Raw genomic sequence first — 72,089 nt, forward strand, 5'->3', positions numbered from 1 at the left:
TGACCTCGGCCTCTTACTTGGGCCATTCTTACAAAGAGGTTTCGCAGACATGCAGACTAGGCTCACATTTTTTTGAGTAATTTGTGTCAACTGTGAGCAAATGTTTTCGATTTGTTTTACTTGATTTATTCAACTGACTTTTGCGTCTTTTGTGAGTTGTGTTTACTGTTTTGTAAAACTGTGCTTAGCATTTGCATTGTGTGAAAGCAATGAGTAAAAAAAATAATACTGTTGAGCTCATTAGGTTATGGTGGAATCCAAGTCGACCCCAGTTTCATGAAAAGTGTCTTAACAATCGAGAAACTATAATGAAACCTCCCAGGAAACTTTCAGGAAACCATAGTAAAACGTTCTTAGAACCTCCCTGCAACCAAAAAATGTAAGTTCCCAGAACACTTCAATTCTCAGAACGTTAAATTTTTTTCAGTTTTACCGGTCAGAGAACTTATGGCTTTGTTCCCAGAACCAATGGGAAACCAAAAACGTATGTTCCCACAACCTTCAAGGAACTCAATGCGCTAGCTGGGAAGCTGATGGAATAATGACAGTTACCATGGCAATTCATCAAACATTGCAAAAGGGCCTACACAAAATGGCAAAAGGAATAATAATAAACAAAATGTTTAGCGGCACCCCTCCCTTACGGCGGTAAATCATTGGAAATTAATAATTTGATTCAATGCAATTCCCCCCTCCTGCAAATCCAAAATGTGTTTATCTGTTCAGCTTTTTGGTCTATGTGTATATATAGACTACCAATATTCTCAACTCCAGAGCATTTCATCTTAAAGATCCGATCCCTATTTTTTAATTTTCACCTAAAATGAATTACCCAAATCTAACTGCCTGTAGCTCAGGACCTGATGCAAGGATATGCATATTCTTGATACCATTTGAAAGGAAACACTTTGTAGTTTGTGGAAATGTTGAATTACTGTAGAAGAATATAACACATTAGATCTGGTAAAAGATAATACAATGAAAAAAACGTGTTTTTTTGTAGTTTTTTGTACCATCTTTGAAATGCAAGAGAAAGGCCATAATGTATTATGCCAGCCGAGGTGCAACTTAGATTTTGGCCACTAGTTAGCAGCAGTGTATTGCAAAGTTATAGACTGATCCGATGAACCATTGAATTTCTGTTCAAAATATTGTATCAAGACTGCCCAAGTGTGCCTAATTGGTTTATTAATACATTTTCAAATTCATAACTGTGCACTCTCCTCAAACAATAGCATGATATTCTTTCACTGTAATAGCTAGTGTAAATTGGACAGTGCAGTTAGATTAACAAGAATGTAAGCTTTCTGCAATATGAGATATGTCTATGTCCTGGGAAATGTTCTTGTTACGTACAACCTCATGCTAATCACATTAGCCTACGTTAGCTTAACCATCCCGCGGGGCACCCACCGATCCAGTAGAGGTTAAAAAAACTTCCATATTTCCCATGGATGCACTTGCTTTCTCCTTAAAGTCCAATTGTGATAGGCCTACCATGAACCCATGTTATCCATAGAATAAAAAACGGTATAGGCACACATATTGTACAATATAGACATTTGTTTTATTTATTTGCAAAGTCGAAAATCAGTGGCCATTGGCATACGACAGTTGAAGTGTTAAGGGCTCGATTCAATCCGTACCGCGATGGATCTGCTCTGTAGCCCGATTTACAATTAAAGGCAACATTACCGCGCTCGCAAGACTGCATCCACAGTAACCGCTGCAAATGTCGGCTCAATTGGAAATTACCTTACATGTCAAGCGTGCTACAAGACAGTTCTTCCACGCTACGGCTTGAATCAAGCCCTTAATCTAAGTGCGCTATATACAGTATCTTTGACATATGAATGACTGTTTGAGTAATGTTTGAAAATACATTTATTTATGGAGTGTATCACATTTTTCATAGATGGGGTAGTGCGTGTAACAGTAGCAGTGGTTTTATAATCTCCTCCTAAATCAAAGCACACCTCTATGTTCCCGCTACACTCTTTTTTCCCCTTGATCTTTTTAACCACTAGATTTATTATGAGTACACTAAATAACCAGGTTATACTTTATTTACACAAACATTACATACAGATATCAAGTGACAGTAACAGAAAAGTGATCATCAGATCTTTACATGTAACACAAACCCATTCTCTGACTGTCCACAGACCCAGCAGAGAAGAGGCATTCACAGATCAGGATAAACTGAAAGAGGAAGGATGACAGCTTAGGGTGCAGTTGCACACGTAGTCCCAAGGTGTCATGAATTTGTTTCTGTCAAACCCAGTGTACAGTTTGTGGTTTATCACATTACTTCACTATTGCCCTTGATCATGTCTGAGAAATACAGTACAGCCTCATCTGTAATTGTTTTCCTCTGACAGTGATAGTGATAGTTCGATTTAACAGATGCTGGATTGATCTTGATGCTCAGTAAAGCCGGCTAACATACAGCAGAGGGCATCTTCAACCATTTCCCATACCAACAATACGAAACCATTGACCGTTCGAGGATCACTTGACTTGAACCACTGACAGTGAATGGAACCATACATCACTCCCCATCATCAGTCAGGGACTTAACATGATTCAAATCCCCATCAGGAATCATTCAACAACAACTCATGAGTCTGTAAGACTAATAGACACCTTATCCTCAGGTATGTCCCCTCCACACTCCCCGTTCTGCCCCTCACAGGGGAACAAGAACACCCCCTGACCAGACTCCCTGTGAGACATCCCCCCATGGCTCCCTCCACTCCCCACACCCCCCCTCAGTGTTCCCAGCTTGCAGCTAGCAGGACTCCCAGGCAGCAAGGAGGGCGACCTGGAGGTGGCGGAGGCCCAGCAGGTGTAGAGGGCCTCCCCCTCTGGGCAAGCCAGCAGGTAGCTCGGGCTGGGGCTGGCTGAGGAGGACAGGGTGCGCTGGCTCCCGTTGAGGCAGGCAGGGTTCTTCTGTGAGTGGCCAGACTCAGCCGAGCTCTTTCGTGAGTGGCTGGCGGAATTGAAGTGGGAGGTACGGTAGTTGTAGGCATGCCAGCCTGGGCGTCTCCTATGGTGGCACTGGCATCTAAGGATGGGGAGGTGGGGGAAGGATTAAGTCCAAATTAAAACGCTTTATTGTAAATTTAGGGTAAAAGTGGAGATTTGATTTTGGCTTCTACATGGCTCAGGACAACAGCCACAATGTACAGAACTTTAGACACACAAAAGGCTACTACGAATAATACTTGGCCACTCTCGGAGTAAATTGTAATATGAAAGACCAATCTGAAGATGCAGAGGAATTAAGGAGTACAGTAATATGACAGGTAGTAAAGTAATAGACCAACCTGAGGATGCGTATGAAGGCCAGTTTGAACTCTCGGCTGTAGCAGGGGTAGATTATGGGGTTGAGACAGGAGTTAAAGTAGCCCAGCCAGAAGATCACCTTGAACAGTGTCTCAGGAGGGCGGAAGTCTGGATTGAAAGACCCTGGGGGGGACAGGAACAGATAAAGGTTATACATTTTTATATTCCTTTTAAAATAATATTTTCTAAATATATATATTTTTAACTGTAAAAGCAGGTGAGCTGGTTAATGTTTTTGGCCATTTTCTGGTGTTCTTCTCAAAATATATTTGAGATTCTTCATAGTAGCCAACCTTTGCCTTGATGACAGCTTTGCACAGTCTTGGCATTCTATCAACCATCTTCATGATGTAGTCACCTGAAATGCATTTCGTTTAAGCCAAACATTTGTGTTGTGAAAAGGTAGGGGTGGTATATATATAGCCCTATTTGGTAAAAGACCAAGTCCATATTATGGCAACAACAGCTCAAATAAACAAAGAGAAACGACAGTCTATCATTACTTTAAGACATGGAGGTCAGTCAATCCGGAACATTTCAAGAACTGTGACAGTTTCTTCAAGTGCAGTCGCAAAAACTATCAAGCGCTATGATGAAACTGGCTCTCATGAGGACCGCCACAGTTACCTCTGCTGCAGAGGATAAGTTCATTAGTTACCAGTCTCAGAAAATGCAGCCTAAATAAATGCTTCAAAGAGTTCAAGCAACAGACACATCTCAACATCAACTGTTCAGAGGAGACTGCGTGAATCAGGCCTTCATGGTCGAATTGCTGCAAAGAAACTACTAAATGACACCAATACGAAGAAAAGACTTGCTTGGGTCAAGAAACACGAGAGATGGACATTTGACTGGTGGAAATCTGTTCTATGGTCTGATAAGTCCAAATGTAAGATTTTTGGTTGCAACCGCCGTGTCCTTGTGAGACGCAGAACGGATGATATCAGGCCTTGTGTAGTTCACACCGTGAAGCACAGAGGAGGAGATGTGATGGTGTGGGGGTGCTTTGCTAGTGATACTGTCTGTGATTTATTTAGAATTCAAGGCCCACGTAACCAGCATGGCTACCACAGCATTCTGCAGCGATATGCCATCCCATCTGGTTTGCGCTTAGACACCATTATAATTTGTTTTTCAACAGGACAATGACCCAAAACACCTCCAGGCTATGTAAGGGCTATTTGACCAAGGAGAGTGAAGGAAGGCTGCATCAGATGACCTGCTCTCCACAATCACCTGACCTCAACCCAATTGAGATGGTTTGGGATGAGTTGGACCGCACAGTGAAGGAAAAGCAGCCAAGTGCTCAGCATATGTGGGAACTCTTTCAGGACTGTTGGAAAATAATTCCAGGTGAAGCTGGTTCAGAGAATGCCAAGTCTGTGCAAAGCTGTCAAGGTAAAGGGCTGTTACTTTGAAGAATATAAAATATATTTTGATTTGTTAACACTTTTGTTTACTACATGATTCTATATGTGTTATTTCATAGTTTTGATGTCTTCACTATTACTCTACAATGTAGAAAATAGTAAAAATAAAAACCATTAAATGAGTAGGTGTGTCCAAACGTTTGACTGTTACTGTACATGTATGCAGGGATGAAAAGTGACTGGTAGCAGGGATATAGAGATACTTATGTTAATAAACTAGTAGTAATATATACAGTGCCTTCAGAAGGTATTCATACCCCTTGACTTATTCCACATTTTGTTTTGTTACAGCCTGAATTCTAAATGGCTTAAATGGATTTTGGTGAAGCATCTTTGGCAGCGATTACAACTGTGAGTCTTTCTGGTAAGTCTCTAAGAGCTTTCAAACACCTGGATTGCGCAACATTTGTCTCTTATTCTTTGCAAAATTCTTCAAGCTCAGTCAAATTGGTTGTTGATCATTGCTAGACAATCATTTTCATGTCTTGCCATAGATTTACAAGTAGGACTAAGTCAAAACTGTAACGTGGCCACTCAGGAACATTCACTGTCTTCTTTGTAAGCAGCTCTAGTGTAGATTTGGACTTGTATTTTAGGTTATTGTCCTGCTGAAAAGTGAATTAATCTCCCAGTGTCTGGTGGAAAGCAGACTGTACCAGGTTTTCATCTAGGATTTTAACGATAACAAGCATACCCATAACATGATGCAGTCACCACTATGCTTGAAAATATGTAGAGTGGTTCTCAGCAATGTGTTGTATTGGATTTGACCAAAACATAACACTTTGTATTCAGAACAAAAAGATTAATTGCTTTGCCACATTTTTTGCAGTATTACGTGGCTTGGTGCAAATAGCATGCATGTTTTGGAATATTTGTATTCCTTCTTTTTACTCTTAGGTTAGTATTGTGGAGTAACTACAATGTTGATCCATCCTCAGTTGTCTCCTATAAGAGCTATTAAACTCTGTTTTAAAGTCATCATTGGCCTTATGGTGAAATCCCTGAGCGGTTTCTTTCCTCTCCAGCAATTGAGTTAGGAAGGACGCCTGCATCTTTGTAGTGACTGGGTGTATTGATACAACATCCAAAGTGTAATTAATAACTTCACCATGCTCAAGGGGATATTCAATGTCTACTTTTAATTTTACCCATCTAACGAAAGTACCCCTTCTTTGCGAGGCATTGGAAAACCTCCCTGATCTTTGTGGTTGAATCTGTGTTTTAAATTCACTGCTCAACTGAGGGAGCTTAAAGGTAATTGTATGTGTGGGCTACAGAAATGAGGTAGTCATTCAAAAATCATGTTAAACGCTATTATTGCACATCAGTGGTGGCTCCTCAGAGGAGGACCATAATCCTCAGTGAATTTCTGAAACATTTAAATAGTGAAACATTAGTTATCCTTTTTAGATCAAACTATACTAAGTATATTCACATGAGTTTGGTTCTGACAAACAGAGTAAATAACTCACGGACAACTAGTAAAAGCTCAAACCAAGTTTATTCACCCACTGGGTCAAACAGCTGCAAAAGACAAACACATATTTACACAAGCACATATATTTATACCCTCCTCCTAGGAGGAGTCATCTCCTTGCACATCTAGATAGCTAACACATTTCTGTTGCTAGTCAGGAACTTAATTGGTTCCTCTCACTGGCGTAGTCATGGCCCACCTCCTGTTACAACCTTCATGGGCATGTAAGTATGTGTGTAACAGGACTGTTCCTTCTCACTTCAACTGACCTGACCTCGGGCCAAATTCCTCCCTAATCTACGGCTGTCCTACTTTATCAGTGACTGAAACCAGGCTGTTGCCCTTTGCCTCCCTCCATAGGATCCATGAGATTTAACAATAACATGTTCAACAGAATGTAAACTTCCTGCCTCCCCCCATTGTCTCATTCAGAAACTTTCCATACACCTAGTTCTTATCCACCCTCCATTGACCCCAACATACATGTAAAGTAATCAATAAGTTCTAGTATGGTAACATGAACAAATTTCAAGCTAGAATCCAACACGTCACCAAATAATTGATTAAAACACACTGTTTTGCAATGAAGGTCTACAGTAGCCTCAACAGCACTCTGTAGCGTAGCACCATGGTGTAGCCAGAGGACAGTTCGTTTCCGTCCTCTTCTGGGTACATTGACTTCAATTCAGACTAACATAGTAATTATGACAACTTCCAGAGCATGTACTCCAACCTATCAGAGCTCTTGTGGCATGAACTGACATGTTGTACACCCAATAAAAGGATCAGAGAATGAATCTAGTACTCAAATAATAATCTACAGCTAGCTAGCACTGCAGTGCATAAATGTCATGAGTAGTCGACTCAAAGAGTGAGAAAGACAATCGTTGAACAGTTTTGAACAAATCAATTTCTTGAAAAGAAGAAGCATGCGCGAGAGAGAGCTAGCTATATGTATTTTTTCACTTTTACTTACTTAGCTAGCGAATGCAGCTAGGTAGTTTAGCCTGCTCAAACAGATAGGGATGCTATGTTAGCTAGCTGGCTATGGCTATAAATTCTGGTAGCTATTTTGACTATGATGTTATAATATGATGATAATGATGTAGGCTGTATGTAGCGGTTATGATATGAAGGTTTGGCTTGGAAAGTTTTTTTTGCCTAGTCACAGACAGCTGATGTGTTGTGCACTGAACTCCAGTAGCGAAGGGAAAAGGTGAGGGGAGGAGAGTGTTTAGATGTGAGAATAAATTACAGAATAGCACACTCTGAGTTGTCCTTATGTTAGGCCCTGATCTGGCTTTGCCACATGGCTATGGGCTACATGAGTTAATTTAGCAGACAAGATTTGCTTAGAATTCCGTGGCATTATTTTATATTAATTTATAGTATGAAGAATACAATTGAACATCAGTATAGTATATCAGTATATCTTCTCCAAACGATTTTAGGGAGTGTGCACATGTGGCTATTCTGTGTTGAGTGGTAAACAAAGAAACAGGTCCACCCATATGCTTAATTTACAGTTATTTATGCAACTTTAGCTGGGATACAAACATTGGGCTATATGTTTTGACTTTTATTACATTCTAAGGCTGCATTATGCAACTCTAATGATGATTTGAAAAAAGTTGCATGAAAGGCATGAGCTCGGCTTTGTTTTCTTTGCGCAGGCTGCACACACTTCATCAGTCTCTCATTCACAATTTGATAAGCATTTGATAATGCCTCAAATTTCTCGGCGGCATCCCCTTTGTGTGGCCGTAATGCACCCTAAAAAAAATCCATTCCTTTGGCGGGCGGTGGCCGTTGTGCCCTTGGGCTGAATATAATAATTATAATTCCCTTCTCCCGAAGCACGTCTCACTCACATGGCTCTCTCAGATAGCTCAATTCTTAGTAGCCAATGCCTGTCATGTAAATCGGGTCTTTCTCACAGGCTACAAGTGAAGACCGACACATCGGGGACGCAACTGCGCACGTCCTTATCCAATTCCGAGGTGCATATTGAAGATATTGGAAGAACTTTTCATCAGCCAACAAGATGAGTAGGCCTAACGAACAGCAAAAGCACTAGCCTATGTCATTCTACTATCCCCCATAGTGCAAAGGTTTACCTATTCAATAAATAAATATTCCAAATGTAGTCTGGGGCCATTGTGGGATGCGATAGATCCCAAATTAATACAACCACTAGCATCAAAAAAAATGTAAGCAATGAGGTTGATGTAACAGATCAGAACATTTAGCTTAACATGTTGATAAACTATTAGGCTATTTCTTCACATTAGAAGTTCAGCAATGCGCACACGACTATAAGCGTGAATGTTCCAAAATGGGAAAACCTCATTCTCAAAAGTGACCGCAAATGCAATTATGCATGTAATGCTTTTAATATAAATGTGCATTATTATGGTGAAAATGATCTTCCCCTAACTTAAAACTTGTGCGCTGCGTATGTATGCCAGTTAGGCGCTACACCCATTGTAAAGCAGATTAATATGCTTACTTTTAAGAAGCTATTTGGCAACTTTAGTTGTGATGCTAACCTTATCAAACATATAGGCCTATGGGCTAGGCTACATGAGGTGTGTGACTATGATTTGAAAAAGTCACAAAAAAAGGCATGCACTGTTTCTTGCCTTACTGCACACAAGATGGGCATCATTCCCAAGTGATAGGCTAATATTGTCATCCATCAGATTATTCTTGATTTCATCTCGTCTTTACATATATTATTTAGTATATGTGTGAAATGTGTTTTGATTTAGAATGGACCATTATCATGCACTTGTCTCAAACCAGTGGCAGGGAGAAAAAAAACACGTAATCTACTGTATGCACTTAAATAGCGAATGGAAGATGTTTTTCCCTTGGTTCATTTTCATGCCATCCAGGTTGGATATACTCCTGTTGTAAAGAGAAGCAATGTGCTTAATATTAGGAAAGTTGAGAAATAAATATAGTAGGCCTAGCCTATAGAAAGCTGATGTTATCCTCCTCTTTTTAATAGAGGTCATCAAAACAGTTCTCACGCAATTGCATTGCCTATAGATTGTTGCGCTTCATGAGCTCATGGGCTCTCATGAAGTATTCGATTCGATTTCAGAATACATTTGCAATGATGTCAGAGTGATTATAGGTACAATAGAGTGCTGAGTACCAGGCACTTACAGGTTTGGTAGGCTACTAATGACCATCAGCAGCATCAGAGCTTGGACGAGCCTAGTTACCAAGTGGAATTTGACTGCGGTCAGCTGTAACAATAAAATGTGGGAAAAGTCAAGTGGTGTGAATACTTTCTGAAGGCACTGTACATGTAAACAGGAGTAATAATGAGCGGCAGCAGGATAATGAGATAGCTACTAATGACAATCAATGAACAGCAGCATAGTGGTAGTAATACATCTAATCAATAATCATTTTAGTAGCAGGTGTGAGGGGGAGCAGTATTTGTTAGCCATTAAACAGTCTTATGGCCAGGGGAAAGAAGCTGTTTAGGAGTTTTGGTCTGAGCCTTGATGCACCAGTACCATCTGCTGGACAGGAGCATGGAGAACAGTCTGAAGTCTTTGGCAATGTTTCGGGCCTTTCTCTGATGCCGTCTGGCATGTACATGGGAGCTTACTCCCAGTGATCCGCTGGGCCATCTGCACCACCCTCTGTAGGGCCTTCCGGTCGAAGGCGGTGCAGTTGCCATACCATACATACAACCAGTCAGGATGCTGTCGATGGCGCAGCTGTAAAATTTCCTAAGGATCTGAGAGGCAATTCCAAATTGTTTCAGCCTCCTGAGACAGAAGAAGCACTACCATGCCTTTATGACTGTGCCGGTGTGAGAGGACAATGATAAGTCCTCAGTGACGTGGACACAGAGGAACATGAAGCTGTCTTAACTCTTAAACCATCCCTCAAATCCTTTCAAATAATGTCAATAAAGCAAGGTAGGCATATATAACATGTCAAATAAGCACTAGGCCTAAAGTATAGGCAACAAACGTGAGCTAGTAGAGTTGAGAGTTGGAAATTAGCTGGTCACTTTGCTCAAAACGTTATATTTGTGGGCCAGCTAAAACCATGATTTAGTCAAACAGTAGCATCCTGATCCAGTATGAAAGTGTTTGCCCTGCCCCTGTTTGTCCCTGTGTGCTCTGAGTAGCCTAGATGGAGAGAAGGGGAGGTAAAGAAAAATGCATACTTATTGCACAAATTCACTCACACAACAACAAAAACAGTAGCCTGTTTTGGTTTCGAGTTTCCCTTTGCACAGTTATTAGCCCCAAGTGAATTAGCCTATTGATATTTGTGCACAACGGGTCAGAGTTAGGCAGGTACAGAACAGGAGGCAGAATGGTCAGAACCGGGGAAACAGAACATGAGAAAGCAGGGAGAGGGGAAACACACTGGTAAGACCTGACAAGACAAACTGGCAACAGGCAAACAGAACACAGGTGTAAATACACTGGGGATAATGAGAAAGATAGATGACACCTGGAGAGAGGTGGAGACAAGCACAAAGACAGGTGAAACAGATCAGGGTGTGACACAATGGCCTAATTGTCAACCCAAAATGTACTGGTTTAGATGTTGCACATCAAAATATCTTTATCATGCATTCCTGCTTGGAAATGTTAGATGAAACAACTTATTTCTTGAATCATACCATACCAATAGCACTGTGAATGACTTTACACTTACAAAACAAGGTGCTATCTAGAACCTAAAAGGGTTCTTTGTCTGTCCCCATAAAATAACCCTTTTTGGTTCCAGGTAAATCCCTTTTTGGTTCCAGTTAGAACCTTTTTGGATTCCATTTAGAAACCTTTCCACAGAGGGTTATTTAATGGATGACATGGGTTCATGTTAGGCCAATCATAACATTGCATTTTTTTAAAGAAATGAGTGCCATGATCTCATGGGAAATAGGCCTATGGGAGTTTTTTAAATGCTCTGGAATTGAGAATATTAGTATATCTAAAGGCCAAAAAACTGCACAGATGAACACCTTATTGATTTGCAGGAGAGTAGAATTGTATTGAATGAAATTATTTGTTTCCAATTACTTACCGCCGTAAGGTTGGGGTACGGCTTGATTTTTATTTATCCTGACAATGACCCCACACTAGTCCCAGGTATGTGACTAGCAGCCCTGGCTGGTGGACATCGTCCTAGCCACTTGGAACAGACACAACAGCACTACGAGGGCGTGGGATGACCCAACATTCCGGTGAAAGACAGATGCGTTCCGGACGAGATGCAACTCTTCAAAAATAGTAATTGGTATGTGCCCTAGACTACATAACCTAATAAACGTCTTAGCCTTGCTCCTGGACCCAGTCATGCCTACCAGGGGTAGCTCTCTCTACCCAAAGACTGCTTTCCACTTGAGATAGCAAATCTGCAAAGTCTCAAGTTGATGTCAGGACCAGTACACTAAACCTAGAAGATTCCAGCACTGGTGGGAAGGAAACAGATAGAAATAGAATGGGAGAGGGATTAAGGGATAGGAGAGAGAGAGGGTTTGGAAGAAGAAGAAGTGCGAAAGAGAGACCACATGCATTTCCTTACTAAATAGCATGGATTCTCATCAAACACTTTTTTATGTAAGCTAATGAGTGCAGCTGGTCTGTGTTATGTTGTGTCACACTCCCCACTGAGCACTGGCGTGCTACAGACGACTATATTGCTCCACTAATACAGGACTAGTAAAGGCCCAGTGCACAGTGCACAGGCTGCGTAAGAGCTATTTGACCAAGAAGAAGAGTGATGGAGTGCTGCATCAGATGACCTGGCCTCCACAATTACCCGACCTCAACTCAATTGAGATGATTTGGGATGAGTTGGACCGCAGAGTTTAGGAAAAGCAGCCAACAAGTGCTCAGCATACGTGGGAACTCCTTCAAGACTGTTGAAAAAGCAATCCAGGTGAAGCTGGTTGAGAGAATGCCAAGAGTTTGCAAAGCTGTCATCAAGGAAAAGAGTGGCTATGTCAAAGAATCTAAAATATATTTTGATATATATATTTTGATGTTTAAAAAAAAAAATGGTTACTACGTGATTCCAAGTCTTATGTCATAATTTTGATGTCTTCACTATTATTGGACAATGTAGAAAATAGTACAAATAAAGAAAAACCCTTGAATGAATAGGTGTGTCCAAACTTTTGACTGTTACTGTACATATTTGACACGTTTACCTTGTGCATCTTCATTTATACAGTAATTATTGAACATGGTTTTTATCTCACAACCTCTTGGTTTATGGAACATTTAAGGATCGGACAATTTTCGCCTAAAATTATATACCCAAATCTAGCTGCCTCTAGCTCAGGACCTGAAGCAAGGATACGCATATTCTTGATACTATTTGAAAGAAAGTGCAAGTATTTGAAGTGCAAGAGAATGGACATAATGTATTATTCCAGCCCAAAACGAAATTTAGATTTTGGCCACTAGATAGCAGCAGTGCAGGTGCAAAGTTTTTGACTGATCCAATGAACCATTGCATTTCTGTTTAAAATTTTGTATCAAGAATGCCCAAATGTGTCTAATTGGTTTATTAATAACTTCAAGTTCAAAACTGTGCACTCTCCTCAAACAATAGCACGGTATTATTTCACTGTAATAGCTACTGTAGGTACCCTCTAGGATCTGGACTCTGAGAAAGTGCACAGTGGTAGAACCTAATTCATATTTTACCCCAGACTGGACCCTGTCAAGGGGATCCAGTCGAACTCTTACCCCAGATCCGACTTTGGGCCCAGACATAATGTCTGTTTCCATAGTACTGTACGCTCCCAGTCCCAGATACATGGCATCCACTAGACAATTAGCTCTGAGTGGTATTAATCTGCCTGTCTGGGAGCAGGGCTCCTGGGAGCAGGAGAGAGATGAGGAGAGAGATATTAAATCCCAACCTATTCTGCATCTCAAGCAGTCCTACTCTGCATCAATTCTAGGTTACGTAATCCCATTTAGGGTTGATGTCTAGGGGTGAAAATAGCATGTGAAATATATACCAACCACTAAGCACTGGGCCATTAATTTACTGTACAGGAGGCCAAGACACATTCAGAGAACATTATCCCTCTCTCTCTTTCTCACTCTCAATCTCAGTCTGTCACCTGCGACTCAAGCCTCACTGTAAACACTGCAGCCATGTCTTCCTTGCCACACAGAGAGAATTGCTGGTGGCTGGTCTATCTCTTCCTCGCTTTCTCTCCAGCCCTCTCTCTCTGTGCCACCCTGGCCTGAGCTAAAGATGTTGTGCCAAATGAAAAGAGCAGTGTACTGGGACTGAGAGGGGGACCAGTGTGTACTGGGAAGCTTTGCTTCCTGCACAGAGTCTCAGAGGGGCCGTAAAGCTGGCATTTGCCCGGGCCAACACAGCTGTGTGCCTGTCTCCCTCTCCCTCAGGACTGGGCCCTACACACAGATAGAGGCCCCTGGGGGCCATGACCATGGGTCAGTGCCTGGACCTATACACACAGCCACTGTGTAAACCCAACACACACACACACACACAGACATTATACAAACAAGCATGCATGCATGTATGTATGCGAGCGCACACACGCACACACACACACACACACACACACACACACACACACACACACACACAAATACACAGCCCACTAATTCCATACTTCCTGTCTGTGATTTGCAACTATGTGGTTTCATTCCTAAGGCGTAGCTCCTAGCGTCCACTCTCACCTCATTAGCCTATGAGATTCCCTCTCACCAGCGATGCTTGACGGTAGCAGGAGGGAGTGCACAGTGGGGCGTGTGACACAACATAACACAAACCAGCTGCACTCATTAGCTTATATAAGAAAAGTGTTTGAGAATCCATGCTAATCTTGCTGTCCAGCTAGGTGTTGGAATGCATGGAACATTAAATGTTTGTAATTGATGAATCCATGTTTCTGTAATTTGTGATCTTTAGCTTTAAAGGGAAATTCACCCTGGCTCTGCCACTGCACATACTCATTACTATATTAACAACATTGCATTTTTGTCATACGTTAAAATGACCCAAACGACAAGCTGGAAAGATTGCATTTTAATTTAACTGGTAGATTCGGGAAGTTTCGACTTTCTGTGTATTCATCTGCTCATAGTGAACCACAAAGTCTGGCATTCATAGCGAATGCAGATACCGCTCCACTAGGTAGATGGGGTGTACCCACAAACTTGGATTTAGAAGGCATTGTTTACACACAGAAATCTCAGAACTTCTCTAGGCAATATATATTTTTACATTTCTTTTTCATTAACGTTTGTCATCGTGCCCGTGTGACGTTCTGTGCCTGGCTGTGCTAATTACAAACAAGTGCAAAGGGAGTTATCATTCACCATTCTACCGATCTGATATTTTCCATGATGCTGGCCGCTGCTAGCAGGTTGATGTTTATTGCCATGAGTCTTGTCCTGGAGGCAGAACTGAATGATTCCCCCTTAATAAGGCAGCAGCTAATTCAAAATTGGCTATATTGTAAAAATCCATGAAATAAAAATAGCTTTTTGGCCTTAATTTAAGGTTAGGGTTAGGCATTATGGTTAGTGTGGTTAAGGTTAGGGTTGTGTTTAACATCTGACGGTTTGTCTTTGTGGCTGTGCTAACTAGTGACCACTCTGCAGAGCGGCGTCCAGAACAAGATTCATGACGAAAAAAGCTAACCTGCTTGCTGCTATCAAGAATTATGCTTACAGTGACTAAAGATGATCAAAGTGATTTTTAGGCTGAACTGATGAGGAATCCATTTCGACGCCGGCTGAGAAGTGATGCGAAACCATCTTTTTTTTTCACAACAAAATGGAAGATTCTCTATTAGATGTAACCTAACGTTAGCTAGCCTAGCTGGACCTGCTAGATACAGTCCTGTATTGAACGCTGAAAGACATTAACAAAATCATATAGCGGTCTTTTGGATACACACTGTCAATCAATTTCGCCAATGCTAACTTCAGCAGAGTAAACATTGTTTGTTCGTTCTATCTTTAGCTCACATAAGCTAGCTAATGTTAGCAAATAAGAGTAGCTCAATCTGGTAGTCATCTATTCCACTCTTACCTTGAAAACACTGCTACTAAAAATAGAATGGCCGAGAAAGCTAACTCACTCTGTTTGTGTGTTGGCGATGTGGAATTTGTTTAAATCGTCTATGATTGGTTAGTTGGTTCTCATTTGGCTAGCAATCTTGCTAACAGCAAGCTGACAATATTGAAATGTCCATCTTAGGTTTGCTAAGCTATCCAGTCTAATAGAGATCAATTGGTTACATTGTATATTGTTGTGTATTTGGTTGTAGGTGATACATAATCGTATTCCATCAGAATGTGCTTCCAACCCCTAGCTCTGCACAGGGTGAAGGTAAGTTGGCAAAAATATTTATTATTTATGACCTGACAGCTAAGATAGCTCAATTTACATGAATTGGGTAGTGTTTCTATGGGTTTGTGATATGGGGTTACAGGTGGTTAGAGGTAGCCTGTGAACCATAGAGTACCTTCCAGACCATGTAATCAATTTAATCGACCCCTTTTCTCTTTGTAAAACTTGGTTTATCTGGAGTCCTTCCACAGTGCCCTGCTGAAATATACCCTAAAGCGGTTGTATTTTAGGTACACACGCATGAGGGAGTGGACACAACTTGCCGTTATGGAGCACAACAACATTGTGGGACAAAAACCGGTGAGGGATACTGAAAGGTATGGCATCAGGACTACAACAGTAACGACACAACCACCTCATTCTTCTCTCTGCAGATTCTCAAAACACAATACAAAGACATGTCTACAAAAGTCCCACTGCTAAGGGCTACTGATCTGTCAATGGGCTAAGGGAGGTTTACAGACAGGTATTTGCGATGAGGAAGCGAGGTTTAGGTTGTGCAGGATTGTGTTTAAAGACATGTATTGTTGTGCATTAGAGCGATTGAGAGGTGACATTTTTTACATACTGTGCTCGATTTTAACAAACCTAACGCAAAGGTAAATCATAGTGCTGGTGGTAGCTTTATATTTTTGGTATTTTCACAACCAAAATTATGGGTGCAGTAGCTGGCAGTGACTGGGTTTTGATGAATAAACAAGTTGTGGGTGTGTCGTGGCTTGGCTCCTCACTGACCAATCAGAACATGCTCCATGGCTAAAAGTGTGGTTTCTTCAAGTTGAGTATTTACTGTCTTTTATGTATTGCATTGTCGTCAACTCTAATTTGAATGTTAGTCCATTATAGCCTAGTTGGTTAAATAACCTGCCCGATATTTTGAACATTTTTGCAGTCCACAATGTTACACTTGCATTGCTTCAATATGGAAATACATTGTTAACCATAAGCTACAGCATTCCTACTAATATAGGGGCTAGGCCTACTGTAAATTGCAGTCTAGACATGGACATGCCAAACATAGTATATAAGCAAGATTAAATTCACTTGGCTATTGATAAGGTCTAAAAGGACTGCTGGAGTATTTGAGGTAGATACTGTGTGTACCTGTAGGTGGGGATTAGGAGAAAGTGACTGGTAGCAGGATTAATAATAATAATAATAATAATAATAATAGTGGACAGTACGGTAGCAGCATAAGTGGTGGGTGGATTTGTCGTGGTGCTGTGTGTGGGTGGGTGAGTGCCATAGTGACAGTGTAGGCATGATAGGCAAATATACAGTACATGTAAACAGGGATGAAAAGTGACTGGTAGCAGGGATATATAAATACTTACAGTAATAAACTAGTGGTAATACATAGTGCCTTCAGAAAGTATTCATACTCCTTGACTTATTCCACATTTTGTTATGTTACAGCCTGAATTCAAAATGGCTTAAAAAAAAAAATAATCACTCATCTACAGGCAATACCCCATGATGCCAAAGTGAAAACATGTTTTTAAACATTTAAAATATATACATAGATATATTAAATACAGAAATATCTAATTTACATAAGTATCACAGCCCTTTCCCATTACAATCGAAATTGAGCTCCGGTGCATCCAATTTCCTTTGATAATCCTTCAGATGTCGCTACACTTAATTGGAGTCCACCTATGGCCAATTCAATTGTTTGGACATGATTTAGAAAGAAAGAAACCTGTCTTCATAAGGTCCCGCTGTTGACAGTGCATGGCAGAGCAGAAACAGAAACACCAATTTGTAAGTCGCTCTGGATAAGAGCGTCTGCTAAATGACTTAAATGTAAATGTAATGTAAACTGTATGATGTTTGAATGACTGTATCCCACACATACATACAATTATCTGTAAGGTCCCTCAATCGAGCAGCGAATTTCAAACAAAGATTAAACCACAAAGACGAGGGAGGTTTTCCAATGCTTCGCAAAGAAGGGCACCTTTCGGTAGATGGGTAAAATAAATATACCCTTGAGCATGGTGAAGATATTAATTACACTTTGGATGGTGTATCAATACACCCAGTCACTACAAAGATACAGGCGTCCTTCTTAACTCAGTTGTCGGAGAGGAAGGAAACCGCTCAGGGATTTCACCATGAGACTTTAAAACAGAGTTTAATGCTGTGATAGGAGAAAAATTAGAGTACATCAACAACATTGTAGTTACTGCACAATACTAACCTAAATGAGTGAAAAAAGGAAGCCTGTATAGAATAAAGAATATTCCAAAACATTCATCCTGTTTTCAATAAGGCACTAAAGTAAAACTGCAAAACATGTTGCAACGAAATTAACTTTATGTCCAGAACACAGAGCGTTATGTTTGGGGCAAATCCAACACAACACATCACTGAGTACCACTCTTCATATTTTCAAGCATGTTGGTGGCTGCATCATGTTATGGGTATGCTTGTCATCGTCAAGGACTAGGGAGTTTTTTCGTATAGAAATAAATGGAATAGAGCTAAGCACAAGCAAAATCCTAGAGGAAAACTTGGTTCAGTCTTCTTTCAAAACAGACACTGGAAGACAATTTCACCTTTCAGCAGGACAATGACTTAAAACACAAGGCCAAATATACACTGGAGTTGCTTACCAAGACAACATTGAATGTTCATGAGTGGCCTTGTTACAGTACAGTTCTGACTTAAATTGGCTTGAATCTATGGCAAGACTTGAAAATGACTGTCTAGCAATGATCAACAACCAACTTGACAGAGCTTGAAGATTTTTTAAAAGATAGTGTGAAAATACTGTACAGAGCTAAAGAGTTCATTGGCTGAGGTGGAAGAACCTGCCAGAAGGGCAGCAGTCTCTACAGCACTTCACCAATCTGGGCTTTATGGGAGACTGGTCAGACGAAAGCCACTCTTGAGAAAAAGGCACATGACAACACGACTGGTGTTTATAAAAAGGCATGTAAAAGACTGAGAGCATAAGTCAAAATAATCTGGTCTGCTGAGACAAAAATGTAACTCTTTGGCCTGACTCATCACCCATCTAACACCATCCCTACCGCGAAGGATGGTGGTGGCAGCGTCATGTTATGGGGAAACCTTTAAGCGGTAAGGATAGAGGGAACAATGAATGGAACCAAATACAGGAAAATCCTTGACGTTTGCTCTGGCCCAAAGTTAAACCAACTCTCAAGTTCAAAGACTTTCAAAGTTCCTCAATAGAAGCCGCTCCTCCGTAGGTATAATTCTGATAATTCATGTCATATCAAGATGTCCAGGGCTTCAAGGCAAGCTTCTTCCATCCTCTCTCCTCACCCGCAAAATTTCAGTTGCATCTCTTTCACTACACTGTGACTATATATTCTATCCACATAATGTCTATACAAGCCGTCATATATATATATATATATATATATATATATATATATATATACTGAACAAAAATATAAAAGGAACATGTAAAGTGTTGGTCCCATGTTTCATGAGCTGAAACAAAATATTCTGAAATTCTCCATATGCACAAGAAGCTTATTTCTCTCAAATGATGTGCACAAACTACTTTTTATTTATTTATTTTTTATTTTACCGTTATTTTACCAGGTAAGTTGACTGAGAACACGTTCTCATTTGCAGCAACGACCTGGGGAATAGTTACAGGGGAGAGGAGGGGGATGAATGAGCCAATTGTAAACTGGGGATTATTAGATGACCATGATGGTTTGAGGGCCAGATTGGGAATTTAGCCAGGACACTGGGGTTAACACCCCTACTCTTACGATAAGTGCCATGGGATCTTTAATGACCTCAGAGAGTCAGGACACCCATTTAACGTCCCATCTGAAAGACAGCACCCTATACAGGACAGTGTCCCCAATCACTGCCCTGGGGCATTGGGATATTTTTTAGACCAGAGGAAAGAGTGCCTCCTACTGGCCCTCCAACACCACTTCCAGCAGCATCTGGTCTCCCATCCAGGGACTGACCAGGACCAACCCTGCTTACCTTCAGAAGCAAGCCAGCAGTGGTATGCAGGGTGGTATGCTGCTGCATACTTTACATGTCCTTTGCCAAGATAATCCATCCACCTGACAGATGTGGAATATCAAACATCTGATTAAACAGCATAATAATTACACAGGTGCACCTTGTGTTGAGGACAATAAAAAAACGCTCTATAATGTGCAGTTTTGTCACACAACACAATGTCACAGATGTCTCAAGTTTTGAGGGAGCGTGCAATTGGCCAGAGCTTTGAGGGAGCGTGCAATCCAGTAGAGCTTTTGACAGATATTTTTATGTTTATTTCTCTAACATAACCTCCAATGTCTTTTTTGAGAATTTTGCAGTATGTTCAACCTGCCTCACAACCGCAGACCACATGTATGGCGTCGAGTGGGCGAGCGGTGTGCTGATGTCAATGTTGCCCCATGGTGCCGGTGGGGTTATGGTAAGGGCATGCATAAACTACAGACAACATACACAAATGTATTTTATCGATGGCAATTTGAATGCGCAAATATAACGTGACAATATCCTGAGGCCCATTTTTTAAAGGTATCTGTGACCAACAGATGCATATCTGTATTCCCAGTCATGTGTAATCCATAGATTAAGTCCTAATGAATTTATTTCAATTGACTGATTTCTTCATATGAACTGTAACTCAGTAAAATCAATGAAATTGCTGCATGTTGCGTTTATATTTTTATTCGTATATATATAAATATATTTATTTTACTCCGGACTCCGACATTGCCTGTCCTAGAATTCCATTATTTTACTTTTAGATTTGTGTTTATTGTTGCGCATTGTTAGATATTACTGCACTGTTGGAGCTTGGAATACAATCATTTCGCTACACCCACAATAACATCTGTTAAACATGTGAATGCGACCAATACAATTTGATTTGTTTTGACTGGCAGCACAGTGTGTTTCTTTCATAATGGTTAAACCATGCTATTACGGTAAAATACAATGTGCTCTTAATGACTTTCCTATACAGATGAAATCGCTCACCCACTCCATAGCAAGCTTCTCTATCCACACTGATACTGGTGAAGTCATTTAATGTCAAGCTATGTGTTACAAACAACTTTAATTTCAGAGGTTTAAAAATGAACGGAAAGGAACGATATAAACCATTCGTTTTTGGGGGGGTTCGAAACGGTTCAGAGAATTATTTTGCTGGTTGGAACAGTGGAATGGAAAGAAAAAAATGATGGTTCCGTTCAGAAAGAAACGATTGGAAAATGATTTCTGTTTCAACCCATGCTTGTGCCATTCGTTTTCCCCTGTTAACGTAACGACCGCTGAAACGTTTGTAATAGCCTGGCAAACACAGTGGAATACATTAGCTTTCCATTGCATCTATAAAAACACCAATGCTGCGTCAGGGATGTAACGCACCGTATCGACAGCTACGTCACAAGAAAGAGTTCAAATAACTTTCTTTTGACGGGTGTTGATTTTTTTTGTGTACAATTGAAAAAAATGTCTGATTTAATACAGTTGATAAATTTACAAATTAGATGCGCTGAAATGAAAGCAATTTCCGAAAATGAACACTTGGATTGCGGTGATATTATGTCTAATCTCACAAACGATATGTACAAATAGGTGTAATCTAGAGCCAAGGATTTTGATATGAAATCACATGATTATACTTCGCTTGACACTCTTGTTGAATTATGCAAGAGAACATGACAACAGTAATGAATAATTAGTGATGCAGTTGAGCGCAGATAGGCCTAGAGACAGCGCAGTTGTAGCCCTGTTCTACCCTTATTAGATTAATGTATGCAAATACGCCCAGTGTATATTATGCAAATGAGGCACATATTATTTTCTTTATTTCATTAATGTATACAAAAAATACCTGATATATTGAGAACATTTTTATATGAGAAAAAAAGTAAAAATGTACAATAAATTGAATACCTGAATTTCCACAAATGCCTGAACTCCATTCATTATTTGTACCTGCCAGTACAATCATATGTGCTACAATTCAGTCAATATCTGAATGATAAAAAATAATAATAAACACTTGGAGTGTCTTCATCCATTGTTGACTGTTGAATTTATTAGGGGTTCACAGCGAAGCCGAATAACTGAAGCATAGATTGGTAACTTTTTTTCTAATTTGGCACACAGAAACTAGAGGCCATGAGTAACTTGGTCAAAAAGAATGGCAGAGATTGGCCTATAGGTGTCGCTGTTATTGCAGTCTCACTTAAACCATTATATCTACCGCCACATTTGACCTAGACTTTGTAAATAGGTATCTTTCTTTCTTTATACTGAACACATATGCCTCAATGAACCATATGGTCTGCCAGGATAGATTTTCCTTTTGGAAAACGTATTATCATGAAACATAACTACAGATAACGCAACATTTGGTATGTAGGCCCATGGTACAGCTCTTAATTTACCGTTTTAGAAAATCTAAGGGATTTAAGAGATGGTCGAGTTATAATGGCCTATCAACTTGAAACTTTTTAGGGTCATCAAAGACATTACCATGATGAGACATGTTAAATGGAAATTTCACCCTGCCACTGCATATGGTCATGACAATATTAACAATGTTACCTTTTTGTCATAAACATAACAATTATCCACACTACAAGCTAGAACGAGCGCAGAGCGAGAACAGACTGCCTGTGTATTTGTATGCTCTTAATAAACCACAAAGTTCGGCATTGATAGCAAATTCAGATACCGCCCACATACTTGGATTTAGATGGCATTGTTTACTTCGGCTGAACAACACACAGTAATCGCAGAACGTCTCTAGGGATAATTTTTTATTTTTTACATTTCTTTTCATGTTTATCATCATGCCTGTGTGGTGTTCTTTGCCTGGCTGTGTTAATTACAAACAAGTGCAAAAAGGAGTTATCTTTCACTGTTCTACATACCAGAGATTTACCCCGATGTGACCAAAGATTACTAGAGGGATTTTCAGGCTGAACTGATGGGGAATCCATTTTGACACCAGCTGAGAAGAGATACCACAATAAATAAAATAATAAAACAGAAGATTTGCTATTAGAGGTAACCTAACGTTAGCTAGCTTGCTAGCTTAGCTGGACTAAGTTAGCTAGCTACAGTCCTGAGTGGAACTCTGAAAGTCTTTGGGATACAGACTGTCAATCAATTTCGCCTATGCCATGGTCACTTATAGTCTGGTAGCTACCTTCAGCATAGCAAACATATTTGTTTCTTCTATCTTTGACAAACGTTAGCTAACGTAAGCTAGCTAACATTAGCAAATAAGAGTAGCTCAATGTGGTAGCCATCTATTCGACTCTAGTCTGAAAATCACACCATTACTGAAACATATATTTGCCGATACAGCTAACTCAGTCTGTGTGTTGGTAGCAATAATGAATGTTTATAAATCATCTATGGTTGGTTAGTTATCAGCTGGCTAGCAATCTTACTGACAATTTAGTGACGCTAGCTAGCTAAAAGCAAGGTGACAACATTGACATTTCCATGTTAGGTGTGCTAAGATAGCCAGTCAAATAGAGATCAATTGGTTAAATTGTGTATTTTGTTGTAGGTGGTACAGAATCTGATTCCACCAGCATGTGCTTCCAACCCCTAGCTCTGAACAAGGTGAAGGTAAGTTGGCAAAAATATTTTCAAGCTGACGGCTAAGATGGCTCAATTTACAGTAAGCATAGTATTAACATGAATTGGCTAGTGTTTGTACGGGTTTGTGTCTGTGTTATGAGGTTACAAGTAGTTAGAGGTAGCCTGTGGACCACAATGTGCTTTCCAGACCATGTAATCAATTTAGTCTACCCCTTTTTCTCTTTTTACATTTTCTCCTTGTAAAAATACACAAGCATGAGGGAGCGGACACACCTTGTAGTTGTGGGACACTGAAAGGTATAAAATCAAGACTACAACAGTTTTGACACAACCACCTAATTCTTCTCTCTGCAATCTCAAAACATACACTACCCTTCAAAAGTTTGGAGTCACTTATAAATGTCCTTGTTTTTGAAAGAAAAGACAATTTTTTGTCCATTAAAATAACATCAAATTGATCAGAAATACAGTAGACATTGTTCATGTTGTAAATTACTATTGTAGCTGGAAACGGCTGATTTATTTAATGGAATATCTACATAGGCGTACAGAGGCCCATTGTCAGCAACCATCACTCCTGTGTTCCAATGGCATGTTGTGTTGGCTAATCCAAGGTTATTATTTTAAAAGGCTAATTGATCATTAGAAAACATGTTTGCAATGATGTTAGCACAGCTGAAAACTGTTGTGCTGTTTAAAGAAGCAATAAAACTGACCTTCTTTAGACTAGTTGAGTATCTGGAGCATCAGCATTTGTGGGTTCGATTACAGGCTCAAGATGGCCAGAAGCAAAGCACTTTCTTCTGAAACTCGTCAGTCTATTCTTGTTCTGAGAAATGAAGGCTATTCCATACGAAAAATTGCCAAGGTACTGAAGATCTCGTTCAACGCTGTGTACAACTCCTTTCACGGAACAGCTCAAAGTGGCTCTAACCAGAATAGAAAGAGGACTGGGAGGCCCAGGTGCACAACTGAGCAAGAGGACAAGTACATTAGAGTGTCTTGTTTGAGAAACAGACGCCTCACAAGTCCTCAACTGGCAGCTTCTTTAAATAGTACCTGCAAAACACCAGTCTCAATGTCAACAGTGAAGAGGCGACTCTGGGATGCTGGCCTTCTAGGTAGAAGAACCTCAGGCTCCACATGGTATTGTCTCTAAGACAAAACATATACTAAATTATACTCTATTGTACAGTTTGAACTAGTTGAACTGCGCCAGCATAACATCAACATTGGTGTAGGCTAATTGAATATGCATACATGTGCACAGGCATAGAGATTACATTTAGAACAATATTTAGCCTAATATAAATAAATAAAGCACAAACCTCAATGTTTTCACAGTGATCAGACTGTACAAATTTACCTAGGTAGGCAGACAGTACCCAGCTACAGCCATGTCTAACAGGCATGCTTTAGGCAAATATTTGTCTAGTAAAACCAACTAATCAGTTTAAGAGATTTACAATACAACATTTTTGTATTATTGTTTCCCCTCACTGTTAGTAAACTTAGCTAGCTTGGTGGATTGCCAATAATTGTTATTGGCATCTTTTTGAAATCCTACCTTGTGTCATGCCTGTAATGTTGTCAGATTGGTTATGATTATGATAGTGGATGCATTTAAATGTCAACTTTTGTAAAATTTAGTTACATAGCTAGCTAGAGAGTAAAATGATTTACAGTTGCTGATTTTACTCATTTGCTAACAAGTTTAGAGGTTTTACAATCGAGGAACAATAGATCTTCGATTGTAAAACGTCTTATATTTTTAGTCATATAGATGTCTACCAGTAGCTGTTTAGCTAACTTAGCTAGCTAGCTAACTAGCTACATAAGTTAGCAAAGAGAAAAACGTACCCCCACTTTAACACAGTAGGATGTTAGCCAGCAATACACAATATGGGTTTCAATAAATAAACTAAAGTTAACTAACTACCGTATCTGTCATCTGCCCTCTTGGTGCTGGCATCAGCTGTAGCTGAGTTCTAGCTAAATTCTAAGCTTTGTTTCGAATAGTCTTAGCTATATTATGATTGAAACATACATGGTTGAATGTCCCCATGTTGCTAGCTAATAATGTTTTCGTGTTGATGAGAGGATTCACTTGAAGCCATTGAGGTCCGGTCAGTTCTTTCAGTTTTGCCCAGAGGATTTTGTTTTGTGTCTGCCTCTCTTTCAACGCTGTGTACAACTCCTTTCACAGAACAGCTCAAAGTGGCTCTAACCAGAATAGAAAGAGGACTGGGAGGCCCAGGTGCACAACTGAGCAAGAGGACAAGTACATTAGAGTGTCTTGTTTGAGAAACAGACGCCTCACAAGTCCTCAACTGGCAGCTTCTTTAAATAGTACCTGCAAAACACCTCTGCTTTGGGCAGAGACTAGGTCAGAGCAGGAAGCACAACCCCACACAAGTTGTAGTATTTCAGAGATTGGAAAGAATGTGTCACCTTGTATACTTAGCAATGACTCTGCCGATAGGAACATCGCTGAAAGACGTCCAATGGCTCGATCAAATGTAACAGTATAACTTTAGTCCGTCCCCTCGCCCCGACCCGGGCGCGAACCAGGGACCCTCTGCAGAGCAAGGGGAACCCCTACTTCAAGGTCTCAAAGCGAGTGACGTCACCGTTTGAAAGGCTATTAGCGTGCACCACCGCTAACTAGCTAGCCATTTCACATCGGTTACACAAACAAGGACAACCATATCTACACAAACTGCATAGTGCAATCGGTATAACATAAAAGCTTAGTGAAATGCCACAAAGCAGGACTACATTTATTTTCAGATCTCGCAACCCCCTCTCAATACACCGGAAGTCATCATAGGGTGTATCGTTCGGCACGTGAAGCCCTCTTCACGGCCAATTATGTGTGAAACACATCTCACTGACCTAGAAATCCCTCAGACATGATCAAAACAAACCTAGGGTTCCCCAGGGTGAAGTTCCCCTTTAAGTTTGGCATTGATACCTTAAAAAATAAGGAAACTATTAACAATTCACTTAAAAATCTAAAAGTACCCGGAAGCAAAGTCATTAATATCTGTCGGGTGATTTGTTGAGGATTCTTCGGTGAGTGTCGTCACTCCAAGCCCTTACCAACGCACAAATAATGGTGGACAGTTTCTCTCGCTTTTAATCTGAAAGCCGTCGTAATGACAGTTAAAATTAAATTAAAAATCTAACATACCCGTGCACCAATAATATTTCCGCAGAGGGCGTTAGCTAGACTGCTTGTAGACTCGGGAGATCATGTAGGCTTCAGGAGCCAGCGGGTTAGATGATTCCACTATGGGTAACAACAACTGGCTACTAGAGCTGAACCGATGGACATGAAGCCATGACATTTTTTATGCAGCTATTTGTCCTTAGAATCTGTGCATATAAAGTCACTCCAACCATAGATGGCTGCACCAGACCAGTTGATGCCACTATAGATGTCATTGGCACCAGTGGCACCATAGAAAACTAGGGCAATAATGCTGCAGTCATAACCAAGTGGGAGGTGTGTATTTAGCAGTTGTGAAGTCGTAAATACCAATTGGACACCTTCATGCTATTTGAACCTGTTGAGAAACGCTGATTGGCTAATGGCCAACAAGCTGCGTAAACCATAAATTAAAAGTACATGTTTGTAAACAATACATATCAGAATACATATTCATGGATACTTTTTTAAATTATGTTTTGTTGTTGCATTTAACTGCCAAAAATGCTGTTATCAAGGTAATTTCCTTAGTAGGTGACATCAGAGGTCATCATGTGGGAGAAGTGGGAGCTCAGGATGATAGATGAGTCAGAGACGGAAGAGGAAGCCAGACATTCCACTCGCTGTTTTTTTCTGGTTCAATGAAAGTCAATTAACTAAGTAGACCAGACTCAGCTGCTATTGCATTGGTGTCTATGGGAGGCCCACCCCATTAAGTAGACTGGATCTGACCATTTTTTTCAATGGTAAACAGCCTGAGTGAACCATCTTCATTTACCCACAATCTTTGGATGATGTTCCCACTAGTAATTACCAGTTGGAGAGAAGTTCAAGTAAATCTGTCCCAGTCGTATGTTGTAAATTCCCACTTGGTTAAAGAGATACTTCGGGATTCTGAAAATGAGGCCATTTAACTACTTCCCCAGAGTCAGATGAAGTAAAGGATACCATTTTTGTGTCTCTGTGTCCAGTATGAAGGAAGTTAGATGTAGTTTCGCGAGCCAATGCTAACTAGCTTTAGCGCAATGACTGGAAGTAATAGCACTAACGCTAGTTAGCAATTGCGCTAGCAGTAGTTAGCAACTTCCTTCAAACTGCATACAGTGTCATAAAAATGCTGAGGAAGTAGATAGAGGGCCTCGTTGATAAAATCCCGAAGTATCCCTTTAAGAGCGCAACCTAACTATTGATCAAGTGGACTTTGTCTTATGCTAAATTAATGTTAGATTTCAATTATCCAGACGAACAATGGGAAATATTGTGATTAGTATATCTGTATAATCACATATTGTTGCCCTATTATGTGGTCTGAACGTAGTGAAAAGTCAATATTTTATTCTGTAAAATGATAAAGCAGTCAGTGCAGTCAGCGTATAACAGCTGCTAGAGTGTATTGGCATGTTCTGGAATGCTAACACAGAGTGTATCAACTAATTTAAACCAACATGGTAAGGCTTTCACTGATTGCTCATAAAGGAAAATAGTTCCTACATGATAGAGTGCTTGCTTTGTTATGTGTTATCCACCTGAATGTACTCAGACATAACATTGGGCGGATATTGTATGCGTTGGGGGGACGGTTGGGTGAAATGAGCGGCTCGCAGGAAATCCCCCACAGTGGGTTGACGGAGGCTGAAGAAGGCTGTGGGAGCAGGGCTGGGAGGGAGAGGATGTGTGCGTGAGTGTGGTGTGTGCGTGCGTGCATGTCTGTCTGTCTGCTCCTATCAGGCTCCTATTACTGGGGCTTAGACATTGAGCCAATGAGCAAGACATTTAAGCAGGGCTCAGAAAAGAAGCAGGAGCTTATTAGGATCAGGAGCTTATTTTATTTTTTAAACGACAACCCATCCTTAACCCTCAATTTTTAGACTATGGGATGGGAAGAATAGAGGAAGCATGGGTGAGGAAAAGCCTATGGGATTGTCATAATTTACTGGATATTTTAAAAAAAATGGAGTATGTAAACAATATGGATGCATGTGGTCCACTGTTCGTACTGTATGTGTGACCACCACTATCCGGTCTTATGTTGCAACATTTTTTTTTTTATTTTTTACATTGGATAAAAGTAGAGACTTAAAGCTACAAAATGGCATATCATACACTGCTGTTGAGGAACAATGGGAAAGTAATTCTGCTTTGGAAGTTGATAAACTTGTAACTCCACTTTTGAGAAAATTGCCTTTGAATGTTTTGGTACACCTAGTGGAGAGCTCTTCTTTGTCTATGTAACGGATGTGAAATGGCTAGCTAGTTAGCGGGTACGCGCTAGTAGCGTTTCAATCAGTTAAGTCACTTGCTCTGAAACCTATTAGTAGTGTTGCCCCTTGCTCTGCAAGGGCCGCGGCTTTTGTGGAGCGATGGGTAACGACACTTCGTGGGTGTCAGTTGTTGATGTGTGCAGAGGGTCCCTGGTTCGCGCCCGTGTCGGGGCGAGGGGACGGTTTAAAGTTATACTGTTACATCTACACCTATTCAGCATCGTTCACACCCTCTTAAGCCTTAGCCCCACCCATCTCTTTAAGGATTCACATGAGGCCATGTGCTAAACAGAGTGAATAAGGTAGTGTAGTAAACAAGAGTTCAAGACTAAAAGTGGTGAAAGTAGTAGCCTACAAAAGAAAAACTCCAGGTAAAAACACACTATCTAGTCCTTCGCCTATACCCTAATCTGAATTTGGTGCAGGTCATGTTGTTCTTCACATTGCCTTCTCTGGTAAACAAACACTATATCAAATAAAATCAAAATGTATTTCTCACATGCACAGGATTCAGAACGTGTAAACGGTACAGTGAAATGGTTACTTGCATATTTGCATAGTAGCAATATCAAAAATAGAAAGTATCCAGACCAAAATATTTTATTAGATGACGCTTACCCAGACACACGTCTAAATTGATGAGTCATGTGAAAGAAATGCTATAACCACCCCCCAGACACATCTAGCTAAGTGGATGGGTCACTATTGTCTAGACATGTAAACATGTTCATGAAATACAATAGATGGCCGTAATCACTCCCAGACACACCTGGCTAACTTGATGGGTCATGTAATCATCTGGTGAAGTGGAGTCTTTTGTTAGACATGTAGCTAGCTAGCTAAACAATTAACCATAATCCCTACCCATACAGCACTAGCTAGCATCACAAACAGATTGTTATAGCTAACCAACATACATTAATTTCTGACAAAATTATAAACTTATAATATCTGAAAATATAGCTAGACTCTTACCCATATAGATGGATGAACGCTTCACGGCAGACTGGAACCCGTTTAACTAAGACGTCCTGTGTCGTTTCTGTTTTGTTTGTACAGCTTGTTTGTTTTCACACTGACCGTGTGCAGAAAGTAGTCCATCACAACTTTTCCCCACTGGTCTTTGTCGATAGCACCTGCTAAATTCAGGGCAGCAATGTTGTTGAGAGCAGTAGCAAAACTTTTGCAGTCCTCCATGGCTAAAGGTATCTTTAAAAAAAGCCATGGTTGTAAGGATGATCTACACATACTGAGCAGCTCATGTTATAGACAGATGCGTGCCACATAACAGATCAATACGAACTCATCTCTCAGCATGTCCAGCCCAGCCATTATCTCAGCCAATCATGGTGGGAGGGTTCCTTTCTTTTTCCGTGGCTAAACCAACTAGACTTTTAATTTAACAATTGTATTAGTATTTACAGATGGCATACACGTTTGCTATTAAGGCACATGAAAGTTCATATGTTCCAGAAGGCATTTCTGCCCCAAAACACATTTTGATCAAATAATAAAAAGCGTTCAAATGCCTCTCCTGTGAAGTAGTGACATGCGACATACACCTAGCTTCCTGAAACGGGCCACATTTATGCTTGGATTCACACCTCTTGCAGCTCAGCTTAAAGTAAGTGGTAAGGTGGGATAAGGTTGTACTGTTAGGTAGCATGATGCGCTGTATTGTATTGTCCCTTAATAAACAGTGTATTACCCTTTTTTGTCATATGTGCGACAACGTGCCTTTTGAATATTGTGTAGTGTTAGTAGTAGCGTAGTCAACAACAAAAAAATTATACTTTGAATTTGGAGGTTTTAACATATCCCTCTGGTGACCAAGTTTACTTTTTTATGACATTTGTTCGTAGATATATAGTCTAAGATTGACTGATGTGGAATTTGTTATAGGAAATAATCATGGCCAGCTGGTCTTGTTAGCATAGGGCTAAGTGTGTTAGGTTATCTCATGGGAAAAGCTTACTTGTAGTGTTATATCACTTGCAACTACGTAGATGATTTTAATTGGCTGATGAAGATTTTGAGACATAAAACATTTTTCAAGAGTTCGCAAGTATGAACCCTTGGTTTTCTGTTGATTGGTCTTAAATAAACAGAGTCCAGAGTCCTCTAAATTCTCACATCCCCCTCCTCCCTCTCCAAAGAGCCCTGACGATCAACGGAATACAACCCCAGAATGTTCCCAGAGTTCCATGCTTCTGCTCTCTAATTTAACGTTCCATGGAGCGATTGGAGGAATCTCCTGCTGTCCGACCTTGCTCAATGTCCAGCGACCTCATCCCAGATAGGAATACATGAAATGCAAATTCATAATAATATCCTGGACTTATAGAGAAACAGAATGTGTGTGTGAGGTTGCGCCTGCCTGCGTACGGTATGTTCCTGTGTGTGTGTGTTTGTGTGTGGTGCACGTGTGTGTGTGTAGTGGCGAGGGGTGGCCTAAGAACTTGGCCTGTCACCAAGCACGTTCCCACATGGCCGCTGTAAACAACTTAAAGGTCCCACACAGTCATCCTATTTCCCAAGTAAAAATAGCCTTTGAATGACCAAAACATCACCCATAATATTTTTACGCTATTAATATGGTCCAAATTGAATACATTTGACCTTTTCTCTCATCTCTAACTATCAGGAAGCCTGAAATAACAGGCTGAGTTGGCGGGGAGCTTATATTTATGAGCTCACCTTAACTGAGCTCTTTGAAATGCCCCTGTGGTCATTGCCAGGTAAGAAGGTAAACAATGGGCCACATGTCATTCTGAGCCTAAATAGCATGCCTCAACCCATTTTATCTGCAAAATGCTCTCATGGTCAACAGAGCTGTTCATGGACTGTTGGATATCAGACAAACATTTGGATTATTTTGTAACTAATTACAGAATACAGTTAACTGATACACTTCTTCATAAGATGTTGTAAAGCCTGAATCACCTTAGAAGCTTAGATATAAGGGAATGTACACATGAAAACAGCATACAATAAGTGTACCGGACAATTAGCATTAGAAATTACAATATGTTCGTAATTGTGTATATTGATCAGACATTTATTAAATATTTTACGATAGACCAGCATAGCCAAAATATTGAGCAACATGAACAAACATGAGAAAAAAGGTGAGAAATAATTTGACATAAAAAAAAAAACTTCAGCCGTAAGCCTAATATAGTCACCCGGCCGCAATACAGTGTCCCAGGACCCATTTATTTGTTCAATTTGTAACACTCATCACCTGTCCGAATGCTTGAATAAAAAAACTAGACAAAGTAACTCCCGAGTGGCGCAGTGGTCTAAGGCAGTGCTAGAGGCGTCACTACAGACCCTGCTTCGATCCCGGACTGTATCACAACCGGCCGTGATCGAGAGTCCCAAAGGCTGGTGCACAATTGGCCCAGCGTCGTCTGGGTTAGGGGAGGGTTTGGCTGTGGTAGACAGTACTTGTAAATGAGAATTTGTTCTTAACTGACTTGCCTAGTTAAAAAAAGGTATAAAAAAACTATGTGATGTCATACAGTAAAAGTGAATTTAGGAAATGCATCAACTACAGAGACTGAAGAGGAGGGGGACCCATAAACCCTGCTTCAATTAATCAGCTTTCAGTCACCCCCAAGAATGAAGTGGGAGACAAATCCATTTCCTCCTTCTAGTCAGGCCTCGCACAGCTTCCCCACATACTTCGCTGGAGCATTTTACTGTTAGTCTACACCTGATGTTTATGAAGCATGGGACAAATAAAATGTGTTGTGATTTTATCACGGGTGATCTCGTTGAAGAGGAGATCCAGGAGCCTGTCAACATAGCCTGTAATGTTTTTGAAAAGGGAAATGTTAGTTAAGTGGGAAGTGAATTTAACTTCCTTTTATTTACTGTTCTGAGATGATGCTTCAATTCGTTGATGTAGTGATCTACTCATTCTACAATGTTTCCTTGAGTTTTTGATGTATTCAATTTTAAATATGCAATATTTGGTTCTGTACTTTTTTGTGAAACTTTTCAATGTTTCTAATTAGACTTTTTTTGTGCCTGAAATGCTCAATTAATGCAGATTTGAAACGAATAACTATGACTTACAGTATGATGGGTCTGTCTTCACAGGCTTCACAGCATTTCCCCCCTTCTTGCCTTGGGAAAGATGATTTTGTATCACATCATTCCTGCTGCAGTTGCCTGGGAAGCTGTGCAGACAGAGAGATGTTGATTTTTCTAAAATGTCTATCATTACAGCTTGATGAAATTGGAAAGACAAAAGATGGAAAGTGAAATAATATTCCCCCTTATCATCATGATTAGTCCCAATGACACAAGCTACATCAACTGTAAAAAAAAAAATTAAAAAAAAAAAAAAAATGGAATGGCAAAATATGATTTTCAGGGATAAATTACAAATACTACACACACACACACAACCCCTTTTGTGGACAACATTATTTTGTGTCAGCTGTGTGCTGGCAGCTCTAAGACTCAATGTTGGAGTCTTAGGGATGAAGGAACAAAAACCAAATAGTGACTATCAGGTGTGTTATAGAAAATATACAGTTCACAAGTCAAAGCAGTCACAGCCACAGTTGCATTATCTAACGTGATCCCCCCCAAAATGTTGGCTACTGTGTCACACTCATCAAACTCTGGTACTTACATTATGGTCAGTGCTTGCAAGATCCACTGGCAATGATGCATCCGTCTTCAGGATTAGCTTCCTGGCAAGACCCATCGAATGTTCTCCTGCCAAGACCCATCGAATGTTCTCCCCAAATTGATAAAGCAACTTCGCTCGAAATGTGCACTGGACACGCGTGCCATGATCGTAATTTTCAGTCATCCCGTCCACCGTAAGCTAGCTAAGAAATGAAAAGCAACCACTGCTGTTGGATGTCTTCCTTCTTTGGGAAATAGTTTAAGGTTAATGTTACACTATGTAAGGTTCATTTTACACAAATTTTACACTAGTTACGACACAGTGTGCTTTTGCCGGCATGCTGGTAAGTAGCTTGCTACTGTAGCTAACAGTCATACCACAGATGAAAGGTTAGCAGTATCTTTGGTCGTACCTTCCGCTCGAGCTAGCTACTAGTAGCTAGCTTAAGGTTTGTAAACAAAGCCAAAGCAAAGCGTAGGGGCACATGAGATGACGGTTTTAAGGTGGTACATATTTAAATGAATTCAGATAAGATGCTACCATTGCCTTATTAAATTTCCGGCTTTATGTGATGTTGCATAAAGCCGGAAGTAAATCCTTGACAATGCCTGCCTCCTAAATCCAAGTCTTTGACACGAGGGGAGAGGACCAGTAACTTTATGATCAAACATTCTCAATGTACAGTACCAGCTACAGTAAATTTTCATCCTTGTGTAACAGTATAACTTTAGTACGTCCCCTCGCCCCGACCCTGGCGCGAACCAGGGACCCTCTGCACACATCAACAACGGTCGCCCACGAAGCATCGTTACCCATCGCTCCACAAAGGCCGCGGCCCTTGCAGAGCAAGGGGCGACACTACTTGTAGGTTTCAGAGCAAGTCACGTAACTGATTGAAACGCTAGTAGCGCGTACCCGCTAACTAGCTAGCCATTTCACATCCGTTACACTCACCCCCCTTTTAAACCTCCTCATTTTCCGCAGCAACCAGTGATCCGGGTCAACAGCATCAATGTAACAGTATAACTTTAGTACGTCCCCTCGCCCCGACCCGGGCGCGAACCAGGGACCCTCTGCACACATCAACAACGGTCGCCCACGAAGCATCGTTACCCATCGCTCCACAAAGGCCGCGGCCCTTGCAGAGCAAGGGGCAACACTACTTGTAGGTTTCAGAGCAAGTGACGTAACTGATTGAAACGCTAGTAGTGCGTACCCGCTAACTAGCTAGCCATTTCACATCCGTTACACTTGGGTCACTCTACTTTGAACTGGTTTCCACAAAAATATCATCCAATTTGATTTAAAAAAACACTATGGATAAGTACAAACTCATTCACAATTCAGGTGCTCTACATACTTTCTAATGAAGATCTGCGTGATCTGGTTTAGTGCATGCGTTCACAACTGTCCCAAGCCAATGCATGTGTACGGAAATTAAGTGATTTTTGGTTTGCTGTGGGTTATAAGAGGTAACTAATAGGCCCAAGAGAACGTGATTGACAGCGAGCTCTACTCTGAAAACAACAGCAGTAAATAAAGATGCTTGTTTTCTTAGCCTCCCTCATCGGTCTGCACTGCTCTGTCCCTCACCGCAACGTGCCCAGCAGCACGAGTCCCCTCCCCACAACATGTTTTGTTTAATTTCCTCTGAGATGTTTTCTCTACAGCCGTGACGGTGGTAGTGGGCTCTTTACTGCTGTCAGTCAGTGAAGTCTGGTTTGGGCCCCTACCGGCCCCCGTAGACCCTACCAGACTCCACCAGCCCCTATACAGGCCTCCACCAGCCCCTACTGGGCCCCACTGGACCCCACCTAAGGTACCATTTGGGACACAGCATCATGCTGATAAATCAGGGCAGTAATTCAATGGGTGAATATTGGGTGAATATGGGTGAATATTATCATATATATGCCACTGTCTGGAGATGGAATTTATGGAACTGAAGGACCACTTAGATTTACTTCCAGATAGTCATGAAAAAGCTTCTCAGACACTTTTCAACAGTTGGTAAATAAAATACCTTTGCATCTGACTGAAAGTGCACTGAGACTTTCTCCAGTTTTGCATTTTGCCTCCAGCACCTCCTGCACCACTATTCTGTTTTGGGTGTGGGTAGATTATGGTTTGTGCCTATTATGGCTTGTTAAATTGAATATGGGACCAACAATATTAATTTACCATACTATTTTATAATGTGTCTTATCACATATTGAGCGTTGTTTTAATTGTTGGCTATATTAGCATATTATTAGGCTTATTGTAGTATTTCATTAAAACTGCTGGCCTGCTGTGTCTTGGATATTCGTTTGGAAAGGTGTCAATAAAATATGTTTTAAAAAATATATATATATATACCTACCAATGGGTAACGCAAGGAAGAACGGCAGCCAACAAAGCGTAAACATGCCAACCACGACTCCCAACGTTTTCGCTGCTTTCTTCTCCCGGGAGAATTTCAGAAGTTTCACCGTTAGGGAGCTCCTTGCCTGGTTTGCACGGCCCTTCCCAGTGCTGCTGCTGTCATCCTGCACCTGAGATCCCTTGTGGATCCTGAGCGTGAGCTCACTCGTGTTCATCCTCTCCCTCATCACCCCGGCCTCCAAGTTCTTGGTGGTGCGTTTGGCGACCACATAAACCCTAAAATACATGGACAAGATAACCACCAGTGGTATATAGAAGGAACCGAGGGAGGAAAATAATGCGTAAAACGGTTCCTCGGTGATGAGGCACACAGTGTTGTCCGGCGACGGTGGCTGCTTCCACCCGAGGAGGGGTCCAATGGAGATGACCACCGAGAGCACCCACACCCCAAGCATGGCCAGCAGTGCCCGCTTCTCGGTTACTATGCTCGGATACTGCAGCGGGTGGCTCACCCCGATGTAACGGTCGATAGAAATTACGCACAGGCTCATGATGGACGCTGTGCAGCACAAAACATCCACTGCCGCCCAGATGTCACAGAAGATCCGGCCGAACACCCAGTAGTTAAGGATCTCCAGGGTGGCAGACACCGGCAGCACTGTGGTGCCCAGCAGCAGGTCAGCGATGGCCAGGTTTATAATGAAGTAGTTGGTCGGGGTCCGCAGGTGCCTATTGGTCATCACCGCCAGAATGACGAGGATGTTGCCCACAATGGCGAACACGATGAAAGCCCCCAGGACGAAGCCGAGCGGGATGGCACGGGTAAGGTCCACTTCACCAGGCGACTCTGACAACCACGGCGTCCCCACTGTTGTGTCGTATTGTTCCAATAAGGAATAATTTCCCCATAAATGCGCCGCATCGTCAGTGGTCAGATTCATTTTGACTAAAGAGGTCCTCCATAGCAGGTTTCTAATCACATGGAGCTGTAGCACACGAAAACGAGCAACACCATGCCAAAAATACATTTACTCAATTCGGCCAAGTGTTGTTGGAGAAGTTATCAAGGATTAAAATTCCATTTGCAAACCGGTGCGTTTTCAATTATGAAACCAATTGGATGAAATTGTATGATAATGGTTTTGTCACATCCGTCCACTTGCAGTACAGTCTCGCTTTCTTTGTTTCTCTGCTTTTCCCCTTAACTGTCTGCTTGAAAAGTACGGAGGGGGCGGGTAGTCGTCCCTCTGTTTGCTCCCCGTCAAACCTCACTGATCTGCGCGCAATGCTGAATAGGCTACGGGGGCTCTCTCTTAAACACAGTTTGACTGTATGATTTGGCAGATATACTGACAAACAAAAATGTATAGCTCAATAATAACGCACTAGGAAAAGGACTCTGGCACCGCAGAAAACGCAATGGATTTCTTTGTTGGTTTTGTGGCGAGGTTTATGCATGAAACTTTTCAGGGTTGACCCCCACCACTTCGGATAATGACCTAATGACCTGGTAAAAATATATATAGAGATGCTATATAGACAACAACCTCCTTATGTGACTGTGTACTTACTGCCTATGCCAAGAGGTCTGAAGTTTAATGGCAGGTGGTAGTGCATTTGCAACTTAATTACAGGGTTGCTGGTTCAAGCTCCGCTCTGGCTGTTCCCTCTCAGTATTAACACATACTTTTTAATTTCCTTTTGGGTGGGTAGGCTTAAATTCATTCACACATTTGGCCCAATATGAGTAGAGGATATAAAACACGAGTAAGCTTTCATTCAAGGGTCAACCTAAATACAAACAATTATACCTTTATGTCCATAATAAGAGCAGATACTGTTATGCAACAAATCCCTATTTTTGTTAAATTGTTGTTTCGAACAAATCACTCAGGACATTATCATGTCCATGCGTCTTATGTGTTGTCGACAGACCATTTTGTGGGGAATAGCTGTCTGATCTAAAAATGGTTTAGTTCAAATTTGTCTTGGGATCTATGTTTTCAGTAGGGATTATTCCCGCAATATCTCCATCTGCCAAGAAACTCCACAATATTCAGGTAATATGAACAATGTTCAGAAATAAATGATCTAAAAGTATATCACTACATATCCTAAACTGGATTGTAGTGGTTGGTAGACTTTCCACTTGGCATCATGCTAGATTTACTATTTTGGACATAAAAAAAGTGAAGTTTTGCTTGCTTTAGAACCCCGAGTGTTGCCAAGTGGAAAGTGCCTCAGGTGAGAACACGGGAGGAAAATGTCACATATTTTCGCCAAAGATTAAATTTTTAATAAGGGTTTAATAGAGCACTGCATGTGCCTCTTGATCTGTCACTTAGTTAAATGGAGCGGAAGCGTTGTCGAGAGTTGAAGAGGATCAATGGCGGAGTTTGGCCTGTGTTTGAAACCATAGAAGACATGTATGCAATGCATAGATGTAAAAATGTATCCCATCAAGACTGATTGGTATCCTGATTGGTAACAGAAGCTGAATATATTTTTCAAACTGGTGAAGTATTAGGCTCTAGGGTGGCATAATGCAAGGATATGCATATTCTTGGTACCATTTGATAGGAAACACTTTGAGGTTTGTGGAAATGTGAAAGGAATGTAGGATAATATAACACAACAGATTTGGAAAAAGATAATACAAAGAAAAAAACAACTGTTCTTTTGTATTTTTTTTTGTACCATCATCTTTGAAATGCAAGAGAAAGGCCATAATGTATTATTCCAGCCCAGGTGCAATTTAGATTTTGGCCACTAAACAGCAGCAGTGTATGTGCGAAGCTTTAGACTGATCCAATGAACCATTTTATTTCTGTTAAAAAATTTCGATCAAGACTGCCCAAATGTGCCTAATTTGTTTATTAATAACTTTTCATGTTACAATTGTGTACAATTTTGTGCACAATTTTTGTATTATTTTACTGTAATAGCTACTGTAAATTGGACAGTGCAGTTAGATGAACAAGAATTTAAGCTTTCTGCCAATATAAGATACAGTTGAAGTTGGATGTTTACATACACCTTAGCTAAATACATTTAACCTGTTGAGGACAGAGGGCGCTGTTTTCACTTTGGGGGAAAATCGTGCCCAATTTAAACGGCCTCGTACTCAATTCTTGCTCGTACAATATGCATATTATTATTACTATTGGATAGAAAACTCTCTCTAGTTTCTAAAACCGTTTGAATTATATCTGTGTGTAAAACAGAACTCCTTTTGCAGCAAACTTCCTGACAGGAAGTGGAAAATCTGAAATCGATGCACTGTTCTAGGGGCTGCCTATTAAAGTCCTTGATATTTATTAGTTTAGATGCACTTCATACGTCTTCCACTAGATGTCGACAAGCAGTGAGAGAATAAATTGAGTGTGTACCTTGATCTGGGCTCGAATTATAGCTCTTGGCATGACGTGTCACCAGTTTCCTGTTTTCTGGAGAGCGCGAGGAGGGACCTGGATTTGCCTTCTGATAAGCTGACGTTATGGACGACTAATATCTCCGGCTTTGATTTTATTTGATACATGTGACAATATCATCGTAAAGTAGGTTTTTTCAATACAGTTTAATCAGATTATTGAAATTTTTTCGTGAGTTTTGCCGTGTTCCGTTCTCTTCTGTTTGTTGACGATGGAGAGATTCGTGCCACTTGGCAAGTGTGCTTGCTAAATCGAGAGGGAAAACGGCCGTTCTAAAACCAAACAACGATTGTTCCCGACAAAGGACCCCTTGTACAACATTCTGATGGAAGATCAGCAAAAGTAGGACCCATTCTATGATGTTATTTCATATATCTGTCGTACATGTGAACTAGTCGTTTGCACCCAGCTTTTGGGTACTCTCTCGCTATACCTAAGCTGGATGTCGTAATGAAGTTATTTTTAGAATTCTAACACAGCGATTGCATTAAGAACTAGTGTATCTATCATTTCCTATACAACATGTATTTTTTAGTTATGTTTATGAATAGTTATTTGGTCAGAATATGTGTGTCAGAAAAAGTGTCAGAAAAATATCTGGACGTTGTGGGAAAAAGATGCTACGTTAGCACAACGTTAGCACAATGTATAACCACTGATTTCAGCTCTAAATATGCACATTTTCGAACAAAACATAAGTGTATGTATAACCTGATGTTATAGAACTGTCATCTGATGAAGCTTATCAAGGTTAGTCAAAATTATATATCTTGCTGGTTTATTCGCTATCACTAACGTGCCTATTGCTATCGCTAACGTGCCTTGATGAATGAATGCGGTAGTGTGGTAGGCTATTGTAGTAAGCTAATATAATGCTATATTGTGTTTTCGCTGTAAAACACTTAAAAAATCGGAAATATTGGCTGGATTCACAAGAGGTTTGTCTTTAATTTGCTGTACACCATCGATTTTTCAGAAATGTTTTATGGTGAGTATTTAGGTATTTGACGTTGGTGTCTGCAATTATTCTATCTACTTTTGGTGCAATTTCTGATTGTAGCTGCAATGTAAACTGTGATTTATACCTGAAATATGCACATTTTTCGAACAAAACATAGATTTATTGAATAACATGTTATAAGACTGTCATCTGATGAAATTGTTTGTTGGTTAGTTTGGTTGGTTCTTGGTTAGTTAGGTTGGCTTTGTGCATGCTACCTGTGCTGTGAAAAATGTCTGTCCTTTTTTGTATTTGGTGGTGAGCTAACATAAATATATGTGGTGTTTTCGCTGTAAAACATTTTAAAAATCGAACATGTTGACTGGATTCACAAGATGTGTATCTTTCATTTGCTGTATTGGACTTGTTAATGTGTGAAAGTTAAATATTTCTAAAAAATATCTTTGTAAACTATGATCAATGTAAACTATGATAATATAATAATTTTATCATAGTTTATTTATTATATAATAATATAATAAATAACAAAATAATGCCAACTCTGGTCTCACATCATAATTTTCACTATTATTCTACAACGTAGAAAATAGTCAAAATAAATAAAAACCCTTGAATGAGTAGGTCATATTTAATATATCCCCATCGCACCCCTGCATCTTAGATTATTCACATAGTACATCTACATAGCCTCTCGTTGATTATCCCATACATATAATAGACTTAGAATAACTTTATTTTGGGGTTATAATATACTATGTTCTATTTAATTCTGTGCATTAACCATGGCCAGCCATCTTGCCAAATCATATTGTCTTGAGGCTTTACACCACCCACGGTATCTATTATATAATCAAAAAATATAGTGTGATAATTTACACCATAACCATGTATATAATAAGGAAAGTTTGACTAAAGAAAAATCCACCCCTGTCGTATGATACACATTTTGTCAATCAATGTAAAACACACTGTAAAAGTCAATAAAACAACCTTTAGAAAATATGCAAATTTTCTCTAACACTAAACATACAAATATACATTTTACAGTTATAAGGAAGGTGAAATCTAATAGTTAGTCAATTTATACACCGAACAAAAATAAACGCAACATTTATGTATCATGAGCTGAAATAAAAGATCCCTGAAATTTTTCCATACGCACAAAAAGCTTTTATTTTTCTCAAATGTTGTGCACAAGTTTGATTACATCCCTGTTAGTGATCATTTCTCCTTGGCCAAGATAATCCATCCACCTAACAGGTGTGGCATATCAAGAAGCTGATTAAACAGCATGGTCATTACACAGGTGCACCTTGTGCTGGGGACAATAAAAGTTCACTCTAAAATGCGCAGTTTTGTCACACAACACAATGTCACAGATGTCTCAAGTTTTTAGGGGGCGTGTAATTGGCATGTTGACTGCAGGAATGTCCACCAGAGCTGTTGGCAGAGAATGAATTGTTAATTTCTCTATCATAAGCTGCCGCCAACATCATTTTAGATAATTTGGTAGTACGTCCAATCGTCCTCACAACCGCAGACCATATTCATGGTGTCGTGTGGGAAAGCCATTTGCTGATGTCAACATTGTGAACAGAGTGCCCCATGGTTGTGGTGGTGTTATGGTATGGGCAGGCATAAGCTAAGGACAACAAACACAATTGCATTTTATCGATTGTCAATTTGAATGCACAAAAATACCGTGACAAGTTCCTGAGGCCGATTGTGAGGCCCATATTTTTCATGGGAATCTGTAATCAACAGATGTGTATCTGTATTCCCAGTCATGTGAAATCCATAGATTAGGGCCTAATACATGTATTTAAATTGACTGATTTCCTCAAATGAACTGTAACAGTAAAATCTTTGCATGTCGCGTTCATATTTCTATTCAGTATAATTTGATAATACAATATTTAGAAAACATACAGTATAATTCATTTCAATATTTCTTCATACAATTTTGTTGAATAGGAAATACATCATATAAAATAGTTTCATATTTTATCATATTTGTACTGTGCGCTGGAGCTTGTGTCCTAAAAAGTGACTACACCTCAGCAATTTATAACTATTTTCACCATCATCTCCGGAACCCCTTCAAAAACATGTAAGGGATATTGACTTGCCCAAAGAGCTTCAGTGCACTTCCATATTTGGAAGAGTTTACGATTCTGAGCGGCCTAACCTCAATCGTATGAATAGTCTTTGTCTTTTTTTTTTAGGGAAGACACAATCCTTTAAAACAACAAAACAATTTTCTGATTATCTTGCTTGGCCACAGGCCTCTTCACAGTACCACATTTTTGTTATGATTATTTCTCCCCCTCTAATTCTGCTAGTCTTCTGTAGTGGACTGACTGTGTCCCTGGAGATTGTGATTGAGCATCAAGTGATGAGAGCCATATGTGTGAGATGGCATGCAGGGAAGAGAGACAGAGAGAGAAAAGGAGCTCTAAGTTGTCACTCATCACCCAGCTTTGCAAATCAAATCAAAATAAATTGTATTAGTCACATGCGCCGAATACAACAGGTGTAGACCTTACAGTGAAATGCTTACTTACGAGCCCCTAACCGACAATGCAGTTAAAAAAAATACAGATAAGAATAAGAAATAAAAGTAACAAGTAATTAAAGAGCATCAGTAAAATAACAATAGCGAGACTATATACAGGGGGGTACCTGTACAGAGTCAATGTGAGGGGGCACCGGCTAGTTGAGGTGATATGTACATGAAGGTAGAGTTATTAAAGTGACTATGCATAGATGATAACAACAGAGAGTAGCAGCAGTGTTAAAGAGAGGGAGAGGGGGGAGGAGCCAATGCAAATAGTCTGGGTAGCCATTTGATTAGGTGTTCAGGAGTCTTATGGCTTGGGGGTAGAAGCTCTTGGACCTAGACTTGGCGCTCCGGTACAGCTTGCCGTGCGGTAGCAGAGAGAACAGTCTATGACTAGGGTGGCTGGAGTCTTTGACAATTTTTAGGGCCTTCCTCTGACACCACCTGGTATAGAGGTCCTGGATGGCAGGAAGCTTGGTCCCAGTGATGTATTGGGCCGTACGCACTACCCTCTGTAGTGTCTTGCGGTCGGAGGCCGAGCAGCTGCCATACCAGGCAGTGATGCAACCAGTCGGGATGATCTCGATGGTGCAGCTGTAGAACCTTTTGAGGATCTGAGGACCCATGTCAAATTTTTTCAGTCTCCTGAGGGGGAATAGGTTTTGTCGTGCTCTCTTCACGACTGTCTTGGTGTGCTTAGACCATGTTAGTTTGGGTTGGGGGCACGTAAAACCTCTGCCTTCTTTTCCGGGGCCATTTTAGCCACCACACATACTGTAGCTCTCTCCATAAACCCTCCTCAACAATCAGAATCCTACACCACTCACCACGCTCATGTTTTGTACATCAGAACACAGCATACATGAGCTCAGCCATAGTGGCATGTAGGGGGTAGGTTAGGGGGGTACAACCTTTGTTTGTAATGTACATTATATTCCGCAACTCAAGACCACATTAGCTTATCTGAGCCAAATCTCCACTTGCTAACCTCTAAACGTTTCAGAAACCTCTATCACTAGCCTCAGATCGCTATGGCAACCACTCTATAACAGCTAAACAATTGAACTATTCCATCCACAGTGAGGAAGCCAGACTTGTGGAACGTCAGAATTTCAAAAGATGACCAAGCCGCTACCTGCCCTCATCCACGTAGACACAAATAATGTAATTATAAGAATGCTGTTCATTGACTACAGCTCAGCATTCAGCACCATAGTCCCTCCAAGCTCATCACCAAGCTCAGGACCCTGGGACTGAACACCTCCCTCTGCAACTGGATCGTGGACTTCGTGACGGGCCGCCCCAGGCGATGAGGTTAGGCAACAACACATCCGCCATGCTGACCATCAACACGGGGGCCCCTGAGGGGTGTGTGCTTAGTCCCTTGCTGTACTCTCTGTTCACCCACGACTGTGTGACCACACAAGACTCCAACACCATCATCAAGTTTGCTGATGATGCAACGGTGGTAGGACTGATCACTGATGACAATGAGGTAGCCTATAGGGAGGAGGTCAGAGACCTGGCAGTGTGGTGCCAAGACAACAACCTCTCCCTCAACGTCAGCAAGACAAAGGAGCTGATCGTGGACTACAGGAAGCAGAGGGGCGAGCACGCCCCTATCCACATCGATGGGGCTGTGGTGAAGCGGATCGAGAGCTTCAAGTTCCTCTGTGTCCGCATCACTAAGGAATTAACATGGTCCACATACACCTACACAGTTGTGAATAGGGCACGTCAGCGCCTCTTCCCCATCAGGAGGCTGAAAAGATTTGGCATAGTGTCACGGATCCCTCCGGAACTTTCATCACGCACACCTGTCTCCTATTCCCACTGATTAGTATTTGTATATATGTGCCCTTTGATTTCCATGGTCTTGTCGATTATTGTTACAATGTCCATTGGTGTGTGTGAGTACCTGTGCCGTGTGTTTTGGGCTTTCGTGCCCTTGTAGATTGCGCAGATGATTACGGGTCTCGTCCCGTGTGTTCATCATTGTTCGCGTGTGTTATTTATTTGAGATATTACTCGCTCTTTTTTGGGGGGTTTCAACCCTGTGTTTTTGTTACGTGTTTGTTTGGTCTTCGTCCCCGTGCCTTTACACGGCACGCCGTAATTTGGGATGAATAAAAAAAACTATTACGCATTTCTTCGGCTGTCTCCCGAATCCTTCATGCCCCCGTGACACATATACCCTCAGAGCCTCAAAAGGTTCTATAACTGCGCCATTGAGAGCATCTTGACTGGCTGCATCACCGCTTGGTATGGCAGATGCAAGGCACCCGAACGCAAGGCGCTACAGAGGGTAATGCATACAACACAGTACATCACTGGGGCTGAGCTCCCTGCCATCTAGGACCTCTGAACCAGGCGTTGTCAGAGGAAGGCCCAGAAAAATTGTTCGATTCCAGCCATATTCCAGCCATAGACCAAGGATCACCAACTTTTTCTAGCTTGAGACCATCTTTTAAATGATGAAACTTGTCACAAGCTACTGCGCTTTCAAATAGGCACTCAATGTATTTTCCAGATTTTTTTTTCTTGGTTTTATTTTTTCGAGGCTTTTGAGTTTTTCACAAAAAATTACAATTATTCATAGATAAACATGACCTCTGATGTCGTGAGTCCATGTCAATGCTTAAATCACATCAGCAGACCATTTTTGAGCGTGGGGGAAAAAAAGGAACATTTTGGATTTTTTGTGTAATACCCCTTTGCTGGTCTAGCGATGTTTTTGCCGATGCATGTCATGACAGAGTTTGCGAAACAAAAGCCTGATTGAAACAAATAATCATGATATAATTCTTCCAGGTCAGCCTACTTTGCAGTTAACATTTCATTGAGAAGGTTTTGGGGAAAGTCTTTCTGTCTGTCAACCCAGAAGACAGTTATATTTAACACTAAATGGCTACATGAACTGAATGATAGACAAACATAGACATACAGGGGCAATACTGCTGGAAATTAATTGGCAGATTAATTGAACAGGTTCTACCCCCAAACCATAAGACTGCTAAACAAGACTGCTAAATAGCTAATAAAATAGCTAGCCGAACTATCTCCATTGACCCTTTCTTTGCACTAACTCTCTTGCACTGGCTCTGTGCACACACACTGCACCCACACAATCTCACATACTTATACATTGACATCCCAACACACACGCACGCTACATACACCACACACACATAGCACACACACGCGCATGCTGACCCACACACACAGAGACAACGTACACTGCTGCAACTGTTTATTATCTATCCTGCTGCCTAGTCACTTTACCCCTACCTATATGTACATACAGTGGCGAGAAAAAGTATGTGAACCCTTTGGAAATACCTGGATTTCTGCATAAATTAGTCATAAAATTTGATCTGATCTTCGTCTAGGTCACAACAATAGATAAACAGTTTGCTTAAACTAATAACACACAAACAATTATATGTTTTCATGTCTTTATTGAACACACAGTGTAAACATTCACAGTGCAGGGTGGGAAAAGTATGTGAACCCTTGGATTTAATAACTGGTTGACCCTCCTTTGGCAGCCATAACCTCAACCAAATGTTTTCTTCAGGAGGAATTTTGGACCATTCCTCTTCACAAAACTGTTTCAGTTCAGCAATATTCTTGTGATGTCGGGTGTGAACTGCTCTCTTGAGGTCATGCCACAACATCTCAATCGGGTTGAGGTCAGGACTCTGACTGGGCCACTCCAGAAGGTGTACTTCCTTCTGTTGAAGCCATTCTGTTGTTTATTTACTTCTGTGTTTTGGGTCGTTGTCCTGTTGCATCACCCAACTTCTGTTGAGCTTCAATTGGAAGACAGATAGCCTAACATTCTCCTGCAAATGTCTTGATAGACTTGGGAATTTATTTTTCCGTCAATGATAGCAAGCTGTCCAGGCCCTGAGGCAGCCCTAAACCATGATGCTCCCTCCACCATACTTTACAGTTGGGATGAGGTTTTGATGTTGGTGTGCTGTGCATTTTTTTTCTCCACACATAGTGTTGTGTGTTCCTTCCAAACAACTCAACTGCAGTTTCATCTGTCCACAGAGCATTTTGCCAGAATTGCTGTGGAACATCCAGGTGCACTTTTGCAAACCTTCTTTTGGACAGCAGTGGCTTCTTCCATGGTGTCCTCCCATGAACACCATTCTTGTTTAGTGTTTTACGTATCGTATTCTCGTCAACAGAGATGTTAGCATGTTCCAGAGATTTCTGTAAGTCTTTAGCTGACACTCTATGATTCTTCTTAACCTCATTTAGCATTCTGCACTCAGCTCTTGCAGTCATCCTTGCAGGACGGCCACTCCTAGGGAGAGTAGCAACAGTGCTGAACTTTCTCCACATTTAGACAATTTGTCTTACCGTGGACTGATGAACATCAAGACTTTTAGAGATACTTTTGTCACCCTTTCCAGCGTTATGCAAGTCAACACTTCTTAATCATCTGAGATCTCTTTTGTTCGAGGCATTGCTCACATCAGGCAATGCTTCTTGTGAAAAGCAAACTCAAATTTTGTGAGTGTTTTTTATAGGGCAAGGCAGCTCTAACCAACATCTCCAATCTTATCTCATTGATTGGACTCCAGGTTTGCTGACTCCTGACTCCAATTAGCTTTTGGAGAAGTCATTAGCCTAGGGGTTCACATACTTTTTCCAATGTTTAAATTATGTATTCAATATAGACAAGAAAATGACAATAATTTGTATGTTATCAGATTAAGCACACTATGTTTGTTTATTGTTTTAAGTTTTTCACTGTGTATTTATTCCCTTGTGTCACTATTTCTATTACATTTAACATTTTTAGCTTGACTCTGTATTGTTTGAAAATGTCATATAAGTAAGCATTTCATGTTAGTCTACACCTGTTCTTTACGAAGCACGTGACAAATGCATTTTGACTTGATGGAAGTTGGATACATAGTTTGTGCTCTCCAGGGATAGACATTGTGGGTCCTGTTGAATGTTTCTGTGTTATAGAATGACTCGAGGTGACAGACTATATTTTGAGAGGGAAATGCGAATTACTAGAAGTCCAGCGTCCCGGAGTCGCCTCTTCACTGTTGACGTTGAGACTGGTGTTTTGCGGGTACAATTTAATGAAGCTGCATAAAACTAGACACTCAACTGTCCTTAGCCTCTTGCTCAGTTGTGCACCGGGGCCTCCCACTCCTCTTTCTATTCTGGTTAGAGCCAGTTTGCACTGTTCTGTGAAGGGAGTAGTTCACAGCGTTGAATGAGATCTTCAGTTTCTTGGCAATTTCTCGCATGGAATAGCCTTCATTTCTCAGAACAAGAATAGATTGACGGGTTTCAGAAGAAATGTATTTGTTTCTGGCCATTTTGAGCCTGTAATCAAACCCACAAATGCTGATGCTCCAGATACTCAACTAGTCTAAAGCAGGCCAGTTTTATTGCTTCTTTAAACAGCACAACCGTTTTCAGCTGTTCTAACATAATTCCAAACAGGTTTTCTAATGATTAATTAGCCTTTTAAAATGATACACTTGGATTAGCTAACACAACATGCCATTGGAACACAAGAGTGATGGTTGCTGATAATGGGCCTCTGTATGCCTACGTATATATTCCATAAAAAATCTGCAGTTTCCAGCTACAATAGTCATTTACAACATTAACAATGTCTACACAATATTTCTGATCAATTTGTTGTTATTTTAATGGACAAAAAATAGCTTTTCTTTCAAAAACAAGAACATTTCTAAGTGACGCCAAACTTTTGAACGGCAGTGTATGTCAGCAGTATTATATACTGTAGTTCTTTAACCTTGCACTCTTTTGTTTCCTGATTAGAGATCTAAAACGTCTATAGGGATTATCGGGGATTTCTCCTTATCCTAACCTATCCCCGACAGGATCGGTGGTCATGTAGGAAAGGAGATAAGGAAAGAAAAACGGTTATGACAATTGGCACCAAGCCAATGCTCTCTTAACGTATTGATGTTCATCTTCCCTAGTTCGCCAGTTTAATATCGATTCTGGACCTGTCAATCACAGGTGTTTTAGGCGTTTAAAGGTCCAGAGAGACGTCTCAGGTTTCTGTTCCAAAATTAGCAGTTAAGACCTTCTCTAATTAACAGAGGCTACGTTCCAAATGGCACCCTTTATGGTGCATTACTTTTGACCAAAGCCCTATATGCCTCGGTCAAAAGTAGTGCACTATAAAGGGAATACGGTGCCATTTGGGTGCAGACAGGACGTTCTCATCACATTAACAGCTCCATATTAACTTCCTCCCAGAGGCCCTGTTGTTGCCACTTTTCAGAACAGAGGGAATACCATCATCTCTGGCTTCTCTGTCTGCTCAGCATGCACACTTCAGGGAGACAATAATTACTCCTGTCCGTCTGTCTGTCTGTCTCGCTTCTCTTTGTCCCTTTTTCCAACTCTCTCATTTGCTCATTTTGTCTTTCACAGAGTTTATCTAAGATTATATGGCTATTTAACAATTAGAACCACTTGTATTTGAGTTTTTTTGGTTTCTAAGAGTCCACTAGTAATGAACTGTTGATGACCGCTGTGAAGATGTGTTGAAAACAACTGGGACCTGCTGTGGAGTGGAGGGTTAGCTGGGACCAGTGCCTTGGATCAAATTAAAGACAGCCTTGTCCTATTGATTTCATCATGGCTTTAGGGAATCTGAGGCTATGAATAATGAAGGAGGTTGACCAGGAAAATAAGTTAAATCATGTTGTTTTCTTGCCACTGTGCCAGAGAGGGCTGAAAGGACACCGTAGTGTTTTGGCTGCTGAGGAATATGGATGAATGGCTTTGTTATTGGTAATGGGGCTTGATGACCAAAAGGGAAAGAGAGATACTGTGAAACCCTGTCTCCCTGCCTATTCTTCTGCCTGACTGTCCTTCTGTGTCTCTCTGATACACACAAACACACACGCAACGTTCCTCTCTCCTCCTCTCCCGCCTTCTCTCTGTCCATTGGGGATAAGGTATCACGGCAGCCCACGCGGTGACAGTCACAGCCCATACAGTTATGTACTGTACATCATGCCACCGGCTATTTACTACCGAACATCAATATGAAACATTCTGGCTACTGGGTGATTTCTGCCTCTTTCTGCTCCAGAATCAAAATGCAAGGCTGGCACAGTCTGAAGCACAATTTATATTTGAAGAGAGAGGGGGACGGGGGGGGGGGTGGGCAGAAGTGAAAGGGAGGCCCAGCCACTCAAATTTGCTAAAGGCCCAGTTTTCTCCTTGAGAGTAAGCATCTCTGTGTGTTGTAAATGGGATGGACCGCAGCCAGCAGGGGGTACAGGTTTGCATGCCTATCAGGGTGAATGCCTGCATGTGCCTGGGCTGGCTTATGGCTGGGGAAGAGGGGTTGTTGGACGAAGGGCTACGTCTGGCAGGCACACAATCCGCTCACAGCAGGCTGCTGAGCTGAATGCTTTAGCTCAATTCATTAGATTATTGACTTCCTGGCTTTCTGAGAGTTGGGCTTTTATCTATTATCTGTTGGGTCATGGTGATTAAGAGTTCTGACTTCGTGGTCCATAACTGTGTGCTATGTGCTCTATAAAATAGGCCAGGTTCAATGACACTGTGTTTACTGAAAACATCCACATACCATACTGCAGCTACTTTCCTTCTGGTAGACTGCTCTTAAAGCAGCCCCCCCCCCGCACCTCTCTGATTCAGAGGGGTTAGGTTAAATACGCAAGACACATTTCAGTTGAATGCATTCAGTTGTACAATTGACTAGGTATCCCCCAATTTCCCCTTTCTCATAGACACACATCAAGAATGTAGCATATTAACCTCTATAAACCAATATAAAGTTTGTCTAAGATGAAGAGGTAATTTTCCATAGACAGAGAAAAGAGTAATGGTAGGGTGGTAGTACATTTAATATTTTGTTATCGATGATTAACAATCTCTACCATGAATTTATGATTTTTATTCTGAATCCCATTAACTGTTGAAGATGCAGCAGCTATTCTTCCTGGTGTCCACACAAAACGAAGGACATGACAAAATACAGAACACTGATGGACGGGAACAGCAACACACATTTCAACTAAGAACAATACAACTATTAAAGCATAATAATAAAGTAGAAATCCGCAGGTCTTGGGCGACCCTATGCCGACCCACTTCTTCTTGTGTCGTGTTTTCACTTAGAACATAAACAAGGAGGTTGAGCCCTGAACCGCCTTGGGCTGGCCTTCTGGGCCAGGTGTGTCTTTGTGCTAATCCCGCCTACTTGATTGACCCTGCTGCCCCAGAGATGGAGAGGAAGTGAAAGTCACTTGCAACTTGTTACAGCCTCCAGAAACAAAAAGAGCGGATGACGACAACAAGCATCATTCTCTGTTGTTGGATCTGTGTCGCAGGGAACGGATGTTGGAGCAGCCTTAAGGGCAGTAAGTAGCAGGATCAGGTGCAAAATAGTGTCCAGTTTATTAATAGTGAAAGGTGGTTCCCGGTGAATTTCTATTTAACTAGGCAAGTCAGTTAAGAACAAATTCTTATTTACAATGATGGCTTAGGAACAGTGGGTTAACTGCCTTGTTCAGGGGCAGAACGACAGATTTTTTACCTTGTCACCTCAGGGATTCGATCCACCAACCTTTCGGTTATTGGCCTAACGCTCTAACCACCAGGCTACCTGCCACCCACAATGACAAAATTCAATTAATATTTACATAATCTACAAAGGTATTTACAAAATGAACAGACTCTCAAAATACAGGTTTGAATATACAGTGCATTCGGAAAGTATTCAGACCCCTTCGTTCTTCCACATTTTGTTACGTTACAGCCTGATTCTAAAATGGATTAAATAAAAAAATGTTCCTCATCAATCTACACACAATACCCCATAATGACAAAGTGAAAACAGTTTTTTTTCCATTACAAATAAAACCCAGAAATACCTTATTTACGTAAGTATTCAGACCCTTTTCTATAAAACTCGAAATTGAGCTCATGTGCATCTTGTTTCCATTGATCCCCCTTGAGATGTTTCTACAACTTGATTCTAGTCCACCTGTGGTAAATTCAATTGATTGGACATGATTTGGAAATGCACACACCTGTCTATATAAGGTCCCACAGTTGACAGTGCATGTCAGAGGAAAAACCAAGCCATGAGGTCGAAGGAATTGTCCATAGAGCTCCGAGACAGGATTGTGTCGAGGCACAGATCTGGGGAAGGGTACCAAAACATGTCTACAGCATTGAAATACCCAAGAACACAGTGGCCTCCATCATTCTTAAGTGGAAGAAGTTTAGAACCCCCAAGACTTTTCCTAGAGCTGGTCGCCCGGCCAAACTGAGCAATCGGAGGAGGAGGGCATTGGTCAGGGAGGTGACCAAGAACCCGATAGTCACTCTGACAGAGCTCCAGAGTTCCTCTGTGGAGATGGGAGAACCTTCAAGAGGGACAACCATTGTTAAAGATTTTCCAGTCAGCTGGTGATTTTCCAGTATCTATACTGTTTTCCCCGAAGTAGTGAAACAGAATCAATATGGGGTTAATTATTAGACATGTGTAAGACGAATGAAGTCTGAGCCCATGTGAATGTACAGAGCTGGATCAACATAGAGTTAACCATTAGACATGTAAAAAAAGAACGTAAGCAGAATCCATGTGGATTCCCATTACACACGGACATGACATACAAAACATGAAGCTCTGAGACACAAACTTCAAACACAGGAACAAATTACAATATGGAAAACAACAAACTTCTTTCTCATCAGTGTAGCAAGTGTTCATGTGCACCTGAACATCGCATCCACTGGGAAGATTGCAAAATGGCAAATTAATGCATTTAAATATGAAACTGAAATGCGTCACAATGCAACTTGAGCAAACATTTCCTCTAGACATAATTAGCCTTAAGCACAGTAAATACCCCTGCAACTGGCAAAAGAGGAAAAGAACAACAGTATGTACATTTAAGATAAATGAATTACTAGATACACTACATGACCAAAAGCACGTGGACAACTGCTCGTCGAACATCTCACTTATGTAACTGCCTAACTATTATTTGAGATAAATCCAACATTTACTCATGGATCAAGTATCCCTTGTACAAATACACTCACATATAATATCAAAGTGATAAAGTTACCGTTGGGCCTCTAACAGGGTTGACGATAACAGGGTTGACGATAACAGGGTTGACGATAACAGGGCTGACGATAACAGGGTTGACGATAACAGGGTTGAGGTTTTAGGTGAAGATCGGCTATTACTCCTCATGCGGTTAAGAGCATGGGACCACATGGTGTTCATGAAATTAGGAATTATAGATATGTTCCATACATAATGAAAGTTAAATCAAATTCAAGTTTTCCTAACATTAATTGAGTGAACAGGGTTGACGTGTTGAGCTCGACCACCTCAGTCAAAGATGATAAAACAAGTATAAATAGACCAAACAGAGAGAGAAGACTTTCTTCCTTTTCCACCCTGCTGTTCGGAGGACCCACACGATGTCACCTGCTGTCAATCATTTAACTTTATGAAGTGGTCCATTATTTTAAATGGGTAAATTGTTTGCATAACAGGGTTGGCCTTAAAATGACTGATAGAAAATGCACCACTAATCACATTAATATAAATAATAAGTAGGCCTTTACAATGATGGTAAAACTTGGACATTTTTTTAGATTAAGTGGGTTGATGTAGGTTGATCTTCCTAGAAGTGACACAGGCTTGATGGAGGGACATGTCAAAATGCTGAATTTTGGCACTTTAGCAAGCCTTTATTCATATTAAAATACGATTTACTGAATTCTCCAGGTGGTCTATAATAACGTGCACTTCATTCAATATAAGATGCTTTTAAAATTCTATATTCGTGCATAAGTTCTTCTTAAAATATCAAAAGGCACAGAACTAATAAGAGCAGTAAAAAACAACCCTTCACGCACACACACAGAATCACACGCACGCACGCAGGCAAGCACGCACACACACAGAATCATACACACGCACGCAGGCAAGCACGCACACACACAGAATCATACACACGCACGCAGGCAAGCACGCACACACACAGAATCATACACACGCACGCAGGCAAGCACGCACACACACAGAATCATACACACGCACGCAGGCAAGCACGCACACACACAGAATCGCACGCAGGCAAGCACGCACACACACAGAATCATACACACGCACGCAGGCAAGCACGCACACACACAGAATCACACGCACGCACGCAGGCAAGCACGCACACACACAGAATCACACGCACGCACGCAGGCAAGCACGCACACACACAGAATCACACGCACGCAGGCAAGCACGCACACACACAGAATCATACACACGCACGCACGCAGGCAAGCACGCACACACACAGAATCGCACGCACGCACGCACGCAGGCAAGCACGCACACACACAGAATCACGCGCACGCACGCAGGCAAGCACGCACACACACCCTCTTCTTTCCTCCAGAGATTACAGTACATTTTTTGTGTGTTTATTATTTTTTTGTGCTTTGGTATTATTTTCACATGTATGTGGTACATTTTCACAACTCTCAGTACAAAACTCCAAACTGGGCACATTTGTAACGCAGCCAGTCTTTAATTCAAAACCTGTCATTGTGTATTCATTTGGATTTTAAACATCTCTCACCACACAACCATTGATTCAAAAATATTTGTTTATTGTGAAACGTAATGAGAACATTGGTTTAACCACCAAGACACAACCTAATGATATCTTTTCAATTTAGTAATTTTAACTACCAGTTAATCCAATGCCAGACAGTGCAAGATACGTGTTTCAAATCACTCTTAGAAGTGCTTAAAGTAATATGCTGTAGTACTATATGCTGTCTTGAGCATTTGGCCTTAAATTATCATCCACTTCACAGTGAATGTTGTCATTGTTCATGCACCACGGAAAAACCTTTTGGCATGGGGAATCCAAGCTTGACCTTGGTCTGCATTCATGTCGTCACATGCCTTATACATGGCCAGAAGGAGGGTGGCACGCTCATGGGGATGGCGATCGTACACCTTGGACCTCCATGCTTAAAACCTCTCTTGGATATGTGGGACCCACTTGGCCAATAGCCAGGGTAAATGTAGAGCGCCAAATTCAAAAAAATGATATAAAATCAAACTTTCATTAAATCACACATATAAGATACCAAATTAAAGCTACACTCGTTGTGAATCCAGCCAACATGTCAGATTTCAAAAAGGCTTTTTGGCGAAAGCATAAGATGCTATTATCTGATGATAGCACAACAGTAAACAAAGAGAGTGTACCATATTTCAACCCTGCAGGCGCAACACAAAACGCAGAAATAAAATATAAATCATGCCTTACCTTTCACGAATTTCTTTTGTTGGCACTCCAATATGTCCCATAAACATCACAAATGGTCCTTTTGTTCGATTAATTCCGTCCATATATGTCCAAAACGTCCATTTATTTGGCGGGTTTGATCCAGAAAAAAACAGCTTCCAATTTGCGCAACGTCACTACAAAATATCTCAAAAATTACCTCTAAACTTTGCCAAAACATTTCAAACTACTTTTGTAATACAACTTAAGGTTTTTGTAAACGTTAATAATCGATCAATTTGAAGACGGGTCTATCTGTTTTCAATACAGGATGACAACAAACTAACGATACTTTTCTAGTCTTGCGCAAGTCTCAAACAGTACACATAACATTACACTGATTCCAGATGGCCGTTCTTCTTCATTGCACAAAGGAATAACCTCAACCTATTTCCAAAGAATGGTGCCATCCAGTGGAAGCGGTAGGAACTGCAAACAGGTTGATTAGAAATCTAGTATCCCAATGAAAACTCATTGAACAGACGGTGACCTCAAAAAAACAAAAATCTGAATGGTTAGTCCTCGGGGTTTTGCCTGCTACATAAGTTGTGTGATACTCACAGACATGATTCAAACAGTTTTAGAAACTTCAGAGTGTTTTCTATCCAAATCTACTAATAATATGCATATCTTATATTCTGGGGATGAGTAGAAGGAAGTTGAAATTGGGCACGCTATTTATCCAAAAGTGAAAATGCTGCCCCCTATCCTAGAGGTTATTAACAAAATTCCTCAATATGGTTGAGGAAAGGAGAGTATGGGGGCAGGTTGGAATAGGGTCACGAATCGGAGATGGGCCCGAAACCATGCATGAACCACCTCTGCATGGTGAAATCTGACATTGTCCCACACAATGACATAAATGACCTCTTCACCATGACAGGCCTGCTCAATTTTATTGAGAAACACAATGAGGTGTGCATAGTTGTAAGATCCAAGTAATGACCTACGTTCTACCACACCATTTTCAGAGATACACTATATGGCCGAAAGGATGTGGACACCTGCTCGTCGAAAACCTAATTCAATATCCCGGGCATTAATATGGAGTTGGTCCCCCCTTTGCTACTATAATGGCTTCCACTCTTCTGGGAAGACTTTCCACTAGATGTTGGGAAATTGCTTCGGGGACTTGCTTCCATTCAGCCACAAGCGCATTAGTGAGGTCGGGCACTCATGTTGGGCAATTAGGCCTGGCTCACAGTCAGCGTTCCAATTCATACCAAAGGTGTTCGATGGGGTTGAGGTCAGGAATCTGTGCAGGCCTGTCAAGTTCTTCCACACTGAACTCGAAAAAACATTTCTGTATGGACCTCGCTTTGTGCACGGTTGCATTGTCCTGCTGAAACAGGAAAGGGCCATCCCCAAACTGTTGCCACAATGTTGGAAGCACAGAATCGTCTAGAATGTCATTGTATGCTGTATCATTAAGATTTCCCTCCACTGGAACTAAGGGGCCTAACCCGAACCATGAAAAACAGTCCTAGACCATTATTCTTCCTCCACCAAACTTTACCGTTGGCACTATGCATTCGGGCAGGTAGCATTCAGTTGGCATCCACCAAACACAGATCCGTCCGTAGGACTGCCAGATTGTGAAGCGTGATTCATTACTCCAGAGAACGTGTTTCCACTGCTCCAGAGTCCAATGGCGTTGAGATTTACACCACTGCAGCTGATGCTTGACATTGCACATGGTGGTCTTAGGCTTGTGTGCAGCTGCTCGGCCATGGAACCCCATTCCATGAAACTCCCAACGAACAGTTCTTGTGCTGACGTTGCTTCCAGATGCAATTTGGAATTCGATAGTGAGTGTTAATTTTTACGTGCTACTCGCTTCAGCACTTGTCGGTCCCTTTTTGTGAGCTTGTGTGGCCTACCACTTCGTTGTTGCTTCCACTCCGTTGTTGCTCCTAGACGTTTCCACTTCACGATAACGGCACTTACAGTTGACCGGGTCAGCTCTAGCAGGGCAGAAATTGGACGAACTGACTTGTTGGAAAGGTGGCATCCTATGACGGTGCCATGTTGAAAGTCATTGAGCTCTTCAGCACGGGCCATTCTACTGCCAATGTTTGTCTCGGGAGATTGCTTGGCTGTGTGCTGGATTTTGTACACCTGTCAGCAACGGGTGTGGCTGAAATAGCCAAATCCACTCATTTGAAGGGTTGTCCACATACGTTGTCGAGGCACTTGGCCAGTCCCCCGTTGGCCGATGATGTTCCACCCACGGCGCCGAGTTTTGGCCAGGTTGAAGCCCGCTTTATCAACAAAGATATACTTGTGATGGTTCACAGCAGCATCAACCACCATCACCGTCTAAAAATATATTTTGGTTAGTTATTTTCATGGTATAGTTCCAATATGATATTGTGAGGTAGCATGTGCATCAAATCGTTACAGTAATACAGTATATAGTGCTGTACCTGAACATACTCGGCCCGCAGATGTTTCACCCGGTCGTTTTTTCTCTCAAAAGGCACCAGGTAAAAGGCGGGTGATTGTTGGTAGGCTGATGGATGCCACATTGGCAAAAGTGTAATCTTTCTCCTCAATGGCCTGCTTCATTTTGGACAGCCGTATGTCATTCCTGGCCCTCACCATTTCCACCACTGCCCACTCCTGCTGGTCGGTCAGCACACGGCCACTGCCACCACCATGGGGTCTACTGTCAATTCTGAGGGTAGAACAGAATATACTGTCAATAGATCATACTGTAAGAATACTGTGAAATGTTTTGTTAATTTATATGAATATTATTATACTTTTTTAAACATTTATTACAATATGTAATTTACTGTAAATGTAATGGTAAAGCATTGTGCATATCCTGCAGACCGGTTTTCTTGTCAAAATGTTCTCATGTTCAAATTGACAGTCGATCTTTTCAGATTGGGGTGAACTAATCTGGCAGCCTCTACCATGGTAAGGCCTCTGTTTACCACATGGTCAATGACGATGGCCCGGACTTCGTTAGACACAACAGTTCCCTGTTGTCTGCCCCCCTCTCTCTGATGTCTACCTTTTTTACGGAGCCCATGCCCACCTCTTTGACCTCTTTGATGGGGCCCATGTCCACATCTCTGATGGGCCCCTTGTCCACGAGCTCTTTGATTTCTTCCTCTCCCTTTTTTACAGAGCCCATGCCCACCTCTTTGACCTCTTTGATGGGGCCCATGCCCACATCTCTGATGGGCCCCTTGTCCACGAGCTCTTTGATTTCTTCCTCTCCATTGCTGTCTTCCCTGCTCCATGTTGAAAGAAATTGCAAGTGTTCACACACCCTTTTCTATGGTGACCAATTGTGATTACCACTATGTGAAATCAATTAGCAATAATTATGTATGGTTCAAATCAAATCAAATGTTATCGGTCACATGCACGTGGTTAGCAGATGTTATTACGAGTGTAGCGAAATGCTTATACTTCTAGTTCCGACAGTGCACTAATATCTAACAAGTAATCTAACAATTCTACAACTACCTAATACACACAAGTCTAAGTAAAGGAATGGAATAAGAACATATACATATAAATATATGGATGAGCAATGACCGAGCGTCATAGTCAAGATGCAGTAGATGGTATAAAATACATTATCTACAGTTGAAGTCGGAAATTTACATAAACCTTAGCCAAATACATTTAAACAAATTTTTTCACAATTCCTGACATTTAATCCTAGTAAAAATTCACTGTCTTAGGTCAGTTAGGATCACCACCTTATTTTAAGAATGTGAAATGTCAGAATAACAGTAGCGAGAATTATTTATTTCAGCAATTATTTATTCCATCACATTCCCAGTGAGTCAGAAGTTTACATACACCCAATTAGTATTTGGTAGCATTGCTTTACAATTGTTTAACTTGGGTCAAACGTTTTGGGTAGCTTTCCACAAGCTTCCCACAATACGTTGGGTGAATTTTGGCCCATTCCTCCTGACAGAGCTGGCGTAACCGAGTCAGGTTTGTAGGCCTCCTTGCTCGCACACGCTTTTTCAGTTCTGCCCACAAATTTTCTATAGCATTGAGTTCAGGTCTTTGTGATGGCCACTCCAATACCTTGACTTTGTTGTCCTTAAGCTATTTTGCCACAATTTCGGAAGTATGCTTGGGTTAATTGCCCATTTGGAAGACCCATTTGCGACCAAGCTTTAACTTCCTGACTGATGTCTTGAGATGTTGCTTCAATATATCCACATAATCTTGTGTCCTCATGATGCCATCTATTTTGTGAAGTGCACCAGTCCCTCCTACAGCAAAGCACCCCCACAACATGATGCTGCCACCCCCGTGCTTCACGGTTGGAATGGTGTTCTCCCCCTTTTTCCTCCAAACATAACAACGGTCATTATGGTCATTATGGCCGAACAGTTCTATTTTTGTTCTATTTTTTTTTTGTTCTATTTTTGTTTCATCAGGCCAGAGGACATTTCTCCAAAAAGTACGATCTTTGTCCCCATGTGCAGTTGCAAATCGTAGTCTGGCTTTTTTATGACGGTTTTTGAGCAGTGGCTTCTTCCTTGCTGAGCGGCCTTTCAGGTTATGTCGATATTGGACTCGTTTTACTGTGGATATAGATACTTTTGTACCTGTTTCCTCCAGCATCTTTACAAGGTTCTTTGCTGTTGTTCTGGATTGATTTGCACTTGACTGGGGCAGCTCTAGGATACAAAACGTGTCTCCTCCCTGAGCGGTATGACGACTGTGTGGTCCCATGGTGTTTATACTTGCGTACCATTGTTTGTACAGATGAACGTGGTACCTTAAGGCGTTTAGAAATTGCTCCCAAGGATGAACCAGACTTGTGGAGGTAAACACATTTTTTTCTTACGTCTTGGCTGATTTCTTTTGATTTTCCGATGATGTCAAGCAAAGAGGCAGTGAGTTTGAAGGTAGGCCTTGAAATACATCCACAGGTACACCTCTAATTGACTCAAATGATATAAATTAGCCTATCAGAAGCTTCTAAATCCATGACATCATTTTCTGGAATTTTCCATGCTGTTTAAAGGCTCAGTCAACTTAGTGTATGTAAACTCCTGACCAACTGTAATTGTGATGCAGGGAATTATAAGTGAAATAATATGTCTGTAAACAATTGTTGGAAAAATTACTTGTGTCATGCACAAAGTAGATGTCCTAACCGACTTGCCAAAACTATAGTTGCTTGACAAGAAATTTGTGGAGTGGTTGATAAACAAGTTTTAATGACTCCAACCTAAGTGTATGTAAACATCCCAGTCATAGTGCCTCTTGTCAGGCATAGTATATAATGTGTATAGCCAACTGTAGGTATTCCTCTTGTCCAGGTGGGATAGGGCAGTGTGCAGTGTGATGGCGATTGCATCGTCTGTGGATCTTTTGGGGCGGTACGCAAATTGAGTGGGTCTAGGGTGACAGGTAAGGTGGAGGTGATATGATCCTTGACTTGTCTCTCAAAGCACTTCATGATGACAGAAGTAAGTGCTACGGGGTGGTAGTCATTTAGTTCAGTTACCTTTGCCTTCTTGGGTACAGGAACAATAGTGGCCATCTTGAAGCATGTGGGGACAGCAGACTGGGATAGGGAAGCTCTGAGGACGCTCTGAGGATGCGGCTATCTGGGCAGGCAGCCTTGCGAGGGTTAACTCATTTAAATGTCTTACTCACGTCGGCCATGGAGAAGGAGAGCCCAGTCTTCTGTAGTGGGTCGCGTCTGTGGCACTGTATTATCATCAAAGCGGGCAAGAAGGTGTTTAGTTTGTCTGGAAGCAAGACGTCGTTGGTTTGACGTGGCTGGTTTTCTTTTTGTAGTCCATGATTGTCTGCGGACCCTGCCACATGTATCATACATGGAATTTAGATGTTTATACTTTACAAACACACGTTTTATTTCTATAGTTCTCAAAATCCATATAATTTATAGTAGACAAACTAGTTTAAAATCTATAGGTTTACCAAACGGTTAAGTGATTAACCATTAAGGGCAGTTGGATTAAGTGATGGTCAAATGTATTTAAGCAAATGAGAAGAGAATCATATGAAAAGTTTTGTGAGCATTGCATTGCGAAAGGCAATTACTTTATATGAAAGGTATTTCTAGATTAAACACCAATTAGGTTTGGTGAAAAAGTTACTCTGTGATTTTGGGTGTTGTACTTGGTCAGTTGAAAATGTGCTCAAAGTTTTGAGTTTGTACTGAGAGTTGTGAAATTTGACCACACACACTTGTGAAAATAATACCAAAGTGCAAAAAAAGAAAATGTAAATGCAAATAAAGCTGTTACAATAACATCATATCAGTTTTTTTGCAGGCTGTATGCCACCCTGCATTGCACTGCTGGCTTACCGCTGAAGCTAAGCAGGGTTGGTTCCTGGATGGGAGACCAGATGATGTGGTGTTGGAGGGCCAGTAGAAGCATTCTTTCCTCTGGTCCCAATTTCTTCCCCTAATGCCCCAGATCAGTAATTGGGGGCATTGTCCTGTGTAGGGTACTGTCTTTTGGATGGGATGCCAAATGGGTGACCTGACTCTCTGTGGTCACTAAAGATCCCATGGTACTTATTGTAAGAGTAGAGGTGTTAACACTGGTGTCCTGGCTAAATTCCCAATATAGCCACCCAGTTATCCCCAGCTTCCAATTGACTCATTCATCCCCCTTCCTCTCTCTGGTAACTATTCCCCAGGTCATTGCTGTAAATTAATGTGTTCTCAGTCAATTTACCTGGTAAAATGTAAATGTTTGGATCATAGACTTAACTGACTCACCCAATACAAAATTAGACATCAGTTCAAAGATTTACCATATGGTTTCTCAAAAACATGTCTGATCAAAGAAAATATATGTTATTAGATCTTGTGTTGCATTACCTGTAGGTTCTAAAAAAAAACTGCTGTTTGAACCCCATTGGTTCTGAATGACAGATTGTCTGTATCCAACATATACCAATGAAGTGGATGATTCAAACAGAGTGCTAGCGAGCAGTTAGACTGTTTCATACTGCCAAAAATACATCTTAGCATTTGTACCCAACAATCAAAACACAAGTGACTAGGCATCTTACCATGCACTCTACAATAACAATGCTTCACGCCACCATCAACATACTGACTGCTTCATCTCTGAGATTGGAGAACAATTTGCACCGTGCAGAAATGGATTCTCCATTGATCGGGGGTGGAGATGATGAAGGTGGCTGTGCTAGAGTTGCAGTCTGATTGTCTCCTTTTATCTACTGCGGGAGGAGAGGAGGGAGGACAGGAGAGGACGAGAGAGGACTGGAGAGGACAAGAAAGGACCGGAGAGAATAAGAGGAGAGGACATGAGAGGAGAAGGCATGAGAGAAAAGATAGGAGACAGGGTATGAGAGGAGAGAACAGGAGAGGAAATGAGAAGAGAGGTAGAGGCGTGTACTTGTACTTGATTTTGACTTGGAGCCGATAAACTGGAGATGACATGCTTGAGGACAGATCACAATTCATTTAAATCCATTTCCCCCTATTTTCCTCTTACATCTCAAACAGTGAATGGTTACAGCAGAACAGGAATTCACTCTGTCATCGTTAGTCTCCGAGTCTGAGAAACTAAAAACATATTCAATTCTGCTGCTGATGTAATCCATTTACTTTGTCCATCAAGGAAATTAGATGACTGGTAGCTTTAGCAGGAGAGGAGAAGGACCTTTAGAAAATGAATGAAATGAACGGCTGGCACCAAGTAGCACGGTAAAATGGGCAGCATTTGAAAAGGAGACCTTTTTGTGTGTTTGTCAATGAGGTGCTATAAAGTGACATTCGATTTGTCATTGGGCCTTTACTACGTAATGGATTGCGTTCAGCTAAAAGCTACTCATAATATCTATTATGAATTGATCATCTCTCCACAGAATCGCAATCTGTCATTTTCTACTCCAGGAGTCCGGACTGTGTGGGTTTGTATACTGTTGTAAATTCAAAGCAAACAACAAACGAAACTAAAGTAATTCCGAATACTCTAATACTGTTTGTATTTAGTTTCATGTGCACGTACAGCTTTTCCATCTCTTCCAGATTAATGTGGATCTGAGACAAAAGTTAATAACTTCAAATAAAAGTCATTAAAACTACAAAATCCCAGACAGAACAAACAATGCAAAATAACACTTGATGGTGTTCAATAGGCCCTGAGTAACTGGAAACACACACTAGAACTGAACCACTAGCCAGCTAGTGGAACAGAACTCTTATGGAGTTTCAAAGAACCAAAATGGCAACATGACAGAGTCAGTTGCCCTTAGTTTCACGGAAAGCTTCCCAAATTCTCTGCAGTTGGTATAAACTAGTAAACACATCCTTCTACCTGGGGCATTCTGTCAAACCCTGGTAAACAACTGGCAGAATCAGGAGGAGAGGTAGAGGCGAGGTAGAGGAGAGGTAGAGGTAGAGGTACCCATGAGGCATCCATGCAATTACAGGGATCACCTGCTGAAGTGGTCAACATCATTGACTTTTATTTTCCTCTGGTAGAGATGCGGAATTGAGATCTGTAACAAAAAAAGTTGTATAATTGGGTCGTTTTGCGCAAATACAGATGCACGCACACACACACACACACACGCCTGCCTGCCTGTCCACAAATCATCTCTAATCATTAATCTCTCATCTCAAATGTGCCAATTTGTGGAAGCCTTTTCCTCTTTTATGACACATCTGTGCCAAAAAGTATGTTCACCGTCATCTTATGCAGATCAAAACCTAAACACACACATTAAATGGCCATACTGATTAACACACAAGACCCACAGGCTCTGGAATCAACATGGCATCTTTCATTAATATAGAAATTATATTTATAGAATGCTAGCATGCATATTTCTATGGGAAGACTGTATTTCTCCCAGAGATTCAGGCCTGTTTAGTGAACCTAGACATCTGACATTGATGAAGAGCAGTGTCTTTGAAAGGAGTTAGATCCCTCTGATGGAGCCTCCAGGGGCCTGTGCAGGCCTCACAGCAGAGTTAGGGCCCACATAGATAGATAAACTGTCAACACAAGGTCTAAGTCCCAAATGGTACCCTATTCCATATATTGTGCATTCTTTTTGACCAGAGCCCGTACTATATAGGGAATAGGGTGTAATTTGGGACACAGGCAAAGACCCCACTCTTTTACAAGCAAGCCTTAGTCCTGTACTTCCCAACCTTCTCCTCGAGAACCACCAGAGATTTCACATGATACGTATTTGTTGTAGCCTTAAACTGGCACACCTGATTCAACTGGTCAAGGCCCTGATGATTAGGTGACTAATTGAATCAGGTGTGCCAGGTCAGAGCTGTAACAACTACATTCATTATTGGGACAGTGAAGCATCGTTTCTTCTTTTGGCTTTATACTCTATATTTGTGCGTCTTCAACTTTCTCACTCATCATTATTCATGATGATTTCAGGATTATTCGTGATCATGGTAGCATCCACATTCATGTAGAAGTGTTTAGAAACATATTCTATTCTTACTTGCAATAAAAGTGACTCCGAAATGACACAATACATTATCTACCATTCATTTCTATTGGGCGAAAAATAATCTGAAACACAACCAAAACAAACAGTAAATGAATCCAACAAATTTGTAGAGTCAAAAGCTTGATGTTGTCATTGCGTGCTATGAATATGGGACCAAATACTTTACTTTTTACTACTTTAAATGTGTAAAACAATCCTTTTTGCCATTTATTGATGTGTTATTCAATGCGTTCCTATGGGCTTTAGTAGCAAAAATGTGTGTAAAAGAGTGGGGTCTTTGCCTGTGTCCCAAATAATACCCTATTCCCCAAAAATTATTCATAGTATGATCATTTTAAAACAATTCCATATGTCATTTTAGCAGATATCAAATCCAAACTTTTCGAGTATAGAGCCAAAAAATAAATAAATGCTCCACTGTCCCAATAATTACAGCAGGCACTGTATGTGAAATATATGGTAGTCCCATAGGAGAGGGTTGGGAAACCCTGCCTTAGGCCCCCCCAACTAAAACACCTTCATTCCCCAAGTGGAGATTCTTCCAAAAAGGCATTGTCGCACAGCTAGACAAAGAAACATGGCTGCTTGGCAGATGTGAGTCTTTTTTGGCTGTCTTGTTGCTGAATTTTGGCACACTCGAAAGCATTGTGCAAGCTTCTGTTCAGAATCTCTCATTGGTCCAAATATCAACCTATTCACTTTGTAGTGCATTACTTTGGACCCTATTGCATTAATTTTGACCAGGACCCATAAGGGTCAAAAGTAATGTACTATATAGGGAGTAGAGTGCCATTTGGGACACACCCATTGAGTGCCACACTCCACCCTGCCAGCTCTACTTCGTACTGCCCCAATACATAGGACATGGTCTAGTAAACAACAATATTTAATGGTACACCTGCAGAGGGAGGAATCAATAATGATGATCACGCAGGTTATGGTGTGCTGTGTTGGCATATTGGTTATTAGACCCACAGTTGCTGACTGGCAAGAAGAGATTAAGTTTGAGAGCAGATATTCTACCCATAGCACAGAGTTATTGGTCCCCTAGGTGGAGATTGTATTTATAGGCCATATGTTTAAGCTGCCGTAGTTAATCACAACCACAGGGGGCTGTAACAGAGTGTGGGCATCAACCATATCTTTACCGGACAGTCAATAATCAGTAATAGATTCCATCCATCTGCTGAGGCGGCTGGTCTGACTGGACTGTAGATAATCATAAACCTGGATGGCTGTGATTGACTTACTGCTGTTCTAGAAGTATTGTTGTGTTCAAACTCAAACAACTCAGCAGATACCATGATAAGTCATAATCCTTGAGAGACGTCACACATACAGTATGGCTTCAAGACTTATAGGTCAGGAGACACACCTGCACACCCTTATCCCTGTTTGCTGCTGCTGTAGGGGTCATGGGGTTGGAGCTGATCTGTGGATGCTCCAGATCAGAGAACTAAGGGTGAGTCCGGAATGACACACTATTCTCTGTTGGGCACCCTATTATACCAAATGGCTTTCTTAACAAGTAGTTAACTTTGTAGGGAATAGGGTGCCATTTTGGATGCAAAACAAGTTTGTTGTAACTCTCCATGGATGTGACGTCTGTGTTTCTTGGATCGTTCCTGGTTGTCACACAAAGAGCAATGACTCTCCATGGCATTGATTTGAGAAATGGCATCATGGACAACTCTCAAAAGAAGAAGAAGACTTTTTATGGAAGTTTGTAAATAAATCCCCAAATAAAGTGGAGCAGCAGTCAGCACATAGCTCTCTAGACATCGTCCATCGCCAAGCCTCAGTGAGTAGGGAGATATTTTCATCCTGAGAAATGTTAAGTGTCCTGAGATCCTTCAGCTGGGAGAAACAGATGAGGAGGAGGAACAGGGGAGGAAAAGAGAAGATGGAAGAGAGAAGAGGAACCGAGAGGTGGGAACAGAGATATAAAGAGAAAGAAGGCCAAATGAGATGGCGCTGCAGGGGATAGCAGCCGTGTGTGTGCGTGTATGTCTGTGTTTGTCAAACCGGCCCAATTATAGATCTCAATTCTGCATCTCCACCAGAGGAAATAAAAATTCAATGATGTTGTGTTTTTGCTGATCTTAACTTTTTTGGACATAATGTCTCAGCCATCATTTCCTATGACCAAAAACAGCTTCTGGACATCAGAACAGCAATCACTAACCTCGATTTGGACAAAATGTCTACTCAAACAAGTCGGCAGCTCTGGACGTTCTGCTTACTCTGGATCAGGCTCTCTTCTTACAGCAGGTAAAATGCTGTGAGAATGCTGTTCATTGACTACAACTTAGCATTCAACACCATAGTCTTCTCCAAGCTTATCAACAAGCTCAGGACCCTAGGTCTGAACACCTCCCTCTGCAACTGGATCCTGGAATTGCTGACTGGCCACCCTGTCATCCAGGCTCTCTATACCAGGCGGTGTCAGAGGAAGGCCTAAAAAATGGTCAAAGACTCCAGGCTTTACATACACTCAGGTTGGAGTCATTAAAACTAGTTTTTCAACCACTCCACAAATTTCTTGTTAACATACTTTAGTTTTGGCAAGTCGTTTAGGACATCTACTTTGTGCACGACACAAGTCATTTTTCCAACAATTGTTTACAGACAGATTATTTAATTTATAATTCACTGTATCACAATTCCAGTGGGTCAGAAGTTTACATACACTAAGTTGACTGTGCCTTTTAACAGCTTGGAAAATTCCAGAAAACGATGTCATGGCTTTAGAAGCTTCTGATAGGCTAATTGACATAATTTGAGTCAATTGGAGGTGTATCTGTGGATGTATTTCAAGGCCTACCTTCAAACTCAGTGCCTCTTTGCTTGACATCATGGGGAAATCAAAAGAAATCAGCCAAGACATCAGAAAAATGTTGACCTCCACAAGTCTGGTTCATCCTTGGGAGCAATTTCCAAACGCCTGAAAGTACCATGTTCATCTGTACAAAGAATGGTGCGCAAGTATAAACACCATGGGACCACCTTGTGAAGATGCTGGAGGAAACAGGTACAAAGTATCTATATCCACAGTAAAACGAGTCCTGCTCCAAAACCGCCATAAAAAAGCCAGACTACGGTTTGCAACTACACATGGGGACAAAGATCGTACTTTTTGGGGAAATGTCCTCTGGTCTGATGAAACAAAAGTAGAACTGTTTGGCCATAATGACCATCGTTATGTTTGGAGGAAAAAATGGGATGCTTGCAAGCCAAAGAACACCATCCCAACCGTGAAGCACGGGGGTGGCAGCATCATGTTGTGGGGGTGCTTTGCTGCAGGAAGGACTTTGTGAAATACACGGCATCATGCGGGGGGGAAATTATGTGGATAAATTGAAGCAACTTCTCAATACATCAGTCAGGAAGTTAAAGCTTGGTTGCAAATAGGTCTTCCAAGGTTGTGGCAAAATGGCTTAAGGACAACAAAGTCAAGGTATTGGAGTGGCCATCACAAAGCCCTGACATCACTCCTATAGAATATTTGTGGGCAGAACTAAAAAAGCGTGTGCGAGCAAGGAGGCCTACAAACCTGACCCAGTTACACCAGCTCTGTCAGGAGGAATGGCCCAAAATTCACCCAACGTATTGTGGGAAGCTTGTGGAAGGCTACCCGAAACGTTTGACCCCAAGTTTAAAAAAAAAATTAAAAGCAATGCTACCAAATACTAATTGAGTGTATGTGAACTTCTGACTCACTGGGAATGTGATGAAAGAAAAAAAGCTGAAATAAATCATTCTCTCTACTATTATTCTGACATTTCACATTCTTAAATATAAAGTGGTGATCCTAACTGACCTTTGACAGTGAATTTTTACTAGGATTAAATGTCAGGAATTGTGAAAAACTGAGTTTAAATGTATTTGGCTAGGGTGTATGTAAACTTCCGACTTCAACTGTATATGTACAGAACATAGCTACTCAATTGCTCGTACCCCTAGTACTCCCTGTACACAGCCATGTTATTTTTACTCGTTATTGTGATTCATTATTCACTGTGTATTTATTCCTACTATTCCACTATTTCTATTTTGTATTTGATTGATTTATTAGTATTTTTATGTTTAACTGTGCATTGTTGGAAAAGGACCCATAAGTAAGAATTTCAGAGTGTACTCCTGTTGCATGAAGACAAATGTGAGTGTTTGTATATACTATGTGTGTATGCATTTGCAAACCGTTGTGAGTGCGTGAATGTACGGTATATGTTGAACACTGGGCATCATCAAACCTGTCAGATGTAATCAAAGCATCATGGTATGACTCCACATGAGTTTTTTATGAAGTTATTATGCCTCTCCTTGTTTCCTTATGAAGGTATTATGCCGCTCGTTGTTTTATTATGAAGTTAGCATGTACAAGTGTTGAGTCAACGGAATACTCTCGCTGCTGAGTAGTGTTGAGTAGAAGAGGGGCATCTGCCCAAGCTATGTGGTCTAACGAGGGGTGGCAGGCAGTCTAGTGGTTAGAGCACTGGGTCAGTAACTGAAATCTCTGAGCCGACAAGGTAAAAATCTGTCATTCTGAGCAAGGCACTTAACCCACTGTTCTGTGGATGTCGATTATTGCAGCCCCCCACACCTTGCTGATTCAGAGGGGTTGGGTGCCGCGAAATTCAAAAAAAAAATTTTTTTTTTAATATTTAACTTTCACACATTAAAGTCCAATACAGCTAATGAAAGACACAGATCTTGTGAATCCAGCCAACATGTCCGATTTTTAAAATGTTTTACAGGGAAGACACAATATGTAAAGATGTAAATCTATTAGCTAAACACATTAGCATAATCCACCATATTTTCTTTGTCGACCAACACCAGTAGCTATCACCAATTCGGCTAAACTAAGAAATTGATAGCCACTAACCAAGAAAAAAACTCCTCAGATGACAGTCTGATAACATATTTATGGTATAGGATAGGTTTTGTTAGAAAAATGTGCATATTTCAGGTAGATGTCATAGTTTACAATTGCACCCACCGTCACAAATGGACTAGAATAATTACAATGAGCAACGTGTTTACCTAACTACTAATCATCAAACATTTCGTAAAAATACACAGCATACACTAATCGAAAGACACAGATCCTGTGAATACAGACAATATTTCAGATTTTCTAAGTGTCTTACAGCGAAAACACAATAAATCGTTATATTAGCATAGCACATGTGCAAACATTACCCCAGCATTGATTCTAGCCAAAGAGAGCGATAACGTAAACATCGCCAAAATATATTAATTTTTTCACTAACCTTCTCAGAATTCTTCAGATGACACTCCTGTAACATCACATTACAACATACATATACAGTTTGTTCGAAAATGTGCATATTTAGCCACCAAAATCATGGTTAGACAATGAGAAAAGTAGCCCAGCTGGTCAGAAAATGTCGTGCGCCATATTAGACAGTGATCTAGTCGTATACATAAATACTCATAAACGTGACTAAAAAATATAGGGTGGACAGCGATTGATAGACAATTTAATTCTTAATACAATCGCGGAATTACATTTTTTAAATTATCCTTACTTTTCAATACAGTTTGCGCCAAGCGAAGCTAAGTAAAAAAAAATGGCGTCCTAAGCCACTAACATTTTTCGACAGAAACACGATTTATCATAATAAATTGTTCCTACTTTGAGCTGTTCTTCCATCAGAATCTTGGTCAAAGAATCCTTTCTTGGGTCTAATCGTCTTTTGGTCGAAAGCTGTCCTCTTGCCATGCAGAAATGCACATTGCGTTCGGCATGAACTGGAACGGTGCCCAGAGATTCACAGTGGCTCAGAAATAAATGTCCCAAAATCGCACTAAACGGATATAAATTGCTATAAAACGCTTTAAATTAACTACCTTATGATGTTTTTAACTCCTATAACGAGTAAAAATATGACCGGAGAAATATAACTGGCTACACTAATGCTTGGAAAAACAGTAGGTCGGTATCCTCCGCGCGCATGACGCACCTAGAAAAGAGTTCCTACCTACAGGATTTTTTCATTTATAGTGGCTGTGATTGGGCAATCGATACCATTCAAAGCGTCATCACGTAAAGGCATCCAGGGGAAGACGTAAGCAGTGTCCGTATACTCATAGGAATAACAGTGGCCTTAAAACTGACTCCAGAACAGGGGCCAAAATGTGTGAAATCTGACTCCATGTCAGGGAAATTGCTGTAGAATGAGTTCTGTTCCACTTAGAGACAAAATTTCAACGGCTATAGAAACTATAGACTGTTTTCTAACCAATAATAATAATAATATGCATATTGTACGATCAAGAAGTTTGTAGGAAGCCGTTTCAAAAATTACACGATTTCCATAAATAGTGACAACAGCACCCCCTAGCCTTAACAGGTTTTAAATGTGGAAGACACATTTCAGTTGAACGACTGGCTAGGTATCCCCTTTCGTAATAATGGTGGAGACATGGTTACAAGTATTCCACTTAAACATGAGAGTTCTAGTTGTGTTGTTGTAAGCATTTCATATTCATCATCTGCTCACAGCAATTGATGTTCTATGCTTTCTTTCACAGTCATTTATGAAGGGACACTCAGTGACTGAGGCCTGAGGACTGTTGAATGTTCTGCCTCCTGTCTCCGGCTTGGTGACTTTCTGAAAGCAATTAATCGACTCACTTTATTAGCAACTAACGCGGATAAACAGCTGAGCTTCATTTCATCTAATTTCCTCTCTCTTTCTCTCTCTTGCTCTCTCTCTCTCTCTCAATTTCTGTCTCTCCCTATCTCTCACCTGTACTCTCTCTCTGTGTGCTTATTAAGCTGTTTTTCCTAATTAAAATTAAAAAGGTTCCGCTCAATTTGAAAGCAGGTAATGGATCAATGCTCTGTGTGATAGACAGAGGAGCAGCTAATTACAAGGAACATTGGCTTTTGGGAGCTGCATGCATACGGGATAAATTAAGTGGATATTAAATTTCATTAATCTGAAGTTCTTATTAATGAATTTTCGTGTGAAAAAACAAATGTCAGTTATCAAATAAATCCTGGAAACTCTCCCATTGTCTGGAAAGATTTCCATTAACTGAATTTTCTAGACTTTCATCTCCAATGGTACTGCTGAGTTTGAAAGAATGAGACTGGAATTAAATTGCCATTGCTGCTATGTGTCTCAGAGAATAAAGACCAGCTGGTCTTGTGGGGATGGTTTTGACTAGAGGTATTACTATGGCATCTCTGTAATAACATCATATCGTATTATAATAATGGTCTGTGATGAGACTCTGGCGAGTATCAGTGGGCCATTTGTAGAGGTTTTGGTTACATCAAAGACTCATGGCCCCTTACATTTTTTCCATAACCATACTATAGATAGAAACTCATGGTATATTTCCTTATATAGTTTTACATAGGTAAGGGAAATTAACCATTGCATAGACCCTATCTATTGGTCTGTCTGCATACGATTTATGTAAGATGGTAGCTGGGTAGAAAAGTTGGTATTAAAATATTCTGATCCCTCATTAGGCTCATGTGATTTTATTTATCTAAATCTGA

General features: G+C 40.9%; 1 protein-coding gene across 1 annotated transcript; it reads right to left on the reverse strand.

Moving 5' to 3' along the window:
* Positions 1–1,866: 1,866 nt before the first annotated feature.
* Positions 1,867–37,037, reverse strand: LOC129857884 (alpha-1A adrenergic receptor-like). The gene is made up of 3 exons (XM_055926559.1): positions 35,724–37,037; positions 3,330–3,471; positions 1,867–3,067 (listed from the first exon to the last, which is right to left on the reverse strand). Exons 1-3 carry the CDS (start codon positions 36,751–36,753, stop codon positions 2,620–2,622), a joined length of 1,620 nt encoding a protein of 539 aa, XP_055782534.1. The 5' UTR covers positions 36,754–37,037; the 3' UTR covers positions 1,867–2,619.
* Between the last annotated feature and the right edge of the window lie 35,052 nt (positions 37,038–72,089).

Source organism: Salvelinus fontinalis, chromosome 6 (assembly GCF_029448725.1).
Source record: "Salvelinus fontinalis isolate EN_2023a chromosome 6, ASM2944872v1, whole genome shotgun sequence".
NCBI lineage: Eukaryota > Metazoa > Chordata > Actinopteri > Salmoniformes > Salmonidae > Salvelinus > Salvelinus fontinalis.

Bases quoted from the DNA above. Each gene is read 5' to 3' on its own strand.
- LOC129857884 (XM_055926559.1), bottom strand. From the start codon at position 36,753: ATGTATTTTTGGCATGGTGTTGCTCGTTTTCGTGTGCTACAGCTCCAT. The intron at 3,472-35,723 runs GTAGGTATATAT...TGTCCCCCCCAG, and splicing joins CTTCCTTGCGTTACCCATTG to GGTCTTTCAATCCAGACTTC. The intron at 3,068-3,329 runs GTTGGTCTATTA...CCCCATCCTTAG, and splicing joins GCCTTCATACGCATCCTCAG to ATGCCAGTGCCACCATAGGA.